The sequence below is a fragment of the Cnephaeus nilssonii genome (genome assembly GCF_951640355.1).
Source record: "Cnephaeus nilssonii genome assembly, chromosome: 23".
Lineage (NCBI taxonomy): Eukaryota > Metazoa > Chordata > Mammalia > Chiroptera > Vespertilionidae > Cnephaeus > Cnephaeus nilssonii.
Genome location: NC_137094.1, coordinates 1,176,693 through 1,248,781, shown reverse-complemented (window position 1 = coordinate 1,248,781; position 72,089 = coordinate 1,176,693). Strand labels below are relative to the sequence as shown.

Here is a 72,089-nt window from a genome sequence, read left to right as displayed (position 1 = left end):
TCTTTTTCTACTTCCTCAATACTGAATTGAGGTCTTCTCCATGTTCATCCAGTTCTTAATCTTATTTTCAGTATATAAGCTCAGCCTCTTCAGATTCTTCCCCAACCCTCTTTGCTGGGTGTTTGTATTTTTTTGGTTAATCTATTGGTTCTGTGGTATCTTACCCCCATATATATATTCTCCTTTTTCTTCCTTTTTCTTTTATCTTGTATCTTTTTCTCTCTCTTCCATATCATTTGTGTTCTCTTTTCTCTCCCCGAATTCTCTTTTCTCAGGTGGCCACTTATATTGGGGTTATTGGTATCATGAGTACATTTGCACTTAGTTCCCTATGTGTTGTGTCTTGTTGAAGTGAATTTCATCCTGTCTGGCCAAGGTGCTAGAGAGCAAGCCATATACCCAGACATCTGGAGAGAAAACTCCATCCATGAATGGGTCAATAACACCCCAGACCCAACCATAGAGGCAGGGAGAATGCGGCAGTGAGGGAGAGAGAGTGAGTGAGTGAGGGAGGGAGGGAGCAAAAGAGGAGTGTGTAGTCAGGTGGGGTGTGTGTGTGTGTGAGAGAGAGAGAGGTAGGCACAGTTAGATACCACAGGACCATCAGGGGCAGGCAAATCGGGCTCGCCTAATTAGGCAGCTTCTGCTACCATTGCAAACAGTACCGGGAGGCTGGCTCATTTTCATAGGCCTAACCTTTTTGAAGGGGAGAGCTACTGTAACTGGGTGCCCAGCCTCAACTCCATCCAGAGTGCCCTCAGATAACACCTGGAACTCTACAGCCACCCCTGTCAGGGACCTGCTACTTAGGCTGTGATCCCACAGTCAACAAGGCTCCTGCCACCCTGGGCACAGGCTCCTGTGAGTTCTGAAGTGTACTCCCCTCTGACTAGCTTAACACTTTAGCCCAGGGCACTGAAACCACATGAACAGCAGACACATGAGCAGCCCACTCCTGTCCAAGGATCAGCAGCCCCATGAGCAACCCGCCCCTGGACTAAGAGCAGCAGCTTCATGTGGCCTTCCCAGTCCAAGGAGCAGCAGCTATGTGAACGGCCCACTCCCCCATCTGAGGAGCAGCAACCACACAAGCAGCTCACCCATTCGAGGAGCAGCAGCTGCACGAGCTGCCTGCCCCCTTCTGAGGAGCAGCAGCTGTGTGAGCCGCCTACTCCCATCCAAGGAGCAGCAGCTGTGTGAGCATCCCACCCCTTCCGAGGAGCAGCAGCCACACAAGCATACTGCCCAAGTCCGAAGAGCAGCAGCCATGTCGAGTCTGCACTGGTCCGAGGCGCAGCAGCCACACGCAGCCTGCACCTGTCCGATGAGAAGTAGCTGGGTGAGTGGCCCACGCCTGTCCGAGGAGCAGCAACAGCACGTGCAGCTCACTCCCACCCAAGGAACAACAGCCGTGCAAGCAGACTGCCCCCCGTCCAAAGAGAAGCAAGTGCATGAGCAACCTGCACCCATACGAGAAATGCAGCCCGACAAGCAACCTGCCCCTGTCCAAGGAGCAGCAGCATCAAGAGCAGCCCGCCCCATCTGAGGAACAGCAGCAGCACACAGCCAGCCCCCATCTAAAGAGCAGCATCCATGTGAGCAGTCCGCCCCTGTCCGAGGAGCAGCAGCCATGTGAGCAGTCAGCCCTTGTCCAAGGAGCAGCAGCCACATGCAACCCATCCCCATCTGAGGAGAAGCAGCCTCATAATCAGCCCACCCCCATCCAAGGAACAGCAGCTGTGCCAGCAGCCTCCCCCACCAGCCAGAGGAGACACCACTGCTGTAAACAGCACCCACCAGAGGAACCACTGCCAACTGAGAAGCAGCTGCTACTGTGACTGCCTGAGGAGCAACTGCAGCCTGGGGAGCCACTGCCACCCACGGAGCACCCCCTGCATGACTCAACATTTAGTTCAGTTGATGAGACCAAAAATGGGTAGACAAAGAAACCCCCAAAGGAAAGAAAAGGAGGAATCGTGAGAAAAGCAGCTAAGTGAAACAGAGGCATGAAATATGTCAGAAAAATAATTCAGAATAAGCGTCATAGAGTTCGTAAACCAGATGGAAGAAAAAATCAATACCTTGTGTAAGAATCAAGAAGAAATGAAGAGTGATATAGCTGCAATAAAAAACACCATGGGAAGTTTCAACAGTAGACTAGGAGAAGCGGAGGAATGAATTAGTGAATTAGAAGACAGGGAAGCAAAACACAGCCAAACTGAATTTCAACTGGCGAAAAAAATTAAAAGACAGGAGGAGAGCCTAAGGGAGCTATGAGACAACATGAAATGAAGCAACATACAAATAATAGGGGTTCCAGAACAACAGGAAGAGGAACAAGGGTTAGAAGGCCTATTTGAAGAAATGTCAGAAAACTTCTCTGATGTGGTGAAGAAAAATGTCACACAAGCACAAAGAGTCCCAAAAAGATGAACCCAAAAAGACCCACACCAAGACACATCATAATTACGATGGCAAATATTCAGGACAAAGACAAAATCTTAAAGGCTGCAAGAGAGAGAGAGAAAGTTACATACAAGGGATCTCCCATTAGATTATCAAATGATTTCTCAACAGAAACACACAGGGCAAGAAAAGAATGTAAGGAAATTTACAAAGTGATGCAAAAGTAGGGACTGAATCCAAAAATACTCTATCCAGCAAGGCTATCATTCAAAATTGAAATACGAATCAGAAAGCATACATGCACCCCTATGTTCATTGCAGTACAATTCACCATAGCTAAGATTTAGAAACAGCCTAAGTGTCCATCAGCAGATGAGTGGATTAAAAAACTGTGGTACATCTACACAATGGAATACGCTGCGGGTAAAAAAGAAGGAGTTCTTACCATTTGCAACAACATGGATGGAGATGAAGTGCATTCTACTAAGTGAAATAAGCCAGGCAGAGAAAGATAAATATCACATGATCTCACTCATTTATGAAAAATAATGAACAACATAAAACTGATGAACAAAAACAGATCCAGAGACAGAGAAACATGGATCAGAATGTCAAACCTAAGGGAAGGTAGGGGAGGATGGAGGTAGGGGAGAGGTAAACCAAAGGACTTGTATGCATGCATATAAGCCTAACCAATGGACTCAGACAACAGGGGGGTAAGGGCATGAATGGGCGGAGGGTTTGGGGGTTAATGGTGGAATAAGGACACATGTAATACCTTAATTAATACAGAAATTTTTAAAAAAGAAAAGATAACAACTTAAACACAAAGGGGTAAGTTACTCCAACACAATCTGGTACTTGGTAAATTTACATTTTTGATTGTGACCTTTGTTATTATCACTAGAGGGCCCCTTTAGACAAACTACCCTTTGTAGTTTTTCTATTCCACATAGAGCCATACATGTTAAATAGGCAAAGATTAATATCGGGGTGAGGGGCAGTATAATTGAAAAAATGGCTAACAATAATGTGATCTGCAGCAGGAGAGTGTGGGGAAGACAGAAACAGCAGATCCAACCTCCAACGCCGTGGTAACAGTGTTATAAGCAATGGCCTCGGAGCTGTTTTCAGTCATTTGATCACCAGCCAGGCCATCTTGTTCTCTCTCAGAGGATGTTGCTCTAAATTATGCCTCGGTGTCAAATGATTACTATCTCCAAGGTAATGAGTGTATTGTACAAGGTGGTGAAGGCAAATGCTTGACAATGTCTTTGAGGGATTTTTTTTTTTAATTCCTAAAGTGGCTACTAAATATGTCCAAGGGCATCTTCAAGGATCTTGTAAGTACAGCCCTTCCAGAGGAAGCAAGTATTACCTGATAAGCTGTCTGCATCACTGATAGCCTCCCTACTTTGGATTACTTAACTGGGACCCCCTCTCCCCACTGTCTGGAAAGGTAAGTACTTTTTAGAACCTATACCTGAATAGAGTAGGTCTGTTCTGACACATTTTCACTGTTAAAATGCTATTTAATGGAAAATTCCATTTACTATTGTGGCTACTTAAAGAAAATGCAAGTCAATTAGGGAAAAATAAAATACTAAGTATCTGTTGTTTACAATCTTCACAGGGCTCAGAAGCAGCTAGCAGAGGTCAGCACAGAAGTTCTCCTTCTTGTAGAAACAACAACACAGATGACTGAACACTAATAATACAAGACCAGTCCTGGAGACACCTTGTGTTGAAAATCTAAAAATAGTTTTGCATGCAATAGAAAACTTGGTGATTCCTACTCTGAGAATCTGTTCTTATGAATTGAATAAACTTGTTATACTAAACTGATTAATTTCTGTTTTTAAGTGAAATTTTTGGTCATATTCTTACATAGAGCCCATTCTTAATTGCTACTTTACTTACAGCATTTTTATTTCAGTTTGTATAAAATGTCTTGCTGAGCAGTTGTACATTTTCTAAATAGTGAAATGAAGGAAATATTTGAATTTTTTATTTTACACATTTGCATTTTAAAATGAAGTTCACTTATGTCTCTATCTTGCCAGCCCTTGAATGACTGATGACTAAGATGACAGTGTCAGGCCATCTTGACATAGCAACTAGTTTTCTTTTGTTGTTGTTGTTGTTATTTTTTTTTAATATATTTTATTGATTTTTTACAGAAAGGAAGGGAAAAAGATAGAGAGTTAGAAACATCGATGAGAGAGAATCATCGATCAGCTGCCTCCTGCACGCCCCCCACTGGGGATGTGCCCGCAACCAAAGTACGTGCCCTTGACCGGAATCGAACCCGGGACCCCTCAGTCCGCAGGCTGACGCTCTATCCACTGAGCCAAACCGGCCTCGGCAGCAACTAGTTTTCATTGTGTATCAGGTACTAATATATCCATTCGTTATGTCATTCATTGAGCTTTTTAGTTCCATAATTAGTTTGGTTCTTTTTAAAGTTTTCATCTCTTTGGTAAAGTACTTCTTTTGTTCATTAATTTTATTCCTGAGCTCATTGAACTGCATTCTTGTATCTCCTTGAGTTTCTTCATGACTGCTGTTTTGATTTCTCTCTCCTTCATATCACAATCATCCATTATTTTGAATTCCTTTCTAGAGAATTGTCATTGTCTTCCTGTGTAATTGTTATCTTGTGGTCCATGCTGCTTGATGGTTTTTTACTCTGCTGGCACATTTGAAGTGGTGAAAACTTTTCCTATTTATGAACATTTTCCTTTACACAATTCAGCAGGGTGATAATTTGAGGTCTTTCTTTTGTTATCCAGTAGATGGGAGTATAGCGCAGTTTTTGTTTTCTCTTACCTGTACTACTGAAGCTTGGGGAGGGGGTGCTTGTGAGTAAAGCTGTAGGAGGCTTTGCCTTGGACATGGGTGTGGAAGTGGGGTGACGAGGGTAGTGAGTTCTGGTGCTGGATCCGGGTTGCCTGGGTCTCAGGGCACCACCCCCCTGGCAGGGGATGTGGACAGTTGAGGGGAGCCAGTGTGTGAGCCCACTGAGCTGCTACCTCATTCCCATGGCCACTGGCAGCAAGGCACTGTGGCCTGGAGGCTGGAGACTTTGCTTTGCTGCTGCTGCTGGTCTGTGATGGTGTGAGCACAGCTGATACTGGGGAGGGATCTGGATTGGGGAGCGGGAGAGTTAGGACTGCTGCTGGCAGTTGCCCTGCACTGGTTTGTGGTGGGGGAGCTGCACCCTGACTCAACCACTGCTTCTGTGTTTGCTGGGCCTGTAGGTCCAGCCTTGCTGCAGTGATGGGTCTGTCCCTGTTGTCCCCTCTGCCCGCCTCTCATGCTGCCTCTCCTACACATTCCAATACGCCCACCTTCGGAAGTACTGGCCCATGGACCTTTTAGCATGGGGCACACAGGAACCTTTGTTGGGTTCTGGATGTCCGACTAGTTGTAGATTTCAGGGGGCATACAAAGGAGGTCTCACTTGACCATGATGCTGTCACTCACTAAAATACCCATTTCAATCAGTGCATGTTGGCTTATGGTTTTGATGGTGCTTTCATGGTCTTAATGCAGAGAAAAACAGCATAGGCCTGTGCTAAATGAGGCTTCAGCCTTGTTTTTCTATTTGGCTTCATCAGAACACATCATACAAGAGCAGAGCTGAGGATTTTTATTTTTTATTTTTTTATTTTTTATTTTTTAAAATTTCTTTATTGATTAAGGTGTCACATATTTGTCCTCATCCCCCCATTCCCATCCCCCACCCCTCCCCCACAGATGCCCCCACCCCCCTGTTGTCCTTAACCATTGGTTAGGCTCTTATGCATGCACACAAGTCCTTTGGTTGATCTCTCTCCCCTACCCCCACCCTCCCCTACCTTCCCTCTGAGGCCCGATAGTCCGATCGATGGCTCCTTGTTTCTGGTTCTGTTCTTGTTCATCAGTCTATGTTGTTCATCATTTCCCCTAGATGAGCGAGATCATGTGTCACTAGAAATATACTTATAAGAACTGAATGTGAGACGAGCAATAATAGTTATGCTGACAGGCAAATGAATCAGTCTCTAGTGAGTTTCTTTCTGGACCAACAGTTCTTTTGAGACCCAATTTCACTGTCCACCAGTTCCTTATGTGTACATGTCAGCACTGACTTTTCAGCTCTGGATGGTGGACAAATGGTGGTAATGCAGGTCCGACTCCCTCTGGTTTGGTCTCGGCCGGACCCAGGATCCAGCTTCACCAGGACCCAGGGGCGCGTAGCCTCACCCGGACCCAGAGAGGCGGCCTCACCTGGACCCGGGACCCAGCCTCACCCGGATCCAGGGGCACACGGCCTCACCCTGACCCGGGATCCAGAGCTGAGGATTTTTAGACCACCTTTTGGGCAAATATGATCTAAGTGCTTCAAAGTTGTGAAACTGGACTACTGGGTACAAAAAGAAAATGAATGGCAAATACTTCTGTAAATTGGTATGCATGAGGCAAACCTAAAACCTAAATTCTTGTTAGTTCTCACAGGAAAATCAGATAATGTCTCATTTCAGAAGATGAAGATGAAAGAGTGTGTAGGTACAGAAGCAATACAAGAGAAGATATTTGTGAAAATTTTTTCCTTTAATCTTTTGGAAAGAAAGTGTTTTTGTTTTTAGTATTTCTAAATAATTTGAAAAAATGTATAAACTTAATACTGGTTCCAAGGTATGAATAATTTCCATGTGGAATATTGGTTCGCCAAATCATGCTAGACTTAATAGAGAGTAAAAAAGCGCCACTTTATCCAGATACAGAGATCAGTCACACTTCCCTGCAGTGCGCCTGGAAAGACTTGTTATACAGCTGCTGTTTACAGAGTCCTGAGACTTACAGACAGAAGGTGCCTCTAGAGCTGCTGGGCATTTAATTATCGTCACGAGGAGAACATAAAGTAATACTATGAGAGGTGCTATATTCTGTCTAAAATGAAAGAATGGGGTGAGATCTGGGATGGGCCATTACAAAACAACACATTTCTACAGATTCTTAAGCTGTGGTTCTGGAGCAGGCGTCCTCAAACTATGGCCCGTCGGCATGCGGGTGTTTTTGCCGTTTTGTTTTTTTACTTCAAAATAAGATATGTACAGTGTGCATAGGAATTTGTTCATAGTTTTTTTTAAACTATAGCCCGACCCTCCAACGGTCTGAGGGACAGTGAACTGGCCCCCTGTTTAAAAAGTTTGAGGACCCCTGTGAGTAAAATGTTAAAAACGCCTTAATATTGAATTTGTTTTTCAATCTCCTTTATTGGCAAGGTTTTAACATTTTGAACTGTTCCTACCTTGTTTTTCCAACTTTAAGCAAGATAATTATAATAAAACTAGAGGCCCAGTGCACGAAATTCGTGCACGGAGGGCGGGTGTCCCTCAGCCCAGCCTGTACCCTCTCCAATCTGGGACCCCTCGAGGGATGTCCGACTGCCCATTTAGGCCCGATCCCAGTGGGATCGGGCCTAAATGGGCAGTTGGTTATCCCTCTCACAATCCAGGACTGCTGGCTCCCAACTGCTTGCCTGCCTGCCTTCCTGATTGCCCATAACCGCTTCTGCCTGCCAGCCTGATCACCCCCTAACCACTCCGCTGCCAGCCTGATTGATGCCTAATTGCTCCCCTGCCAGCCTGTTTGCCCCCAACTTCCCTCCTCTCCCGGCCCGGTCACCCCTAACTGCCCTCCCCTGCAGGATTGATCGCCTCCAACTTCCCTCCCTTGCAGGCTGGGTGCCTCCCAACTTCCCTCCCCTGCTGGCCATCTTGTGGTGGCCATCTTGTGTCCACATGGGGGCAGGATCTTTGACCACATGGGGGCAGACATATTGTGTGTTGGAGTGGTGGTCAATCTGCATATTACTCTTTTATTAGATAGGATAACACTAATCGGTGCTTTCAGTTTTCTCCACTTTCAGAATATTTAGACGCGTTGCTTCTCTCACCATAACATGAAGGTTAGCTTTGCCCACTTGTTTCCTTTTAGTGGTATAGATGACTGCGTGTCTATTTTGATGATTTTTACCTTTAGTATTTACATTCTAGTTTAATTCTGGGATGTTAATTCTATACATCAGAAGTAGTTTCAGTTTTATTTAATGATATTATAAAATACAAAAGATAAAATTAGGACAGAAACATCACTAGGAAGATTTTCTTTTTTTTTTCTTTAATCCTCACCAAAGACTATTTTTGTTGCAATTGTTTTTGAGAGACAGACAGAGAGAGAAACATCTCTGTGAGAGAGAAACATGGATCAGTTGCTTCCCAACAATTGATCGCATCAGCTACCTAGATGTGTGCCCTGCTGCTAATGGAAGCTGCAGGTGTTTGGTGTATGGGATGACGCTCTAACCAGCTGAGCCACCTGCCAGGGACTAGTTAGATTTTCTTGTACATTAAATACTTTACTAATAACTGAAAACTTATTCCAGGAAAATTTTTAACAGATTAAATTTCTTTGGTTTCAAAATATTTTATGTTCAAGTGTTTTTTCAGTATTTGTGTTTCTAACACAATTCATGGCATGACAGTTCCTCAATCATTGCTCTTTAAATCTGTGTTAAATAGGGAGACTCAATTTTACATTGATTGATTTTAGACTGTTGGCCCATTTGTGACACTTTCATAAAATATTAGAATTCTAATGATTTATTTAAGTTTTTCCATTTCTCAAATGTGTATTCAATAGTTTAGCCACTCTGTATACAAATACATGAAAGCTAAAACAGTTACTATTCCTAAGACTTTAACTTTGTACATGGCAGACAGAACATGGTGTCTCAACAGAATGTGGAGTCAGGTATCTTCCTGACTAAACACAGGCCTCATGCTTTCATCACCAAGGCAGTGCCTTTCTACTCTGAATTTTAACTCTATTCAAACAATCACAGTAGATATGCTAGTTTCTCGTAAGGCAGAGATGAGTTTAATCACTTGTTTTTATATTGCTCTATGTAATTACTCATGACCACACTTCATTTTGCTCACTTAGACAATTGTCCCATAGTTATTTTATCTTTTGAAGGATACAGATATTTGCTCAACTTATTCCTATTCTGTTTTTCATTCATTTTCTCTTTACTTAACTTTTTAGCTCCTTGGTCTATAACTTTTTCCTCATTTTTTTGCAGCAAAATACATGTTTATAATATTTACAAACTGCCCAGTGTATTTCTTTTTGCACATTAATCTAGTCACAGTTGGATAATGAGTTGCAATGCTTTAAATGGGCAAATGTACTTGATTTTATTAATTTTATATTACATTTACTTCTATAACATTTAAAATAAGAATTATATCAAAATTTAATTTAAAAGTATCAACAGTTACTGAAAATACATTAAATTTGAAAATGTGTATATGTGTGTGGTTTGAATGTTATCAAATTGGTCTCAGAAAGATAATGCAATATTATTTCCCATCCTATAATCTCAGATATAATTTAATGGTAGCCTATCCATAAATTAGTGTTGAATGAATGAACATGTACTTGCATTTGTTGTGCTTTGGTAGGTATTGGCTTCATTATAATTTTTCTAAAATGTAACTTCCTTCCTTCTTATAGTGGGGGTTGTTTTGGACAATGTACATCATTATAAAACCAAGGAAGAAGAAACATTTCTGTAAGTGTTGTGTAGTCATCTTTCTTGTTGGAGCTATGGTGGGGTAGGTTGCAAATGACTGCCCTCTTTCCCTTCTGATATTAGAACCTAGGAGTCAGGCAGATGGAGGTGAAATGACTAGCTTGGTTACTAACACATAATAATGAATTGGAGGATGAGATGTACGGCCACATTGGTCTTTGGAACACAATTCAAGAGAAAAAACTTTTAAAAAATTGTATACTTTAGTGAGGTAATGTGGAGTATATGAAATACATCTTAATAAAGCTATTACAAAGGTCCTATTTTGTTTTTCTTAATTTAAAAATTGTAAATTATAGTTGATGTACAATATTATGTTTTTTTAGGTTGTACAACCATATTATTAGACATTTGTATAACTTATGAAGTGATTACCCAATAAATCTAGTACCCATCTGACACCATACATAGTTATTATAATACTTAAGGCCCAGTGTACGGATTCTTGCACTGGTGGGGTCCCTCGGCCTGGCCTGTGGACATCCCCTGAAGGCTCCTGGATTGCAAGAGCGCACAGACCAGGCTGAGGGACCCCACTGGTGCACGATCAGGTTGGAGAGGGGCCATGGGAGGGCTCCAGGGTGTGTTGGGCCTGTTTTGCCCAGTCCTGATTTCACTGGACTAAGGAGAGGCTAGCTGAGGTCAGCACCGAAATTCTCCGAAAGGAACAGCAGAACAAACTTTTGAGCAGTGCTCCTAAGATGAGGCCAGTCCTGGAAGCACCTTCTGTTGGAAATCTTAATAATAGTTTTCTGCCCAGGAGAAATTCTACTATAAGAGAAAACTTGGACAGTCCTACCTCAAGATCATATACTTTAACTTACCACAAGGTTAGCTATATTATCTGTTTTCCCCTTGGGTTTTAGATTTCTGATATAATTCTTGTGTTTAATTGGGTGAAATTCTGAGTTGCTTAATTGACTTAAGTAAAATTGCTTAAAGTTGCTTAAATAAAAATCTTAATTATTGTGCTAATATAGAAAGGAGACAGAAATTTCATAATCACTTTTAAATCCCTGGATCTCTCATTTTCAAGAGATATCTATCAGTAACTTTATTCAATAAATATGACTAATGTGACACAAGTTAAACTTCTTAAAAAGCTGCATTTCAGTTTGATTTTAGAAATTATGTATTACTAGAGGCCCCGGTGCATGAAATTTGTGCACTCGGGGTGTGGTGTGGTGTCGGGGTCCCTCAGCCCAGAATGTGTCCTCTTGCAGTCTGGGAGCCCTTGGGGGATGCCCTACTGATGGTGGGGAGCGGGCCTATGCTGGCAGTAGGACATGCCTCTTGCATTCTGGGAACACTCGCTCCTTACCGACTGCCTGCTCAATACTCCTTACCACTTGGCTCGCTGCTCCCTTAGTCCGCTGGCGTATTAAACAGTGTCCCTTCTTTTCTTTAAAGCATGGCTTGGTTTTTCTTTGGTCTTCTACAACAGTTTCTCCTTTCAGTCGAATTGCATATTAGCCTTTTATTATATAGGATTGTCTAATAACCAGTGGTATACTTGGAGCTGCTTTGGCTTATTTCCTAATGGATTTTAAATTGGTGATGGTTTCTAACAATTTTTAAGTTTTGCTGAACCCTGACTTTTCCACCCCTAAGCACAAGTGAATGATTGACGTCTAAATACTTACCCAAACATGGATGGTTGCTACTTAAATGAAATGGAGATAAACCCTTTTTATGAATTAAGTAAACTTGTAGCAATAAAAGGATTACTTTCTGTCTTAAGTGAAAATATTTGTCACCTTCTTAGGTCAGAGAACAGTGTTAATTTTTATTCAGCATTTTTATTTCAGTTGTTATAAAATGTCTTGCTGAGCAGCTGTACATTTCATAAAATAGTTAATTTAGCAAATATTTGGATTTTATTTTAAAATTTATATATTAATATTTTAAATAAAGTTTACTTATGTCTGTTTATGTTGACAGCACTTGAATGATTGATGACTAAGATGGCAATGATAGGGAGTCTAGAAATTGCAACTAGCTTTCATTGTGTATAAGTTCTATTAAAATATTCCTTCTTCATCTTATTGTTGAGTTCTTCAGCAACAGAATTCCTGTTTGGTTCTTTTTTATACTTCTCATCTGTTCATTAGAGTACTCCTTCTGTTCATTAATTTTATTCCTGAGCTCATTGGACTGACTTTTGAGTTTTCTTGTATTTCGCTGAGGTTCTTCATGACTATTTGGCTATTTTGATTTCTCTGTTCATTTAGATCACAATCCTCCATTATTTTGAGATTCTTTCTGGAGAATTGTCATTTTCTTTCTGTGTTAGTGTTACTACGGTGGTCCAGCCTGCTTGATGCGTTGTTCCTCTGCTGGCATTTGAAGTGGTGAACACTTTTCTTACTTAGGAATGTGGTGATTTTCACAATTCGGCAGGTTGATAGTTTCAGGTCTTTCTTTTGTATTCCAGTAGATGGTGGTATAGCACATTTTTTCTTTTCTCTTACCTGTACTGGGAAGGGTGTGCAGTGAGTCAAGGTGTGTGAGGCTTACCCTTGGACATAGGAATGGCAGCCTGGGTAACCAGGGTAGTGGGTGCCAATGCCGCATTCCAGTCACCTGGGCCTCAGGACACCCCATGGTGGTAGGTGCGGGTGTGTCTAGTTGAGGGGAGCCAGTTTGTGAGCCCACTGAGCTGCTACCTCTTTCCCTTTGGCCACTGGCAGCATTGTGCTGTGGCCTAGAGGCTGGAGACTTGGCTCTGCTGCTGCTACTGGTCTGTGGTGGTGTGAGCACAGCTGTAACTGGGGAGGGACCTGGATTTGGGGAGCAGGAGGGAATGCTGCTGGGCAGTGGTGTGGACACTGCACCCTGCCTCCCCACTGCTACTGTGTGTGCTAGGGCTGTACCTTCAGCCTTGTCCTGGGAGAACTGCAGTAGGGGCCTGTCCTGCTCTTCTCTCCATCCTGCCTCTCCTGCACATCCCAAGACGCCCACTTTCCAGGTTGAGCAGAGGAGCCTTTGTTGGGTTCTAGATGTCCACTTGTTGTAGATTTAAGGGGAGACATACTTTGTCATGATGCTGATGTCACACGCTGAAATATCCATTTCAATCAATGCACGATGGTTTATGGTTTTAATGATGTTTTTATGGTCTTTTTCATGCAGAGAAAGGTAGCACAGGCCTGTGCTAAATGAGACTTCAACCAGTTTTTTCATTTTGCTTCATCAAAACATATCATAGAAGAGCAAAGTTAATTATTTCTAGACAGCCTTTTGGGCTAAGAAGATCTCAGTAGTACCAAATTTGTGAAACTGGGCTACTGGGTACAACAACAAAAAAATCAAATGCTTTTGTAAATTGTTAATCAAAACTATGATGCAGAGCTGAAATGTTTTCACCAGAAAATGTGTCGTTTTACAAAAAGAATAGGAATGAGTATGTAGACGTAGAAGCAATGCAAGGGAAGACTTTTGTGGATTTTTGTTTGTTTGTTTGTTTAATTTTTTGGGAGGAATGAGGTATTTACTTTTAGTATTTCAATATACATTGAAGAAAATAGTTGATTTTAAACGTAACATTGTAGTTTAAAGATAGACATAGATTCCTTGAAGGGCATTGGTTTGCCAAATCATGATAGACTCAGTAATAGAGAGTATGAAGCACCAATCTAACAAGATATAAAGATGGGTTCACAAAATTTCTATAGCAATTGTTGTTTACAAAATTCTTAGACCTAAAGAAAGGAGGTGTTTTTAGAGTTGCTGGAAATGTTATTGTTGCCATTAGGAAAACAACGAATTGTATAAGAAGTGGTAGCATGTTCTCTAAAATAATAAAAAGGGGTGGGTTTTGGGTGGGACATTACAAAACAACAGACTTCTAAAGATTTTTAAACTATGGTTCTAAAGAATAAGTGTTAAAAATACATCAATGTGAGGGAGAAACCAAGATGGCGGCATAGGTTAAACACCTAACCTACAGCCTGGCACAACAATTTCAAAAATACAACTAAAAGTCAAAACGGACATCATCCAGAACCACAGGAAAGCTGGCTGACTGAAATGCCCACAACTAGAAGGAAAGAGAAAACCACAATGAAAATCAGAGAAGCCGTAAAAGCCTGAGGTATGGAGACACGGGCAGAGACACGAGCCAGCGCGCTTGCGGGGAGGACGGAGCCGGAGAGGAAGGGGCGGCTGACGGCCTGGCTGGCGTTCTCTGGCGGGAAGGAGATAAAAGCGCCATATTGTGCTGAACCCCAGCTCCGACTGCACTGAACCCCAGTTCTGGGCAAAACCCTGGGAAGCCGGACTCATGCTGGGGGAGTCTGGGCTGTGGGGCGGAGGCACAGAGGAGTTGTGCCTGAGCCGCGCACAGGAATGTGCGCAGAGGAGGGACTGTTGCCTGTGCCGCTGGACTGCCCTAGCGGTAAGGAGACAAAAGCTCCGGACCGTGCTGAACCCCAGTTCCAACTGCACTGAACCCCAGTTCTGGGAAAGACCCGGAGAAGCCAGGCGCATACTGGGGAAAACTGGGCTGTAAGGCAGAAATGCAGAGAAGCGGCGAAGGGCAGAGCACCGGAGGCGCGCACGGGATTGTGCGCAGGGGATGGTCTGTTGACTGTGCCACTGGATTGCCCTGGTGGGAAGGAGACAAAAGCGCAAGACTGAGGTGAGCCCCAGTTCCGACTACACAAAAACCCAGTTCCGGGCGAGAATCTGGGAATCCAGATTCATTGGGGGAGAGACTAGACTGTTTGGCAGCACGCAAAACTCCAGGGCGCTTTTCTCTCAGAGGTGTTTGCTGGGAGTACAGAGGGACCCTGAGACACAGGAACCTCATAGGGCGGGGCTGACGGGAAGCCAAGGCTGTAGGCTCCGCCCTGTAACTCCGCCCCATCCAAGCTGAACACAGAGGCTTTTACAATTTTGCAAGACTAGTTGAATGGGGCTGTCTCCCGGCATAGACACAGCTGATCCTCACAGCCAATTGGACTGGAGGTCACATCCTCCCAGTGTACCAACAGCAATCAAGGCTTAACAACACCAAGACTTTGCACTCAGCCCACAAAGGGGGGTATCAAGAGCGACCACCTAGGGAGATTGGGGAAGCTGAGCGATAGGGAGGCAGCCAAAAGGGGAAGACACCGAAACAGGTCACGAATATAAGGGATGCTGTAATTCCTGCTGAGAGGCCTCAGGCAGTAGCTGACCTACACTCCATTGGAGACCCAGAAACGAGGGCATCTAGTGGTCAGTGTGAGATGACACCAGATTTCAACCACTCGCATAAGGGACACATTCAAAAGGCAGACGCAGTGAGCGTCAAAGCCTTGCTGCACCAAGACCAGGCCCATAAACGTGTCTCCCGCACAGCAACTCTTCCTTTATAGACACAGAGGGTCCGCACAGCCAAGTGGCCTGGAGGACAATTCCTCCCAGTGACACCAACAACAATCAAGACTTAACTATACAAAGAAGGACCAAGATGGAGGCATAGGGCAGAAGCCTGATTGTTGCCTACCACAACAATTTTGAGACTACGACGGGAGAGCAGAGCAGACACCATCCAGAACCACAGGAGGGCTGACTGAGCAGGTGCTCTACAACTAGAATAAAAGAGAGGGGTACGCGGGATGAAGCTGATGCCGGTGACCCAAAGACCACACTTTAAAAACTATGGCTCAGGCGACACAATGGCGGCCTGGAACGTGCTCGGCGCAGTTCCCCCGGCGGTCTCCGGCTGAGGGGAAGGCTCCACTCGCTGCCGAGCACGGAAAGACGAGCCCCTGGGAGACATGGGGTGGGAGACTCCGCGCTTGCTGACCTCCGAGTCCTTCAAGAATCTCAACGCCCCGGAAGCGGGCAGGTGCGCACGCTCGGGGACCGGCCACCGCTGCAGACGCAAGGGCCCACGCAGCCATCCCGGACCAGCCCGCCGCCGCGCACCGGGCACACCGGAGCTTCGCCGAGCCCGCCGCCCAACGAGTTCTGCGGTGGCTGCCCTGGAACTCTGAGAAAATGGCCGAAGGAATTGCTGAGAGAGAATTGACCAACAGGAATTGGGATCAAGAAGACAAAACCCCGGTGAGTCCCGGATCCGGGTGAAGCCGCGCGCCCCTGGGTCCGGGTGAGGCTGGGAACTGGGTCAGGGTGAGGCTGGGTCCCGGGTCCGGTTGAGGCCACGCGCCCCTGGGTCCGGGTGAGGCCATGCGCCCCTGGGTCCAGGTGAAGCTGAATCCTGGGTCTGGGCGAGGCCGTGTGCCCCTGGAACCGGGTGAGGCTGGGTCCCGGGTCCGGGTGAGGCCGTGGGCCCCTGGATCCGGGTGAGGCCACGCGACCCTGGGTCTGGGAGAGGCCACGTGCCCCTGGGTCCGGGGGAAGCTAGATCCCGGGTCCGGGCGAGGCCGTGTGCCCCTGGATCCGGGTGAGGCTGGGTCCCAGGCCCGGGAGAGGCCACGCGCCCCTGGGTCCGGGTGAGGCCATGCACCCCTGGGTCCAGGTAAAGCTAAAACCTGGGTCTGAGCGAGGCCGTGTGCCCCTGGATCTGGGTGAAGCTGGGTCCTGGGTCCGGGTGAGGCCGTGGGCCCCTGGATCCGGGTGAGCCTGGGTCCCGGGTCCGGGTGAGGCCGTGGGCCCCTGGATCTGGGTGAGGCCACGCGACCCTGGGTCTGGGAGAGGCCACGCGCCCCTGGGTCTGGGTGAGGGACGTGCCCCTGGGTCCGGGGAAGCTAGATCCCGGGTCCGGGCGAGGCCGTGTGCTCCTGGATCTGGGTGAAGCTGGGTCCTGGGTCCGGGTGAGGCCGTGGGCCCCTGGATCCAGGTGAGCCTGGGTCCCGGGTCCGGGTGAGGCCGTGGGCCCCTGGATCTGGGTGAGGCCACGCGACCCTGGGTCTGGGAGAGGCCACGCGCCCCTGGGTCTGGGTGAGGGACGTGCCCCTGGGTCCGGGGAAGCTAGATCCCGGGTCCGGGCGAGGCCGTGTGCTCCTGGATCCGGGTGAGGCTGGGTCCCAGGCCCGGGAGAGGCCACGCGCCCCTGGGTCCGGGTGAAGCCATGCGCCCCTGGGTCCAGGTAAAGCTGAATTCTGGGTCTGGGCGAGGCTGTGTGCCCCTGGATCCGGGTGAGGCTGGGTCCCGGGTCCGGGTGAGGCCGTGGGCCCCTGGATCCGGGTGAGCCTGGGTCCCGGGTCTGGGTGAGGCCGTGGGCCCCTGGATCCGGGTGAGCCTGGGTCCCGTGTCCGGGTGAGGCGGTGGGCCCCTGGGTCCGGGTGAGGCCATGCGACCCTGGGTCTGGGAGAGGCCATGCGCCCCTGGGTCCGGGTGCGGCCATGTGCCCCTGGGTCCAGGTAAAGCTGAATCCTGGGTCTGGGCGAGGCTGTGGGCCCCTGGATCCGGGTGAGGCCACGTGACCCTGGGTCCGGGTGAGACCATGCGCCCCTGGGTCCGGGTGAAGCTAGATCCCGGGTCTGGGTGAGGCCGTGTGCCCCTGGATCTGGGTGAGGCTGGGTCCTGGGCCCGGGTGAGGCTACGCGCCCCTGGGTCCGGGTGAAGCTGGATCCCGGGTCTGGGTGAGGCCGTGTGCCCCTGGATCTGGGTGAGGCTGGGTCCCAGGTCCGGGTGAGGCCATGGGCCCCTGGATCCGGGTGAGGCCACGTGACCTTGAGTCTGGGAGAGGCCACGCGCCCCTGGGTCCGGGTGAGGCCACGTGCCCCTGGGTCTGGGGGAAGCTAGATCGCGGGTCCGGGCGAGGCCGTGTGCCCCTGGATCCGGGTGAGGCTGGGTCCCCGGCCCGGGAGAGGCCACGCGCCCCTGGGTCCGGGTGAGGCCATGCGCCCCTGGGTCCGGGTGAAGCTGAATCCTGGGTCTGGGCAAGGCCGTGTGCCCCTGGATCCGGGTGAGGCTGGGTCCCGGGTCCGGGTGAGGCCGTGGGCCCCTGGATCCGGGTGAAGCCGTGCCCCTGGGTCCAGCCGAGACCAAACCAGAGGGAGTCGGACCTGCATTACCACCATTTGTCCACCATCCAGAGCTGAGGGGTCAGTGCCGACATGTACTCATAAGGAACTGGTGGACATTGATATTGGGTCTCAAAAGAACTGTTGGTCCAGAAAGAAACTCACTACAGACTGATTCATTTGCCTGTCAACATAACTATTATTGCTCGTCTCACATTCAATTCTTATAAGTATATCTCTAGTGACACATGATTTCGCTCATCTAGGGGAAATGATGAACAACATAGACTGATGAACAAGCACAGAACCAGAAATAAGGAGGCATCGATCGGACTATCGGGCCTCAGAGGGAGGATAGGGGAGGGTGGGGGAGGGGGGAGAGATCAACCAAAGGTCTTGTGTGCATGCATATGAGCCTAACCAATGGTTAAGTTCAACAGGGGGTTGGGGCATCCATGGGGAGGGGTGTGGGATGGGAATGGGGGGATAAGGACAAATATGTGACACCTTAATCAATAAAGAAATTTAAAAAAATACATCAATGTTAAATTTGTTTATCAATCCCCTTTATTTGCAAAGTTTAAACACTTTGGATTATTCCTACTGTGGAGTTCTGTGTTATTCAGCATTGTTTTTCTAACTTTAAGAACAATGATTTGTATAACAAAGTATCGCTCTAATCTGTGATTTCAGCTCTCTCCATGTTCATGAAATTTAGGTTTGTTGCCTTTGTCATCATTACATGAAATTTAGCCTTGCCCGATTGATTCCATTGTACTGATTCCATTGTACTGATTCCACTGAATCTGTACTGGTATAGCTTGCTACATATCTGTTTTGCTAATTCTTACTGTTAGTTTTCACATTCTAGATTAATTCTTGATGTTTGCCCAATACATCAGAAGTGATTTTACAGTTTTATTTAACTGTGTTATTTAATGATCCTATATAATAAAGAGCTAATATGCTAATTAGACCAAACAGTGTAATGACAGTCTGGACATCCTTCTAGAAAAACATCTGGAAGACCTTCTGGACTAAGCCGGGCTGCAAAGGGCGGTGGAGGCTGTGAGGAGATGGGAGAACTGTACCCCTTGCACAATTTTTGTGCATCGGGCCTCTAGTATTATGATAAATTACAAAAGTTAAATTAGCTTGAGCAGACATATCACTAGATTTTCTTGCTCATAGAATTGTTTTCTTAGAACTGAAAACGTAAAAATTTATTCCAGACAATTTTATAACAGATACAGTTCCTCTAATTTCAACAATTTTTATGTTCAAAATTTTTCCTGTATTTGTCTTCCTAACACAATGTGTGTCATGATAGTCCCTCATTGTTTTTTTACATCTCTATTGCATAGGGAGACTCAATTTTACATTGATTGATTTTGGAGTTTTGGTCCACTTCTAACACTTTCAGAAAATATTAGAATTCTAATGATTTATTTAAGTAATAGTTTTCCAGTTCTCAAATGTGTATTCAGTTAGCAACTCTTTGTACACAAATACATGAAAGCTAAAACAGTTACTATTCCTAAGTCTATAACTTTGTACATGGCAAATAGAACATTGTGTCTCAACAGAAGGTTGAGTCTCAGTGCTTCCTGAGGAAACACAGACCTCATGTTTACAACACCAAGGCAGTGCCTTTCTTCTCTGCATTTTACCTCTATTCAGTAGCAGGTATGCTAGTTTCTCAGAAGGCAGAAAAGAGCTTAAAAAAACTTGTGTATCACATCAATTATATGCTCTAGATAATTCCTCATGTCTTCACTTATTTTGTCCACTTAGAAATTGTCCTATAGTCATTTTATCTTTTAAAGGATACAGATATTGCTTAATTTCTTTCTATCTTTTTTTTCATTCATTTTTTTTCTGTACTTAACTTTTCAGCTCTCTGGTCAGCAAATTTTTCCTCAGTTCCTTTCTCTGTAGCAAAATACATGTTTTTAACATTACAAACTGATAATGTATTTCCTTCACTCATTAACATATTTATAGTTGGATAATGAATTGCTATGGTGAAAATGGGCAAATGTACTTGTCTTTTTCACATTTATATTACATTTAATTTATAACATTTAAATTAAGAATACCATAATTTAACTTAAAAGTATCAATATTTACTACAAATATATTACATATGGGAATGTGCTTGTGTGTGGTTTATATGTGTTTATCAAATTGGTCTCAAAAAGAGAAGGCAACATTATTTTCTAACCTGTAATATCAAATATAATTGGATGGTAGCCTATCAATAAAGTAGTCTTAAATGAATGACATATATTTGTATTTGTTGTGTTTTACTGTGTTGTTGGCTTCTCTATATTTTTCTTTCAAAAATATAACTTCCCCTCTTTAAAGTGGGGGTTGCTTTGAATAGTGTGCATTAAGTATAAAGTCAAGGAAGGAGAAGACGTTTCTGTAAATGTGGAGTAGTCACCTTTCTTGATGGAGCTGTGGTGGGGTAGGTGGCAAATGACAGCCCTGTTTCGCTCTTGAGATTAGATCAGAGGACTCAGGCAGATGGAGATGGACTTACTAGCTTGCTTACTCACACATGGTAAGGCATAGGAAAATGGGGTTTAGATGTGGGGTCACAGGGCTTCTGAACATTCATCCCAAATCAGGTAGTTTCACTCCCAGCTGTGAGTGGAGGAAAGAAATACTTGACACCTGTCCCTGGTCAGGCTGCTTCCTGCAAGGAGAGAGCAGACCCAAATTCATGTGACTGTGGGCAGACATGTCTTTTCAAAGAACTGTTTTGGAACTAAGCAAGCATCCTTAGTTCCTTTTCTCAACTGCACACATCAGGTAAATCTCGTGTCCTCTCATGAGGAAGGTAGAGGGAGTCTAAGGCCTCATGTGGAGACTGCAGGGCAGAGAAGTGAAGGTGCTCTTATACTTTGTGATGGGGTTAAATCATAATGGAAATTAAGTTCATGGCTTCTGTACAGACCAACTAAGGATGAAAGAGGGTGGGCAGAAGTATGCTAGATGGTAAAGAAAATCTGTTTTGTGTTTTAAATTTTGCTATAGATAACCCCAAACACAGTTGATTTATTTGTTGATTGATTTTGGTAAACCAAGTTTTATTTGGAGGGAATGGATAGTTCCTTTAAGGAAAAATTTCCTTAATTTAACTGAAGATTTTGTACTTCAAGTTTCTTGTCCTGTGGCTAAATAATTTGTGCTTTATAAATTGAGTGTAATGACTGCTACTAATAGGATTTATGATATTAATTTCTGTTCCTTAATTTTTGCTCATTGCTTTAAAACTTATAATTGACTTAGAAGCTATTATTTTGTCTCATGTCAAAACATTATTGAGCTACATGACAGTTTTACATATTCTTTTTCTCTGAGTTATATTTAAAATTTATTATTTTTCTAGAATATGAGGAAGGAGCTAGCACAGAACCTTATGCTCAGGGAGAAGCCTTAGAGCCCACTTTGGGCCTGCAGATCATTGGTTTGTGACCTCAAGCAACCTCTAATCCCTCTGAGTCTTTGTTGCCTCTTAAGTCAAATTGGGCACTTGGACTAAATCAGTGATTTTCATACCTTAAATTTTTTTTCAGACTAGAAATTTCATTATAAATTTTGCATGAAAATGTTTTATACAATAAGACAAATCAAGCCGCCTAACTGAAGGGAGACAGAGACTCTGAAGCTCTGCAATCCTGCAGGTTCCCCTAGGGGAAACAGATTCCTATGGGACAGAGTTTGGGAACTACCAGTTCTGAGAAAAGTCCTTCTAATGACAAATCCTTTGAATTGAAAGTTGCTGGCACATTGTTTTCACGTGTATACTGTTCTCCCCTTTCTATATTGTTGAAAATGACACAATAGAAATAAAATGTCAGATGTGTTCTCCTCATTATCGTTGGAACTTCAGGCTCTTTCCTCCATTAGGACACAGTGCTCACCTAGAAATAAGCATAATCATCACAGAAGTAATTATTTAGGAAAGGAGCTTTTGTGGGAACAGATAATAATGTTCCATCGGTAGTTTCTTAATTCAAGTTGTATAAAAATGGGCTGCCACTCCCATGTCCAATAAAATAATACCTATTTTATTAATGGTAACATAAAATTGATTCAATGAAAGCCTCGGTCTTTATCTGGTATGGAGCTATTTATTTTACAAAGTCTGTCTAGTGTTGTTATCACATCATCCATTTAAGAAGTCCTGTCTATCATGCTATCGTCAAAAAAGTGTTATGGAAACAGTCTTTGAAAACACTGGGGAACATGTTAATCAACAAATTTGTCTTCACGCCTAACATTTGTAAAGGCATTGGGTATCACATGATAAGGATCACCACAGTGATTAATGTTTAGTGTACGATTTTAAACCCTGTGTCGAGCATTGAGTGAGAGGGTACCTTTTATAAGACATTTTTTAGTAAAAACACTCTAGATCAGGACAGTCTGTAATAATAAAAGTGTAATATGCAAATTGAACAACTGAACACCAGAAGGACCATCCGGACGACCTTCCAGATGACCACGCTGTGACACACACTGGCGCCAGGCCAGCCAAGGCAGGTGCCATGAGATGGCTCCAGGGACCCTACCATCTCCCCAGGATCACCCTAATGAGGGAGACCCAGGCCACCCGGCTGGTGGCGCTGTGGCATGTGAGCAGGGCCTCCCTCTGTGGGGCTATCAATCTCGGGGCCCTGAAATCGATCGCCCCACAGAGGGAGGCGCATGACACCAGCCCAGGAACTGTGGCGGGTGTGCAGGTTCGGCCAGCCACTGACTCGCAGAGGGAGGTGAAGGCCAGCCAAGTGATCCAGTGCACACCTGTTGCCTGCAGAGAGAGGCTACAAGTGGTGGTGGAGCGGGAACAGTGCAGCACAGGTGGCAAGGAGTGGCAGCGGCCAGGGTGGGGCCAGCTGGCGGCAGCCAGGGGAAGGAAAGCCCCAATAGGCCCTAATTGCTGACCAGGGCTAGGGACCCTCCCCGAGGGGTCCTGGATTGTGAGAGGGTGCAGGCCAGGCTGAGGGACACCACCTCTCCCCTCCCTGCCACCCCCGTGCATGGATTTTGCATATTGGGCCTCTAGTTGTAATATAATTTGAAGTATTCCCACACATTTCATAATTAAGAAGACTGTAATTATAATTGGTTGAGTTTCCAAATTTAGTTCTCATTTCCAGAAATGAAACAATATTGCAATTACAGCATTATATATTGATTTTTGTTGTTGTTGTTGTTATTAATCCTCTCCTGAGGATATTTTTTCCACTGCTTTTCAGTGGAAGGGAGGAAGGAGGGGGAGAGAGAGAGAGAAACATCCATAAGAGAGAGACATATCCACTGGTTGCCTCCCGCGTGCAACCAGACTGGGGGTGGGGGGCAAAATCGCAGCCCAGGTATGTGCCCCAGACCAGGAATCAAACCTGCAACCCTTAGATCAACAGACCTATGCTCTAACCACAGAGGGAAACCGGCTGGGGCTATGTATTGATTTTTTTTATTTCTCAAAGATTTTCTGAAACCTTTGTTGTTCATATGAGTTAAGAAATGTCTAGTCATAATAACAGCAACATAGTTTTAGTTATTTTTTGCCAGTAGAATTCTCATGTGACCTTATGACAGTACCACTTTTCTCATTTTAGGTTGAAAAATTAATAGCATAGAACATGCCTTAAGATTTTAATTTTAAAAAAGTATAAGAATAGAAAACTCATTTTAAAGAAAAATCAACTTAAGTAAAAAAAAAAAAACTAAGCTTTTATAAATAGCAGTTTTTATTGGAATTATAAAGTAATCCATTCAGTGTGAAATGCGACTTGACTTGCTTAAACCTCTTTGAACCAATGGTATCAAATATCACTTTTCTGAAGTTATGCTTATTCAATAGACCAATAACAATTGTATTTTTTTCAGATTGATCTAAATAGCATTATTTATGCCTGTTCTCAATAATTAAAATGAATATGAATTAATTTTATTTATTTGATTATTTTTCTGTTTGTTCAATCCCAATTGCTCTAGTCCCTAAAAGTGGTATTTAAAGGACACATTTTATAAGGTGTATATATATATATATATATATATATATATATATATATATATATATCTCATTCCTCTAATAATGTTTCCTTTTAACTTAAATACTAATAATAATATTTGACCTATTTCAGATGTGGCGGGAGTTTGAAGAAATTCTAACTAGAGAAGAAAAAGAAGGTATGTTGCCAAAATTTATTAATAATTTTAGATATCCTTGATTTTGTAAACAAACTGAAAATAGGAAATGGCATCTGTTTCCATGTTTGGATAATATATACTGCATTCAATATTTTATTATCTATGCAAATGAAAAATGTGAAATATAAACAGTCGTGAGGAAGAATATACTTATTCCACATGGAATCATCATGTTTTACAGCTCTTTAAAGATCTCAGAAGTCCATGTATCTCTCTTCATTTCTGGCTATTCCCTTCCTTCCCTCTGCTCTTCCTATGTACTGTTGACTTGCACACTGAAACTATAGTCAGAAAACTGGCTTCATCCACTTCTCATGTTTTGCTAGTGATATAAGGACAAATAACCAGACTCATCTAGTAATACTGAGTCAAGCCGTTACAGTTCATCTAACTGCCCGCTGAGGGGCAATATTTAAAACTCCAGTCATTGACTTTGTCATTGTTTTACCTTTTACCCTCATGAAAGACTCCAAATTCCTTTGGATGGTGTAAAAACTCTGAAATCCACTTAGTTCTTGGCAAATAATTCAGCCTTATCTTTGCTACTTCCACTACTCTGTCCCTTTGCTCTAGCAGCTAGCTAAACTAGACATTTCTAGGTCCACAAATGTTCTTCCTCACGTCTAGTCCTGGCATCTGCTTCATCTGTTTGTTCTTCAGATATCAACTTACATATCACGTCCACCAAAAACCAACACAAAACTGGGATGTCTCCTCTGTGTGCTCCAATAGTGCCCTGTGTTATACTTGGTGGTGGTATCTATGACTCAGAGAGAAATTGCCTGTTTGTTTGTTGTTTTTCAGTTTATAGTACACTAGAGGCCTGGTGCATGAAATTCGTGCACGGGAATCCCTCAGCCCAACCTGCACCTTCTACAATCCAGGAGCTCTCAGGGGATGTCCTACTGATAGCTTAGGCCCACTCCCCGTGGTTCTCTGCTCTCTGCAGGGCCTGGGGGTTTCGCTGCAGCCATGGAGATCAAGCCCTCATGCCCTGCTGTTTGCTATCTGCCTGCAGCTGCCATGCACCATGCAAAGGAAGCCCAAATGCCCTGCAATGTGCTCTGTCTGCCAGGCCTGGGGGCTTCGCCAACACCAACACACTAAGGAAGCCCCCAAGCCCTGCTGTCCAGGCTCTGTCTGCTGGCCCTGGGGGTGTTCCTGCCACCTCTGTGCTAAGGAAGCCCCCATGCCCTGTTTTCTGGGTGCTGTCTGGGGGCCCTGGGGGTGTTCCCGCCACCTCTGTGCTAAGGAAGCCCCAATGCCCTGATTTCTGGGCACTGTCTTCCGGGCCTGGGGGTGCTCCTGCCACCAACATGCTAAGGAAGACCTCAAGACCTACTGTCCGGGCTCTGTCTGCAGGGCCTGTGTCTTCCCCGCTGCAGCCATGCTAAGGGAAACCCCCAAGCCCTGCTGTCTGGGCTCTGTCTGCTGGGCCTGGGGGAGCTCATGCCACCTCCATGCTAAGGAATCCCCCATGCCCTGTTGCCCAGGCTCTGTCTGCTGTGCAAAAAGGATCTGTCTGCAAAAAGGATCTGTCTTCCCCGCTGCCGCTGCGCTAAGGCAAGGCCCAAGCCCTGCTGTCCAGGCTCTGTCTGACGTGTCTGGGGGCAGATCCAGCCTCGCTGCTTGGTCCCCATGAACCCCAGCAGGACTGACAGGCCCAGACACTGCAGCAGCGGGGCTGAGGGGACTGGGCGCCGCCATCTTATAGCTATGGAGGCCGCCATTTTGTCACGGAGGGACAGTTAATTTGCATATTACTCTATTATTAGATAGGACTAGAGTTCCAGTGCACGAATTGGTGCACAGGTAGGGTCCCTCTGGGTGACCTGCAGGTATCAGGCAAAAACCCTCGGTCGAATGCCGCCTGCAGCTCCTACCTACCCCTCCCGCTCATCCCAGCCCCATGGTGCCTGCTCGGGATAGTGCCCAGTCAGTTCTGATTGGGAGAGGCTCACACTGCCACAGCAGCGCTTTCCAGCCATGAGCCCCGCCTGTGACACCCTCCCAAGGTATCAGACTATGGGATCAGACTGAAACTGGCTCTCTGACATCCGCCGAGGGGTCCTAGATTTCAAGCGGGTGCAGGTGAGGCTGAGGGACCACACTGGTGCACGATCTGGCCAGAGAGGGACCATGGGAGGGATCCAGGGCATGTCCCCCACATCTTGCTCAGTCCCAATCAGCTGGACCCCAGCAGCAAGCTAACCTACCGGTTGGAGCATCTGCCCCCTTGTGGTCAGTACACATCATAGCAAGCGGTTGAACAGCCTTCCCATTATCAATAGCGTATTACGCTTTGATTGGTTGTTCTCTTGTTCTGCCGTTTGGTCTATTTGCATACTACCCTTTTATTATATAGGACTAGAGGCCTGGTGCACAAAATTTGTGCCCGGGAGTGGGGAGGTTCCCTAGCCTGTCCTGCTCTCTCTCACAATCAGGGACCCCTCAAGGGATGTCCAGCAGTCAGACATCCCTCTCACAATCTAGGACCACTGGCTCCTAACCACTCTCCTGCCTGCCTCTCTGATCACCCCTAACCACTCTACCTGCTTGCCTAATAGACCCTAAATGCTCACCTGCCTGACTGATTGCCCCTAACCACTTCTGCCTTGGCCACCCTGTGGTGGCTTCATCCAGAAGGACATCTGGAATAACATTCAGAAGGTCATTCAGCTGTCTGGTCTAATTAGCATATTATGTTTTTATTATTATAGATTATTATAGATGACTGTTCAAGGTTCTGTGTCATCTTCATTTTGTAACTACAGTGCTTATCAAATTACCTTTATTCATGGTGTTTAATTAATGAATGAAGGATAGGAAAAACAGAATGTCTGATACTTAGCCATGATACCAATTAATTCAGTGTGCAACCATTGGCAAATTATATTTCATAGCATTCTTGTATTGTGTATTGTAGTCAGATATAGATGTTTTTATTCTACTTAACACTTATTCTTAGTTGTAGTTTAGACAAAGAATATAATTCTTTTTCTTTCCAGGTGCTGCTAACTTTGAAACTGAATCCTATAGAGCTTCTCCTGTGGCATCAATCTATCAGTCAAGTTCAACCCAAGATCTACTTTTGAAAGCACAAAAAGAATATAAAGAGATTTTGCTGAAAAAGTACATGATATAAAACATAAACAGTAAAAGTTTATTTACCAGACTGTTTGTATAACATTTTGTTTCCATTTTACACATGATGTGAGATCTTTATTGAAGAAAAAAATTTTGATCATATGTGTCTGATGAAAATTTACATAGTATTTTAAACTGTGTTTTTTGGGGGGCATCTAAGTAAGGTTTAAGCACATTTTGTACACGAAGGCCAGCACTATTGAGTTTTACATACTCAAACTGCCCAAATACCAGCTGTTCAAACAACATCCAAACAAACAACTTGTCACTCATATTTTAGTGATACTGGTTGATTTTTTTATATATTCCAATTTTATCACAATATTTGGTCCTAAAGATTTTGATATCTGCTGCTATGGTTACTAAATTGATGTATTAAAATTATTATAGTGCCATTAGACTTATGTAATTTTAAATACTGATTCCAAAATCTTTCCTCCTGGGAGAAATAAAGTTTGCTTTTCTACTTTTCCATTTACTGATTGATTTTTTTTAATAAAGTGTCTTAAAAGTATAGAAAGATCCAAGTTTCAGTAAAAAGCGCTCTTTTGCCCTGAACCATTTGAGAGTAAACTGTTGACTCCATGCCACCATGCCTTATTCCTTTAGTATATTCCACTTGTCCTACCATACCACCTTCACAGTCAGAAAATTCACCCTAATATATTCCATAATTTCATCCTCGCATTCTTTTCAATTTTTGCCACTTGTCTGTAGTATCTGTTATAGCATAAAGACCCTGTTCAGATCCATGGGCTACACTGAGCTGTAGTGTCTATTCTCCTTCAGTCTGGAACAGGTCCTTAGTCTTTCCTTGACTTTCATGACCTTGAATCTTTTGAAGAGGAAGTTCCACTAATGCATGTAGAATGTCCTACAATGTGGATTTTCCTGATGTTTCCTATGATAATATTTAGATCAGACATTTTTAGCAAGAACATCACAGAAGTAGTCCTACACTCTCCTCATTGCATCCTGTGATGTGACCTGCAATTTTGATTTGCCATTCTTGGCGATGTTAATGTTGATCAGTGAAGGTATTATCTGCTGGGTTTCTCCTCTGTAATGTTTCCTTTTTCACTTCACAAGTTTTGCTTTATAGGGAAGTTTTATGGAGTCAGTGTAAATATCTCCTCTTCATTAAGCTTTTGATTTATTAATGCAAACTCAAGGTTTATTTCATTTAATGGGTTGTAATTTGTTAAAATTAATTTTAGAATATTTCTTTTTGAAATATTCTGTATTGGAAGTTTCAGTCTTATAGAAAAGTTACAAGAATAGTACAAAGAATTCCTGGAAATCATTCTCAGAAAGTTAACATTTTACTACATTTACTTTATCCTTTCTCCCTTCTTGTCTATTACCTAAATAAATGTAAATGAAGGTTGGTTAGATATAATATATGAACCTTTTGGAAGTTGCAGATATGGTACTTCTTTACTCCTAAATACTTTAGTGTTCATTTCCTAAGAAAAGGGGATTATCTTATATAATTGTGGTATAATTATCAAAGTCAGGGAATTAAAATTGGGTCAGTATTAATATTTAATCTTGGATCTTATTCAGATATTTGCTATTGTCTCAATAATAAACTTTATCGTCCAAGTAAATCCAAGATGATGTGTTATGTCCAATTGTCCTGTTTCTTTAGTCTATTTTAATCTGGGGCAGTTCTTCAGGTTTCCTTTGCTTTTCATGAGATTCACAGTTGGAAGAGTATAGGCCAGTTATTTGTAGACTTTCTGCTTAGGTTTATTTGAAGTTTCCTCATGTTGCTTCACGTTATGCCATGTGGGCAGGAATGCCACACAAGTAATGCTGACTTCTTCCCATGCAGCAAATCTGTAGGCACATGCTCAGCTCCCTTACTGCCAGTGTTGACTGTGATCATGTGGTTAACAAGTGTCTGCTACTTTTGTCCAGAGTAAAGGTACTATTTACCTTTGTGTGTCACAAATACCTTATGTGGAGGTACTTTGAGTGTCTGCAAACATTTTGTTACTCCTCACAATTTCACCTACTCAATTTAGCATCCAATGATGATCCTTACATGAATCAATTATTATGTTGTTTGCCAAATGATATTATGTTGTTTGCCTTGTTATAAGAATAAATGCAATCCTCTCTAATAAAATGGTAATATGCAAATTAACCATCACTCCGCTACATAAGACACGCCCACCAGCCAAGCCACGCCCACCAGCCAATCAGGGCAAGTATGCAAATTAACCCCATCCAAGATGGCTACAGCCACAGAGAGCAAAGTTTCCCAGGTAACAGAGGAAGCCAAGCTTTCCATAACCGTTGAAGGCCTAAGCCTCCACTCAAGCTACAAAGTTTCAATAATAGAAGGTAAACAAATTCAAACAAATGGCGGCAGAATGGAGCTTGAGAGAGCAGGCCAGGGTTGCCAGCTGCAACAGGGGAAGCAAAGCTTTCTGCACACCCTGGCCGGGCTCACCTGCTTAAAGCTACAAAGTTTCAATTGTAGAAGGTGAATTAACTGCCACAGAAATGGCTGCCGCCCCGGAGGGAGCAGCAGGCTTGGCTCCGCTCCAGGCTACAAAGTAGAAGGAAAATAAATTCCAGATACCAAGGCCTGCGCTTGGGTGGCCAGGGGGCATGGCCGGCCTGCAAACCACCACAGGCCCCTAGCTCAGGCCGCCCCATGCCCCAAGGGAACCCCACCCTGATCCAGGACACCCTTCAGGGCAAACCAGCTGGCCCCCACCCATGAACCAGGCCTCTATCCTATCTAATAAAAGAGTAATATACAGATTGATCATCACTGTAACACACAATATAGCTGCCCCCATGTGGACACAAGATGGCCACTACAAGATGGCCAGCAAGATAGGGCAGTTGGGAGGCACCTGGCCTGCAAGGGAGGGCAGTTGTGAGGGACCAAGCCTGCAAGGGAGGGCAGTTGAGAAGGACCAGGACTGCAAGGGAGGGCAGTTGGAGGTGATCAACCCTGCAGGAGAGGGCAGTTAGAGGTGACCAGGCTGGCAGAGGAGAAAAGTTGGGGGCAAACAGGCTGGCAGGGGAACAGTTAAGCATCAACCAGGCTGGCAGCGGAGTGGTTAGGGGGTGATCAGGCTGGCAGGCAGAGCGGTTAGGGGCAATCAGGAAGGCAGGCAGGCAAGCAGTTGGGAGAAGTATAAGCCTTTCAAATTTGGCATTTCACTGGTACAATACAATGACCAACATATATAATCACTGTACAGTGCCTAGACATTCCAGTAAGAACCATTATTTTCTTTAATGTAGAATTATTAATATACTAGAGGTGTGGTGCACAAAATTTGTGCACTTGGGGGGAGTTCCCTCAGCTCGGCCTGCACCCTCTCGCAGTTTGAGAGCCCTCGGGGGATATCCAACTGACAGCTTAGGCCTGCACCCCATGGGGAGCGGGCCTAAGCTGTCAGTTGGACATCCTTAGCACTGCTGTGGAGGCAGGAGGGACTCTTGCCACCACTGTTGCGCTCGCCAGCCCTGAGCTCAGCTTTTGGCTGAGCGGCACTCCACCTGTGGGAGCACACTGACCACCATGGGGCAGCTCCTGCATTGAGCATCTGCCCCCTGGTGGTCAGTGTTTGTCATAGTGACCGGTCGTTCTGCTGTTCAGTCTATTTGCATATTAGCCTTTTATTATATAGGATATTCTACACGCAGCAGTGAGGTGAGTAATTCTACAGAGTGTCCCAACATAATTTTAAAATTGTATAATAACACAACTTTGTTAAGGCCCTGTTTTATTTGCTGATTAATGGACAAAAGGCAATGTAATTTATCTTCAAGTATTTTCTTGAAAGTCTGTGCTCATAAAAATCATGAAAAGTTGGAAAGACTGTTAAATCACTTAAAATTTAAATCTGTCATACAGAATCTTGTTTGTACAAAAGTACAGTATAAGTTAAACATAAAGCCATCATGATAATTTTATGCAAATCTGTTTTATGTGATCTTTTGTTTTTTTATAAGAGTTTCTCAGTTCTGTTGAGAAAATATCAATACCAGATTAAATTGCTATCTTTTGTCAAAGAGCCCTAAAAAGCTTGCTTTAGCATTAACCTTTTATGTGGTCAAGTGCATTGCCTAATTGAGATTACCTAAACACTATGGGGAAAAAGGGCAGTATGTCCATAAACCAAGAAATAATTTGGTTGTAATGTATCATAAAATAAAGAAACCCCACACATCTGTACAATGAACATTATGTATCACACATCCACCCACACCAGAGTATACCTGTGTGCATGTACAGGCACACGTAGAGGCAAGGGCACACACCCAGTCATAAAACAAAGCCTAATGAGGTGCTGCTTCCAGTTCAATATTCAGCTTTGCATTTTTTTCTTTCTTCATCACATGACTAGCTTTTTGTCACCTTCTCATTCTTGAAGAGAGTCTGGAGAAGATCATTCCTCATGGTCTCCTCTTCCTTCCTCAAGTGTAACAAAATCTGCTGCTGGTGTTTTATGTAAAGACTAGAGGCCCGATGTGTGAAATCTGTGCAAGGGTCGGCCTTCGTACCCCCGGCTGCTGTCTCGCAGCCCTGGCCACCACTTCGACTGCATAGGCCCTTGCAGCCTGGCTTCATCTGGAAATTCATCTGGAAGATCGTTCGGAAGGACGTCTGGATGGTTGTTCTGCTGTTCGGCCGTTTGGTCGATTTGCTTATTATGCTTTTATTATTATAAAGACTAGAGGCCCAGTGCATGTCTTCGTGCATGAGTGGGGTCCCACAGGCCCGCACTGATCAGGGCTGATCAGCTGGGCTGGCCAGGGGGTGGGGCCATGGGTGGTTGGCTAGCCAACCACGCCCTGGTTGAACTCTGGGTTGAGGGAACAATTTGCATATTAGCCTTTTGCTATATAGGATAATTGACCTTTTTGGGAACTTTTGTTGGGATCAGCAACTGGGTCCTTTAATACATTATCCCCAAGGCCATTGGTTACAACATAACTACAGTTAAAGGAACAATTCAAGAGATTTCTTGTTAATTTTTGTAGCAAAGCTCCACCAGAATCGAAGGCAACATTTTCAATACTCCATTTGTTTTGTTTCAGGACTTCCACAATCTCTTATAAAGTATTAATATGTATTCCATCCCCTTGAATAACTTGAAGATATGGTGGCAGCAAGTTGTAGCCCTTTGGGTTCTTAGTAATGGGGGATTTCTTACTTAAAGTATCCAAAACCTTTAATACAGTGTCAAGAGGATTTACAGAATTAGGTCTGATTATTAGTGGTGCCTCTGAACTTCTTGATGCTATTAAATGTCTTAGATCTTCACCCCATATTTTACCACACCCATTATAAATGTCATAACTATCGCTGACCACAGATACAGGCACTGATGAAAACTGTGTTACTATATGTTCAAAAGTAACATCTTTTTCATGGTCTTTCCCCCAAGCTGTTATGGTACTATGTTCTGCTGCTGGAATAAAATAGGCTGGAATAGGATCTCTTGTTCCCAGTATATATTATTGATTTCAGAGAAGAAGGGAGAGAGAAAGAAACATCAATTATGAGAGAGAGTCATTGATTGGATGCCTCATACAAGCACCCAGGCTTGTGCCCTTGGCAGGAATCAAACCTGGGACCCTGTGGTCCACAGGCCAATGCTCTATCCACTGAGCAAAACCAGCTAGGGCACAGTATTTTTTAGTTAAAGCAATTCCTGTTACTCTATCCATTCCTTTGAAGTTAACCAAATAAGCAGAGCTCCTATGCCAGCAGTCTCTTGGGAAGAGATTTTCTGTAGCCAAAATACAAGCAACTTGTATTCCAGACCAACTAAGTTACCAGATGTTTCTAACAAATATTTGGTCAATATTTTCTTCAGCTCTCTAGAATTTGTGGCCACGGCGATTGGATACCAGGACTGAACAAGAATAGTCTCAACCCAATTTGTAAGCCAACTACACTCTGGATCTGTGTTTTCCACTGTGAAGAGAACATTTCCTCTGGGAATGACAGAGCCCTCAGGGACAGCTTTTACTTCTACTGGAAGATGCCCATGGTATTTCTCAAGAATGCAATTCCATCCTTTTCATTAAATGCATCATCTGGGAAATGCTCTATGGACACCTCTTTGGCTTCCTGGATCTTCTCTTTGGTCACTACTTTATCTTATAAGTACTTATTAAGAAGGTACTGCAACCCATAAAATACTGTTTCCTTGCATTTCACCTTCCTTATTTTGGAGTTTTCTGTCTTCTTTTCACTGCATTCAGAGTAGAAATAATCTTTGCTTGTGTTGGGTGGGTATTGTTTATAGTGAGTAACCTTGTAGGAGTCGGTGGCCAGGAGGATGTTGAACTTGGCTTCTGCCTCAGCATTCACCTCTGGCCGGATAAAAGGGGCTTCCTGGCACTGCTGCGAGGAGGGAGGAAAAATGGGCTTTACTTTGCTCTGTCCCTTAAGTCACTGCTGGTCAGAAGGAGAGGTGAGGGGGAAAAGGAGCTTAGAGGCAAGGCCTGACGAGGGCCAGTGGCTTGAGGTGACAGGGGTGGCAGGGGCTAAGGCACATGCAGCTGGCAGTAGGATGGCCTCACCTGAGCTCCCTGGCCTAATTTTTAGTGACCAAATGCATTGATGATAAATATTTGGACCAATGGATTTTGATGTAAGAGTTGGAAACATTCATAACATTTTTTCAGGTTTTACATGGCTGCTAATCTTTAAAAAAAACTACCACTTGTTATGTTTTAGTGTGTTATCAAAGAATATCCACAATGATCTGAAAAGGCTATATAAGCTCTTCTGTTTTTCAACTATGCATATGTGGGATGTGGCAGAATTTTCTTTATCTACTCAAGCACAACAGAAAATTACAAAAGATTGAGTACAGAAGTGGATATGTGAGAATCCACTATCTTCTATTAAGGCAGACATTACAGAGGTTTGTAGGAAAAATGTCACCTTTTCCAATGTGGCACATGTTAGAGTTTTTGGCCAGTGATGCAGACTGTTAAGGAATTCACAACTAAAAGAAGAAGTAGTTTTTACTTTTCCCAAAGAGAAAGAGCCCTTGTATTATTAATCAATACATAAGCAAAGAACAAACACTTCCCTCCTTAACCCCTCCCCCCTTTTAAAGCCTTGTCTGCTGTTGCTAGGTGACAAGGAAGGGTTTGGGCTGAAATTGAGCATTCATTAGGGGCATTGTCCATTGATCCTTCAGGAGACAGTCCAGATAGATGTCTTAGGGAGGTGTCTTATCAGTATTTTTCCTAAAGCATAGGAACCTCCATCTTGTATAAAACTGCTGTTTGAAACTCTCTGCTATTGTTAGATAGTCCCTTAGTACTGTAAACTCTGTCATAAACTCTGTCACTTTAAGGCAGTCTCTTTCTATAAAATGACTTTGTTTTTAGTTCAAATAATAGAAAATGATAAACTTAATTGTGTGACCTTGCAAGTTAGCCATCAAATATAATAGACTAATATAGACTAATACTGATAATAATTCCCATATTCTTATGACAAGTACTAACTCATTATGTATTCAAGGTTACAATTGTCTGTAACAATAACTCACATAGAGCACTTTGTAATATCTGCAAACAAAGAAGCTCAAAAAGTATAAATATGGGAGACTTCCTGTGTGTGTTGCTCAGAGATTTGGAAGAGACACCTCCCTCTGGGCCACCTGAAATAATCGACTCCTAAGTAATTGGCTCATTAAGGCGTCTGTATCTCATTTGCTGACTTATGATACAACATCCCCAAGTCTATAAAACATGCTTAGAGTAAAAGTTATAAAGTGTTCAAAGGCAGCTTGTTTGAAGGAGAGGGGAAAGGGAACTTTTTAGTAATTATCCCTGTGTTATGAACCAGCAGGGAGGAGATGTATGCAAGAATGTAGCCTTGAGAGTAACTTGTCTTGCAGTTTGAACAGAGGGGTTGTTTGAATCAGAGGAGCTACAATCTTGGGGATTAATTACAAGGATGCTTCTCATAAATTGTGGAAAGCTACAGTGTTACAGAAGACCAGAGAAAAACCAAGACACGCTTAGAGAAAGAGAGTTACATTTTATTATGTGCAGGGCCAGAGAAAAATGTGCCTTTCAAATTCTGGGGCCCCCACATGGAGGAAACTTTTTCTGTTTATAAGTTTTCTAGCTCTTTTGTCTCACAAATTTGAAATGAGACTTCCAGGCCTTCTAAGAAAGAAGGCTTGCATGCTGGGAAGGGGCCATAAGACCATATCTCAAGGCCTGGCCTGGTGTCAGCACTGACAACTCTGTCTGAGGCATAGTTTATGGCCTCTCTGAAATGGGAGTAGTCTTATTTTCCTTATTATTTAAGCAAGCAAGCATTTACAGAAGCCAAAATAGCAGGGTTAAAATTTCAAGCAGCAGTTTTTATATAAGATGGATGCTTCAACAGCAAAGGAAAAGAAAGGTTGTTTTTTTCTGTCCTGACAGTACCTATTCAACATTATTTTCTGTCCTTACAGTACATATACAATATTATAGCTGAATATTACTCAGCCACAAGAAAAGATGAAATACTGACATTTTCAACAACATGGATGGATCTTGACAATATCATGCTAAGTGAAATAAGTCAGATGGAAACCTCAATAACTGTATGATTCCACTTACATGTTGGATATAAGCTGAAAACAACAAATAAACAAAGAAGACAAACAGAAACTCATAGACACAGACAATAGTAAGGTGGTTACCAGATGGAAAGGGGAGCTGGGGAAGTAGAAACAGGTAGAGGGGTTAAAATGTGTGGTGACAGAACGAGATAACTTTGGGTGGTGACCACAATGAGGAATGCAGATGACCTATTATAGAATTGTACACTTGAAACATATACATTTATTGACCAGTGTCAACCCAATAAATATGATAAAAATCTTTAAGTGCCATCTTTTTCAATGTTTTTATTTTTCAAATATAATTATTTTTTTCATTAAAGTAGTAATCATGCCCTAGCCAGTTTTGCTCAGTGGATAGAGCGTCGGCCTGCGGACTGAAAGGTCCCAGGTTTGATTCCGGTCAAGGGCATGTACCTTGGTTTCAGACACATCCCCAGTAGGAGATGTGCAAGAGGCAGATGATCGATGTTTCTCTCTCATCGATGTTTCTGACTCTCTGTCGCTCTCCCTTTCTCTCTCTAAAAAATCAATATAATATATTAAAAAGAAAAAAGTCAGATTATTATAAAAAAATAAAATAGTAATCATGTTAACACAATAGTTTTATAATAAATTTAAATGAATTACTAAAATAATTTAAAAACTTTTCATTTTAGCTTTTAGTATGCTAAGTATCAGTAGAAATGATTGATGTAAAAAATATCTATTGGGTATTCTGAATAAGTCTTTTTTTCCCCATTTTTTAAAATTACTTTATTGATTAAGGTATCACATATGTGTCCTCATCTCCCGCATTCCCATCCCAAACCCCTCCCCACGCATGGCCCCACCCCCATGTTGTCTGTGATCACTGGTTAGGCTCATGTACAAGCACACAAGTCCTTTGGTTGATCTATCGCCCTTATCCCCACCCTCCCCTACCTTCCCTCTGAGGTCTGACAGTCTGATTGATGCTGTTCTTGTTCATCAGTCTATGTTGTTCATCATTTCCCCTAGATTAGTGAGCTCATGTGATACTAGAAATACACTTATAGGAACCAAAAATGAGACAAGCAATAATGGTTATGCTGAGAGGCAAACGAATCAGTCTATAGTGAGTTTCTTTCTGGGCCAACAGTTCTTTTGAGTCCCAATTTCTATGCCCAACAGTTCCTTATGTGTACATAACAGCAATGATATTTCAGTTCTGGATGGTGGGCAAATGGTGGTAATGCAGGTCCCACCCTCTCTGGTTTGGTCCTGGGCAACCTGCAGTGACACACAGCTGCTGACTGCTAGTATGGCAAGGCATCAACAGCGTCTTCCATCTCTGGACTGTTTCTCTTCTGTCTTCATGGCTGGAACACTCCTGTCAATTCCTTTCTGTTGCAGAAATCCACATGGTCTCGGAATTGTTTTCTGAAAATATACAAACATATTCTCGACCAAAAGTTAATAAAGGAATCTTTTCTATAAATGTGACTTGCGATCCTTTTTCATTTTTTGCTCAAACGATTTCCTTTGGCTTGTTTTAACACCATGTATGTTTTACCTGGGTGTCTTGCTGTTAGCATTACAAATGAAAGTTAATTTTCTAAAGTAAAAATTTTCTAGATGTAATTTACCCACAGGATATTTTTCCTTACATGATATTCTTCTACTATCTCCCCTTTTTTGGTTTAAATATTAGGAGGCTTTTGGAAATTTTATGCTGTAATCTTGATAGCTTTTAAATTTTACTTTTTTTGCACTAAAATGTGACTGCTTTAGGTTCATTATAGGTTACACAATTTTACCATGAGATGAACTACCAATAAAAATTTTAGTTAACACTTTAGGAACAGCTTTTCTGTCCAGTACAATTGATTTTTCTAGAATATTCGCTTATTTTGATTAGCCAATTTAAATTAGTCTGAAAACTTGACTACTATTTTACTGTCAAATGTAATACTCTAACAACCATCTTATTTTACCCTGTAGATATTAATGGAAAGGATTATTTGCCTTCTTGAGTAGGCCCTGAGCATTCCTGGTGCTAGGCTGGGTTTAGATATCAAAGACTCCAGTTCCCCGCATCATGGGTACAAGACATCTCCATCAAGTCTTGTTTCAGTGAGAGGGCAGCTGCTGTCGGCCAAGTCTCTGTTACCTGGGTCCCGATTTGAGCTGGGCATGGGAAGCTAAGCAGCCATGGGGGCAGGGGACCTCCCTCAGCAGGGGTGAGGATTCAGGCCCCTGCAAACTTGGGGGGTGAAGGTCTGTGCCCCACCTCTGTTGACCCCCAAGTTCTCTCCTGATGGCCCCTTTGCGACTGTGCCTGTCTTAGGTTGTTCCTTCCTTGAGGAATCTTACCCATCTCTGGCTAACCAGCCATCCTTCGGGGCCAAGCAGGGTGATGTGAGGTTTAGTTCTGTCTCCTTGGTCACCTACGTCCCCATGGCCTCCATGCCCAGCACCTGCCTTGGGATCCCCTCACCTGTTGGCAGGGTCCCAGCACTGATCACATATCTTATAGAACCCAGGTTTCTTCTCCAGGTAGGCCCAGCTCACCCCACTGGTGAGAGACAGATCCATGGTACCAGCCATCATGAGGCTTCAACCTTGGCATGAACAGAAAGCTCAGGCAACAGCTGTGGACAATTGGATTGTGAGAAGAGGGTCCCTCTTGGCCAAAAGGGCAAGAGGGGCCAATATAGAATGCTCAGGTGCCTTCCCAGGGGGCCCTCTACACAATGGAAGGGATTAAACCCTTTCATGTCCTTTTTAAATTGCTGCCAGACATTCAGAGAATTAGTTTGTAAGTTTGTTTGGGTTAATTATATATTATGCTGTTGTAATTCTAAAATATCTACAGATGTGTTACCTTTGTCTCCAAGCACCAAAAATATTATTTTTTATTGATACCTAAGGGTGCGAGGTACTATTATAGGTAGTGGGGATAACACAAATCTGGGAAAAAAATTATAATGACATTGTAGAATAATATCATGTAAGGATATTCTTTGCTCTAGGCCATGGCAATTCCATTTCAAACTGGTTGACAATTTCTTTTTGTATAGATAGGTCTTAGTTACATTTTCTGCACCTCTCCCAGGAGCAAGTAGTGATAGTCCCTTTCTTTGTTATCCACACAAGCCAGAAACCTCTCTTTAATTTTACACCCAAAGGAGCAATGGTTTGATTTTGTGTAATACAAAAGGGAAGCTGGTTGGAGACCCCTGTGTAATTATACTTCCTTGCTCCAACCATGGTCCTCCTGGATGACCAAGGTGTTTGGTATTATTGGTGACTACATTAGGAGGTGGATCATCCCTCGTAAGGGCCCTTACCCATGAAGAGTCAGGAACATAAGTCCAAAACACTTCCCCATTTGCCCCAGGTAATCTTACAGTACAGCTGGTGACTGCTAGCATGGCAAGAAAGATGTTCTCAGGCATCCTTGGGGTTCTGGTTACCTCACAATTTCTTTTTTAATTTCTTTAATTTTTTATTTTTTTATTATTTTTTATATGTGTCCTTATTCCCCCATTACGCCCCATCCCCAATTCGTGCCCAACCCCCCTGTTGTCTGTGTCCATTGATTAGGCTTATTGCATGTACACAAGTCCCTTGGTTGATCTCTCCCCCTTTCTCCCACTCACCCCCTCCTTCCCTGAGGTTTGAGGTTCTGATCAATGTTTCTCAGTCTCTAGATCTGTTCTTGTTCATCAGTCTATGTCGTTCATTATATTCCACAAATGAGTGAGATCATGTGATATTTATCTTTATCTGCCTGGCTTATTTCACTTAGCATAATGCTCTCCATCTCTATCCATGTTGTTGCAAATGGTAGGAACTCCTTCTTTTTTACCGCAGCATAGTATCTCTTTGTGAAGATGTACCACAGTTTTTTAATCCATTCATCTGCTGAAGGGCATTTGGGCTGTTTCCAAATCTTAGCTATGGTGAATTGTGCTGCTATGAACATAGGGGTACATATATCCTTTCTGATCCATGGTTCTAGTTTCTTGGGATATATTCCTAGGTGTGGGATCACTGGGTCAAATGGGAGTTCCATTTTTAGTTTTTTGAGGAAATTCCATACTGTTTTCCACAGTTGCTGTACCAGTCTGCATTCCCACCAACAGTGCAAAAGAGTTCCTTTTTCTCCACCTCCTCGCCAACACTTGTTTGTTGATTTGTTGATGATAGCCATTCTGACAGGTGTGAGATGGTACCGCATAGTTGTTTTGATTTGCATCTCTCTGATGATTAGTGACTTTGAGCAGGTTTTCATATGTCTCTTGGCCTTCCTTCTGTCTTCTTTTGAAAAGTGTCTATTTAGATCCATTGCCCATTTTTTGAATGGGTTGATTATCTTCTTTTTGTTAAGTTGTATGAGTTCTCTATAAATGTTGGAGATTAAACCTTTATCAATATCATTGGCAAATATGTTCTTCCATGTAGTGGGATTTCCTGTTGTTTTATTGATGGTTCGCTTTGCTGTGCAAAGCTTTTTATTTTGATGTAGTCCCAGTTGTTTATTTTCTCTTTAGCTTCCATTGCCCTAGGAGCAGTATCAGTGAAGAAGTTCTTTCAACATATGTCTGAGATTTCTCTGCCTGTGGATTCCTCTAGTATTTTTATGGTTTCCAGTCTTATGTTTAAGTCCTTTATCCATTTTGAGTTTATTTTTGTGTATGGTGAAAGTTGATGATCTAGTTTCATTTTGTTGCATGTATCTGTCCAATTTTCCCAACACCATTTGTTGAAGAGACTGTCTTGACTCCATTGTATGTTCATGCCTCCTTGTCAAATATTAATTGGGCATAGTGGTTTGAGTTAATTTCTGGGTTCTCCATTCTGTTCCATTGATCTATGTGTCTGTTCTTGTGCCAGTACCAGGGTGTTTTAAGAACAGTGGCTTTGTAATACAGCTTGAAATCTGGTATTGAGATCACACCTACTTTGTTCTTCTTTCTCAGGATTGCTGCAGCTGTTCAGGGTCTTTTTTTATTCTAGATGAATTTTTGGAGAGTTCTTTCTAGGTCTGTGAAATATGCCATTGGTATTTTAATGAGAAGTGCATTGAATGTATAGATTGCTTTGGGTAGTATGGACATTTTGATTATGTTGATTCTATCAATCCATGAACATGGTATGTTCTTGCATCTGTTTATGTCTTCCTCTATCTCTTTTTTCAGTGTTGTGTAGTTTTCCATGTATAGGTCTTTTACTTCTTTAGTTAAGTTTATTCCTAGGTATCTTAATTTTTTTTGGTGCAATGATAAATGGGATTGCTTTTTTAGTCTCTCTTTCTGTAAGTTCACTATTGGTGTATAGAAATGCCATAGATTTCTTGGCGTTAATTTTGTATCCTGCTACATTGCCGAATTCATTTATTAAGTCTATGAGTTTTTTGACAGACTCTTTCGGATTTTTTATGTACAATATCATGTCGTCTGCAAATAAAGACAGCTTTACTTGTTCTTTTCCAATTTGGATGCCTTTTATTTCTTCTTCTTGTCTAATTGCAATGGCTAATACTTCCAGTACTATGTCAAACAGGAGTGTTGAGAGTGGGCATTCCTGTCTTTTTCCTGTTCTTAGGGGAAATGGTTTTAGTTTTTGCCCATTAAGTATGATGTTGGCTGCAGGTTTGTCATATATGGCTTTTATTATGTTGATGTATGATCCTTCTATTCACACTTTGCTGAGAGTTTTTATCAAGAAAGGGTGTTGGATTTTGTCAAATGCTTTTTCTGCATCAATTGATATGACTATATTGATTTTTATCTCTCAATTTGTTTATGTGATGTATCACGTTTATTAATTTGCGAATATTGTCCCATCCTTGAATCCCTGGGATAAATCCTACTTGGTCATGGTGTATGATCTTTCTGATGTACTGCTGGATCCAATTTGCAAGAATTTTGTTGAGGATTTTGGCATCTATATTCATGAGGGATATTGGCTTGTAATTCTCTTTTATTGCATTGTCTTTATCTGGTTTTGATATTAGGGTGATTCTGGCTTCATAGAAGGAGCTTGGAAGTGTTCCTTCCTCTTGACTTTTTTGGAATAGTCTGAGGAGGATAGGTTTTAGTTTTTCCTTGAATGTTTGGTAAAATTCCCCTGTGAAGCCATCTGGCCCCAGTCTTTTGTTTGCTGGAAGCTTTTTGATGATTGCTTCAATTTTTCCAGAGTTATCAGCCTATTGAGATTTTTAGAATCTTCCTTAGTAAGTTTTGGAAGGTTGTATTTTTCTAGGAATGCGTCCATTTCCTCCAGGTTGTCTAGTTTGTTAGAATAGAGTTGTTCATATTATTTTTTAACAATCTTTTGTATTTCGGTGGGGTCTGTTGTTATTTCACCTCTTTCATTTCTGATTTTGTTTATTTGGGTCCTCTCTCTTTGCTTTTTGGTGAGCCTGGCTAGATGTTCATCAATCTTGTTTATCCTTTCGAAGAACCAACTCTTGGTTTTGTTGATCTTTTGTATTGTGTTTGTTTTTTTGTCTCTATGTCATTCATTTCTGCTCTGATCTTTATTATTTCCTTTCTTCTGCTCACTGTGGGCTTTTCTTGTTGCTCTCTTTCTAATTCTTTGAGTTGTTGAGTTAGATGATTTATTACCATTTTTTCTTGTTTTTTAAGGTAGGCCTGTAGAGCTATAAACTTCCCTCTCAGGACTGCTTTCATTGTGTCCCATAGGATTTGAAATGTTGTTTTTTTATTGTCATTAGTCTCCAGGATGTTTTTAATTTCTTCTTTGATCTCATTGATAACCCAATCATTGTTTAGTAGCATGATATTCAGCCTCCAAGTGTTTTGGTTTTTTTGGAATGTTTTTATTGTAGTTTATTTCTTATATTATGCCATTGTGGTCTGAGAAAATGCTTGATAGGATTTCAATCATATTGAGTTTGGGGAGACTTTGCTTTTGACCCAATATGTGGTCTATTTTGGAAATGTCCCATGTGCACTTGAGAAGAACGTATATTCCGTGGTTTTGAGGTGAAATGCTCTGAAGATGTCCATTAGGCCCATTTGATCTAGTGTGTCATTTAGAATTGCTGTTTCTTTGCTGACTATTTGCCTAGAGGATTTATCCAGTGATGTCAGTGGTGTATTAAATTCCCCTACTATGATTGTATTGTTGTCGATCTCTCCCTTGATATCTTCCAGGAGATTATTAATGTATTTTGGTGTTCCTGCATTGGGTTCATATATGTTTACTAGAATTATATCTTCTTGTTGAATTGCTCCCTTTAGTATTATGTAGTGGCCTTCCTTATCTCTTATTATGGTCTTTACTTTGAGGTCTGTTTTATCAGCAATAAGTATCGCAATCCCAGCTTTTCTCTCATTTCCATTTGCCTGAAAAATGTTTTTCCATCCCTTCACTCTCAGTCTGTGTGAATCCTTTGCTCTGAGGTGGGTCTCTTATAGACAGCAAATATATGGGTCATTTTTACTTATCCATTCAGCTACCCTATGTCTTTTGATTGGTGCAAGTAATCCATTTACATTTAATGTTATTATTGACAAGTACATGTTTGTTGTCATATTTTTCCTTAGTGTTTGTGTTTCTTCTTGCCTTTCTCTTTCTTCTTTTTATAGCAGTCCCTTTTATCATTTCTTACATTGCTGGCTTGGTAGTGATAAACTCTCTTAGCCCTTTTTTGTCTTTGAAGCTCCTGATTCCACCTTCAATTTTGAATGATAGCCTTGCTGGGTGTAGTATTCTTGAATTCAGACCATTGCTTTGCATCACTTTGTATATTTCATTCCATTCCCTTCTGGCCTGGTGTGTTTCTGTTGAGAAATCAGTTGATATTCCAATAGGAGATCCCTTGTAGGTAACTTTCTGTCTCTCTCTCTGGCAGCCTTTAAGATTCTTACTTTGTTATTAGTGTTCGCCAAATTAATTATGATGTGTCTTGGTGTCGGTCTTTTGGGGTTCAACTTGTTTGGGACTCTATGTACTTCTTGAACTTGCATGTTTTTTTTTTTCTTGCCAATATCAGAATAGTTTTCTGTCATTATTTCTTCAAACACGTTTTCTATCCCTTGCTTCTCTTTCTCTCCTTCTGGTATCCCTATTAAGCAAATATTGTTTCACTTTGTGTTGTCTCAAAGCTCCCTTAGGCTCTCCTCTTGCTTTTTAAGTCTTCTTTCCAGTTGCTGCTGTGTTTGTGAGTTTTTTCCTACTTTGTCTTTTATTCGCTGATGCGGTCCTCAGTCTCTTCTAGTCTACTGTTTAAGCCTTCCATTGTGTTCTTTATTGCAGCTATGTCATTGTTCATCTCCTCTTGGTTCTTTTTCATGCTGGCATCAATCTCATTCAGTTCCTTAAATTCTCATTGAGTTGTGTGTACTTGTCATCCATCCGTTTAAACATCCATATGTATTAAACATCCTTTAGTAACAACCATTACTCTGAATTCTTTCTCTGATAAGCTGCTAGCCTCAATTTCATTTAACTCCCTTTCTGGTGATTCCTCTTTTTCTTTCCTTAGGGGATTACTTTTTTGTCTTCCCATGTTTTCCTGTGAAGTTTTAGTTGTAGATCCACTTGCTTTGCTACCCAGGTTCTTTTGGGGATGGTGCTACTGGTGTAATCTCTCAGTTCTCCTGGGCTTGGTAATCTAGTGTAGCTCCCTACTTGAGCTATTTGGGTTCTCTTGATGTAGGCCTGCAAACTTGAGAGGCACAACTGTAGTGTCTAGAAGTCAGCATCTATGGAGGGGAGTGTCCCAGTTTTTGCTGTCTTGCACCCTTAGTTTAAATCACGTGTGTCCAGCGGGAACTCACAGTGGCACCCAGGAACCATCTGTTGGGAGAGCTCACAGTGGCTCCCTGAGTGTAGATGGGCTCAGGGTGCCTGCCTGTTGGAAATTCGCTTCTGTGGAGGTGTGTATGCAGGTGCAGAGCTCTGATGCGCTCTGAGGGGTCCTGGCACTGAGGTTGAGCAGCTAGGGTGAATGTGGGCAGTTATTCAGGAAGAGGGGTTTCAGAATTTCTGCTGTGGGGCAGCGTGTCCTTGTCTGTACAGAATCACACCCAGAAGGGGCTGAAAGCAGCTCCCCAGAGGACCCTGTGGATATATGGGCTCAGGCTGCCTGCCCTTTGGAAACGTGCACGTCTGTGGTGGTGAGATTGCTGGCACTGAGTTCTGACACACTTTGAGGGGCCCTGGCACTGAATTTACCCTGCTGCGGTGTCTGTGCAGGTGTCCAGGATGAGTGAATTCAGAATTTCTACTGCCAGGGGCAGTCTGTCTCTGTTTGTCCAAGATCACACCGAGCCAGTTCTCACAGTAGCTCCCACAAGTGCCCTGTGGATATATGGGCTTTGGAAGTGCAAGCACGAACTTTGGAAGTGCCTGCCCTTTGGAAGTGCGTGCACGAACTGGTGGTGCATTTGCCTGCGCAGAGCTCTGACATGCTTTGATTAGCCCTGGTACTGAAGTTAAACAGCTAAGGTGTATGTGGGAAGTTATTCAGGAGAAAGGAGTTCAGAGTTTCTGCTGTGGGGCAGCGCATCCTTGTCTGTACAGAATCACACCCATCAGGGCCTCAAAGCAGCTCCCCAGAGGACCCTGTGGATATATGGGCTCAGGGTGCCTTCCCTTGTCTGTGGCCATGAGTTTGCCGGCTTTGGAACTGGTGGTGCGTTTGCCTGCGCAGAGCTCTGACACACTCTGAGGAGCCCTGGCACTGAAGTTGCACAGCGGGGGTGTTCGTTGGCATTTATTTAGGAAGAGGCAGTTCAGAAATTCTACAGCAGGGCTGCACGCCCTTGTCTGTGCAGAATCACACACTTGGGGGCTCTCAGTGGTTCCCAAGCACTGCCTGGGTAGTGGAGTGCCTGGGTGTCTAGGGGGCTAGGAACGTGGCGAATCCTGAGTTCTGGTGCTGGGGAGGGGGAGATTGTACTTACTGCTGTCAGGCGGTGCACCTTTGGAGGTGAAGGTCCCAGGGTCCATGCGTCTGCAGCTGGGGTGGCAGGTCTTCTACCAGAGTGGTTGTAATGTCCTGGTTTGCTTCGGAGACCAGACTGGTTGGTGATGAGGCTAGGATTCTAGTCTCAAGCTGTTCTGTTCTTCAAGATGGCATGGTCTCTGTGCCACTGGTGTCCTCCTCAGAGTGTTTGCAGCGGCTGTGGGGTTTTTCCGTCTAAGACTGCCCAGATTTGAACCCCCCTGGAAGAACTGCAGGGTGTAACTGTCCCTATTTCACTTATACACACACACACACACGTCCACACACACCTCTATCACTCCTTCACTTGATCACACACTCTCCCTCCCTACCTTCCTGCCGATCACCATCTTTTTCCCCTCTGAATAATTCTTAATAGTGCAAAGAGATTGTGATGATGGTCTAGACCAGTGATGGTGAACCTATGACACGCGTGTCAGCACTGACACACGTAGCCATTTTTGATGACACGCGGCCACTGAGGCGGCCGCATGCCGAGGATGAAACATTTGCTGCTCCTGAGGATGAAACATTTGCAACTAGAGTCTTTCATCCTCCCCTATTAGACACTCTGTGCTGGAGGTCTGTAGGCCAAAACAACAGAAGTCCGGCACAGAGTGTCTAGTTCTGGGACTTCCAGTTAAGCCGGGATCTTTGCCCTCACTTACGCCGGCAGAGCAGGGAGCAGCAGAACACAGCAGGGGACACATCTCTGGGGGCCCTGCCATTACCAGTAACCAAATAACAGTTAACCACAGCAACCATTATCTACTGTTCTGGGGTGTCACGGATTTCTAATCCATCATTACTGAGATAAGTGAGGGGGAGGCTGGGAGAGGCGAGGGTTTGTGGCGTGCTATGGGTGCCATTTCCCGCCATTAGAAATAGCGGCAGCCATTTTAATTCACATAAGGAACACCATCTTGCTCCATAGTGCAGACTCCATTTCATCACTATTACTGTTGTGCATCCTTGGTAACCCCTATTTCTGCTTATTAACCCTGCCCTTTCCTAAAAGACAGTTATATGCACCATTTTGTGGTTAGTTAGGCTAGTCAACCCCTAATTGCCTGCAGGACTAACAAGCTATCTATAATTCTATCTTCTGTCACTGACCCCCTGATGGAGAACCCAAAAAATAAAAAACTAAGGTTAAGTAAAGGAAGTGGTAGTAGCAGTGGCTGACCCTTTCAAGAGACATGGACCAAGATGTATGGTTTTATAGAAAAAATGGCAGATCATTTTGCGTTCTATGTACTGAAACGGTAGTAAGCAGAACGTGGAATATAAATAGACATTTTGAAACTAATCATTCCCAGCTCTTGAAAAAAAGTGAGGATGAAAGGAAGGAATACATTTCCAGGCAGCTACACCTTTATAAGAGCCAATCTAATTCCATCCTTAAATTTATGAAAGGCTCTACAAATTTAACATCTGCAAGTTTGAGCATTGCTCACTCTATAGCTCAGCATGGAAAAGCGCTCAGTGAGGGAGAATATATTAAAGAAACTCTCCTAAGATGTGCACCAGTTCTATTTCACAATATGCAGAATAAAGATGCAATTATTAAGAGAATATCTGAATTACCACTCAGTAGAAATATCATAAAAGACCGAATAATGAGACTGAACACAAACGTACAACATCAATTAAAGAGAGACATAAGGAAGTGTAAATATTTTTCAATCTCTCTTGATGAAACTACTGATGTCACATCACATGCTCAGTTGGCCATTATTGGTCGATATTCTGATGGTCTCACAATAAGAGAAGAGTTGATGAAGTTAGTATCAGTGTCAACAAGTAAATCAGGAAGCGAAATATGTAAAGTTGTTATACAAACATTTCGTGACCTAAGCATTGATATCTCTAAAGTTGCGTCAGTGATGACAGATGGGGCACCAAATATGGTGGGGAAAAAAGTCGGATTTGTCAAATTGTTTACAGAAGCTATTGGACATCCGATTGTGCCTTTTCGTTGTATTATCCATCAGGAGGCTTTATGTGCCAAGGCAGGATTCACCGACTTAAACGACTTAATGTCAGTTGTTACAAAAATAGTTAATTTAATACCTGCTCACCCCCTTCACAAGCGAGAATTTTTGGCACTTTTACTGGCGGTTGATTCCACCTAAAGTGGACTGCTGATGTACAATAATGTAAGATGATTGAGCCGAGGCAAAGTTCTTGAACGCTTTGTGGAGTGCTTTGAAGAAATTAAGGTATTTCTTGACGATAAGGATCTGGGAAACTTTCCCAGCTTAATGATGATAAGTGGGTCAGCACCTTGATGTTTTTTACAGATCTCTCTGTTCATATTAATGAACTGAACTTAAAGTTACAAGGTTTTGGCAAAAGTATTGACGTTATGTTTGGATACATAAAAGCTTTTGAAAGTAAAGTTAAAATTTTCAAGCGAGATGTAGAAACTAAAACTTGTAAGTATTTCCCTCGAGTAACAAAGTATTTTGAGAAGGCCAGTGCAACTGTACAAAATAAAATGGAACTCTTGCATATGAAGTACCACCATGTTTTAGACTCGTTACTTGACCAGTTTAGTGATAGATTTAGTCAATTTAGAAGTCTAGAACAGACCATGAAAATAATTAAGTATCCTGATGTAGTAGTTTGGAACTAAATGGTTTCCAATGGATGCAAATTGATGATTTGGAGATGCAACTTGCAGAATTTCAAGACAGTATCTGGGCTCAGGTGTTTGTCGACTTGAGGTCAAAGCTTGAGAATCTGGAAAGGTGCCGCTTGGAGAATCAAGAGGAGTGCCACTACGAACAGGAAATTTGGAGTGCCTGGAACCGACTACCAGACACTTTTAGCCCCCTGAAAAATATAGCAATGGCTTTACTCACAATTTTTCCCTCTACATACTTTTGTGAGGCCTTATTCTCAGCATTAAATAATATCAAAACCAACAAAAGAAACAGATTGACAGATGAAGTTACTAGCGCTTGCTTGGGCCTGAAGTGTACAAAATATCAGCCTTCAATTGAAGATTTAGCCAATGAAATTCAGCAACAAAAAAGTCACTAATAGGCAGGTTAGTTAAAGAATTCCCCTCCCCCTCACTTATCTTAGTTCACGGCACCCCACACAAGCTAAATAATATCAAGACCAACAAAAGAAACCGACTGACGGATGAACAAATAAGTCACTAAGCAGGTAAGTTAAATATTTAGTTTTTGGTTTCTTAAATACAATTATATATAGCAATTATACATTTATGTTATTTAAACTATAAATATCTTGAAATAATGTTTTTTTCCTCAAAGTGACACACTACCCGAGTTATGTTCATTTTTTTGGCGAAGTTTGACACACCAAGCTCAAAAAGTTGCCCATCACTGTCCTACTCACAACCATGCCCTGAAGCCTGTGAACCTATGAACAAAGACCTAAAAAGTTAAATTGACTACCTTGAGGAGGTAGGCGGAAGTCCCGCCCTAAACGAATGCCCAGAAACAAAATGCCCTTTAGCACTGCCCACATGAGTGCAATTTCTTCTGGGTAATGCAGTTTTCTTAACCACCCAGGGGAGTACTAGCATCCCAGCCAATGACAGGTGAGTAAAGGTTTTGTGCCCCAGCAAGTGACGCCTGGGGAGGGACTAGATGGGACCAGAGGCCTGGCTAACTGGAGCAGACTAACAGATCTCCAAGGGGAAGAAGGTGGGGAGGAATGCAAGAGATCCTCCAAAGCATATACACAGAGGGGGAAATGGGAGACATCTATAATACTATCAACAATAAAAAATATATGTATTTTTTTAAATTTTAAAATAATATGGCCTAGCTGTGTAGCTCAGTGGTTGAGCCTCGGCCTATGAACCAGTAGGCTATGGTACTTTTTATTTTATTCTTATCTTTTATTTTCCAAATTATTTATTATTTAAATTATTACATATAATATGACATATAACTCCTTTTTCCCCCATTGAGCTCTGCCCAGTCACCCTCACACCTCAGCACATGCCCTTACCCCCCATAGTGTCTGTGTCCATTGGTTATGTTTATATGAATGCATATAAGTCCTTTGGCTGATCCCTTACCCACCCTGTCTCTCTTGAATTCCCTCTGAAGTTTGACACAGTCTGCTTGATGCTTTTATGTCTCTGAATTTATTTTTGTCCATCAGTTTATGCTGTTCATTATATTCCACAAATGATGAGATCATATGTTACTGGATCTTTTCCTGGTCAGGGAACATACATGGGTTGCAGGCTCAATTTCTGGTGTGTAGGTGGAGTCATGCATGAGGCAACTAATCAGCAATTCTGTCTCATCATGGATGTTTTTATCTCTCCCTCTCCATTACACTCTCTAAAATCAACAGAAATATATTAAAATAAGTATATACATATATGCATAGGCCATGGTCGTAGACAATAATGTGGTGAGGGACTAGAAGAAGTGGGGGAAGGGTAGATGGAGAAAAGAGGGAGGAGTATAGGGAAAATTGAGAACAACTGTAATAGAGTCAACAATAAAAAATAATAGTGTGCACAGCCAGTGGGGTTCCGTGGTTGGGCATTTACCCATCAACCAACATATTGATGGTTCGATTCCAGGTCAAGGCACATACCCAGGTTGTGGGCTCCATCCCAGAAAGGGGAATGCTAGAGGCAGCCTATCAATGATTATCTCTCATCATTGATGTTTCTTCCTCTCCCTTTCTCTCTCAAAAACCAATAAAGACATTTAAAAAATGAACAGTGTTAAGATTGATTTGACTCAACAACAACAAAGTGATTGTGGGCCACCATGTTTTCTTCCAAGTCTTGTAAGCCAAATCATGCCTTGTTCTGTCTTTATACAGGATGTCCCAGGCATACCTTTTAGGTAACAGGAACCAGCCTGGAGCTGGTCTGCCTCAGATTGGCTTATAGTGTTTGAGTTCTTGACTTCATGTAGAAAAGATTTCACAACAGGAGTTCAGAGATTTTGAGGAACATTTATTAAAGATGGGGATAATGAAAAAATCTAGGGCTTAGAATAGAACAAGGAACAGCAGAGAGACTAGGTGGGGCTCCTTTGGTTCTCTAGAAACACTACTGTGAGCTCACTGGAGAATCAGAGAAAAGAAGGCCTTGAGCACAGGTACAGGGGTTTAGCCTGGGATGAGCTGTTGTTGCTCATTGATACCTAGGTGGAAGGTCAAGTGGGATCCCTTAAAAGCTTAGGAGATCCTGGCTGATGTGTCATTCAGTGGTTGAGCATTGACCTATGAAACTGGAGGTGATAGTTGCATTCCCAATCAGGACACATGCTCAGGTGGTGGGCTGGATCCCCATTGTGAGGCATGCAGGAGGTAGCTTGTCAGTGATTCTTTCTCATCATTGATGTTTCTATCCCTCTCTCCTCCCTTCCTCACTGAAATCAATAAAAATATTATTTTGCATATATGTTTTAAATCAATTATACTTACATCAAAGTTTAAAAAATGATTAAAACTTGCCACTTTCCAATTATTTTACTATTTTATTATGGAAGTTCTTGAGCATGTTTATACCTAATGTATCAATAAGTTGGAAATAAAATACAATTATTTACTACTTAAATATCTCATCAGCCCATGTTCAGTACTATCACTTTGGACGTTTGAAAGTGATAATGATGAGAATATTTACACCAGAAAAATTGAAAATACTACAAACCTTGACTTCACTTAATATACTGTTGGGAGAGAAACTAAGATGGCGGCATAGGTAAACACCTAAACTGCTGCCTTGCACAACAATTCAAAACTACAACTAAAAGACAGAAAGGTCATCATCCAGAACCACAGGAAAGCTAACTGAGTGGAAATTCTACAACTAGAAGGAAAGAGAAAAGCACACTAAGACTCAGAGGATCTGCAAAAGGCTGAGGTATGGAGACGCACGCACAGAGAGGACTGACTGCTAAGTGCACGGCTGGCTTTCTCAGGTGGGAGGGAGACAGAAGATCCCAACTGCGCTGAACTCCATTTCCGGCCAAGACTCTGGGGACCCAGACTCATTAGGGGAGAAACTAGACTGTCTGGCAGTGGGCAAAACTTGAGGGCAACTTTCTCTCAGAGGTGCTTGAAGTGATTACTGAGCGATACTGAGTCCAAGGGGCCTCAAAGGGCAGGGCTGACAGGAAGCCAAGGCTGTCTTCTCCGCCCTGAGACTCTGCCCCATCCAAGCTGAGCACAGAGGCTTTTGTAATTTTGCAAGTCTTGTCTCATAAGGGTGTCTCCAGGACAGAAGTTCTCCCAGTGTAGACACAGCTGATCTTCACAACCATTTGGCCTGGAGATAAATTCTGCCCAGTGATACCAACAACAATCAAGACATAACTACAACAAGACTGTGCACACAGCCCACAAAGTGGTGCATCAAGAGTGTCCACCTCAGGTAACTGGGGAGGCTGAGCCACTGGGTCCTATAGGACATCTAGCACACAAAGCTATCCTACCAACTCAGGGAAGCAGTGAAAATGCAGAGACAAAGACACAGGTCACAAATGAAAAAAAAAATGGAGGAAAACAAATGACTGGATATAGAGTTCAAAACCACAGTTGTAAGGTTTTAAAGAATTTCCTAGAAAAGGCCGATAAATTTAGCGATATCCTCTAGGACAGGGATCCTCAAACTTTTTAAACAGGGGCCCAGTTCACTGTCCCTCAGACCATTGGAGGGGAATCGGAGAGTGTGGCGCACATTCCACACATGCGCACTGCGGGCCCGGGACGAGTCGGCTGCTAAGCAGGACAGGCAGTGGTGGCAAAAACACCCGGCGGGCTGGATAAATGTCCTCGGCAGGCTGCATGTGGCCCGCAGGCCGTAGTTTGAGGACCCTTGCTCTAGGATATGAAAAAGGACCAACTAGAAATTAAACATACACTGACTGAAATAAAAAAATATATATATTATACAGAGACCTAACAGCAGACTAGAGGACTGTAAGAATCAAGTCAAAGATTTGAAATACAAAGAAGCAAAAAAACTCTCAACTGGAAAAGCAAAAAGGAAAAAGAATCCAAAAATATGAAGATAGTGTAAGGAGCCTCTGGGACAACTTCAAGTGTACCAACATCCGAATTATGGGGGTGCCAGTAAAAGAGAGAGAGCAAGATACTGAAAACTTATTTGAAGAAATAATGACAGAAAACTTCCCCCACTTGGTGAAAGAAATAGACTTACAAGTCCAGGAAGTGCACTTGTAAAGGAATCCAAAGTGGACCACAACAAGACACATCATAATTAAAATGCCAAGAGCAAAAGACAAAGAGAGAATATTAAAAGCAGCAAGAGAGAAACAGTTAATTACCTACAAGGGAGCACCCATACGATTGTCAGCTGATTTCTCAACAGAAACTATGCATGCCAGACAGGAGTGGCAAGAAATATTCAAAGTGATGAATAGCAAGAACCTACAACCAAGATTATTCTACCCAGCAAACCTATCATTCAGAATTGAAGGTCAGATAAAGAACTTCACAGATAAGAAAAAGCTAAAGGAGTTCATAAACACCAAACCATTATTATATGAAATGCTGAAAGGTATTCTTTAAGAAGAGGAAGAAGAAGAAAAAGGTAAAGATAAAAATTATGAACAACACATACATATCTATCAACAAGTGAATCTAAAAATCAAGTGAATAAAAAATCTGATGAACAGAATAAACTGGTGAATATAATAGAATCAGGGGCATAGAAAGGGAGTGAACTGACAATTCTCGGGTGAAAAGGGGTGTGGGGGTTGTGGGAAGAGACTGGACAAAAATCGTACACCTATGTATGAGGACAGTAGGGGGGAGGTAAGGGCAGAAGGTGGGGTAGGAACCGGGTGGAGGGAGATATAGGGGGGAAAAAGAGGAACAATTGTAATAATCTGAACAATAAAGATTTATTAAATTAAAAAAAAGATTCCATTTTGTAGCCACAACAACGACTTAAAATAAAAAGAACTGGCTCACCTAACCGGTTTGCCTCAGTGGATCGAGTGTCAGCCTGTGGACTGAAAGGTCCCAGGTTCGATTCCAGTCAAAGGCATGTACCTTGGTTGTGGGCACATCCCCAGTAGGAAGTGTGCAGGAAGCAGCTGATCGATGTTTTTCTCTCATCAATGTTTCTAACTCTCTCTCCCTCTCCCTTCTTCTCTGTAAAAAATCAATAAAATATATTTTAAATATATATATAATATACTGTTGAATGCCACAAGTTAAACTGAATGGTGGATAATGTTAGCAAAGTAGGTTAATCTTATAGGTGTATCATACAATTGGGCTTTAAATTGTACATAGGATACATGTTTAGAAAAACAATTTTCTTCCAAATATTCAAAATATATAGTTCCAAATGAAAAAGAAAGAAGATGAGTCCTTGAGGAATGGGTAAGGTGAAAACAGATGTCTTAGATGGTGAAATGACTTGCTATTGATTAAGTCATAAATTCATTTTAAAAGTTGGAAAAAGTTTCTGACCAGACTTTTAAGCAAAGGGAATAAAGACAGTGTAAATAAATGCCTAAAGAAATGCTCACCATAAACATTTTTTAGGAAAATGGAATTAAAACAAAACAATTTGACACTACTGATTTTCAGACCTACAATTTAAAAATATTAAACATCGCATGTGTTCACAGGGATAATGAAAAACTAGAATTTTCATTATTGTGGGTATCTGCGGGGGCCTGATGCGGCGGGGATCTCACTTTTCCGTGGCCAGCACGGAGAGAGATGAAACTGGTTCTTGATAGAGGCATCCAGGGATTGATAAATAAAGAAATAAAGAGAGACACAGAAGTAGATGCAAGCTGGGTCCCGGGTGGGTCGCTGACCTCTTCTGCTGGAGAGACAGACGACTCCCTGAGCCACGCAGCACATTTATTTATACTCCCATATACAAGGGGGGTTCGCTGGAAAACTTAAGATTAAAGGAGCTTGGGAGGGCCCAGGTCTATTTCATTTCCTCTTTTCCGGTGCTAGACTGGTTCCACATCTCAAAGTCCTCTTCCGGAACCTGGACAAAGGTAAGCCAGGAACTGACAACACGTCCGCACTCCTGGGGCGGGTGCAACTGACATGACTCTGTCAAATAGCTTGGGCTCAGCAATCTAAAGAATGTCCATGTGTCTTCCCAGGGGGCCCTCTACATCTCCCCCATTTTTAATTTTTCTTTTTAAAAAAAGAAATCTTGCATTTACAGACCAGAAATAAACATATAAGAATGAAAAATGTTTGAGTCCCAATTTCAATGTCCAATAGTTCCTCATGTGTACATGTCAGCAATGATATCTGGATGGTGGACAAACGGTGGCGATGCAGGCCCGACCGTCTCTGGTTTGGTCCTGGGCATCCTGCAGTGACGCACTGCTTCTGACTGCTAGCATGGCAAGGTGTCATCAGCGTCTTCCATCCCTGGACTGTTTCTCCTCTTGTCTTCATGGCTGGAGAATTCCTGTCAATTCCTCTCCTGCAGGAATCCATATGGTCTTGGAGTTGTTTTCTGAAAATATACAAACATATTCTCGACCAAAAGTTAGTAAAGCAATCCTTTCTATAAATTTGACTTGGGATCTTTTTCATTTTTTGCCCAAAATGATTTTCCTTTGGCTTATTCTGATACCATGTGTGTTTTTTCATAGGTGTCCTGCTCTTAGTATTATAAATGAAAATTAGTTTTCAAAGTAAAAATTTTTCTGGATATTTTTCCTTACATAATATTTTTCCACTATCCCCCCTTTTTTTTATTTAATTATTAGGAGGCTTTTGCAAAATTTTTATAATGCAGTCTTGATCACTTTAAGTTTTAATTTTTTGCACAAAAATATGACTGCTTTTAGGTTCATTACATGTTAAGTAATTTTACCATGAAATGAACTACCAATAGAAATTTTAGTTAATACTTTAGGAACAGCCTTTTGTACAATTAAATTTTCTTGAATATTCAATTATTTCATTTAGCCAATTTAAATTAATATGAAAATTTGACTATTTTACTGTCAAAATTTTAATACTCTTAACAACAATCTTCGTTTATCCTGTAAATGTTAATGGAAAGGTTTATTTGCATCCTTGAGAAAACCCTGAGCATTCCTGGATTTAGGTTGGATTTAGACATAGGGCAGCTGCCATGGGCCAACTCTCTGTTGCCTGGGTCCCAATCCAAGCTGGGCCATGTCTCTCTGTTATATGGGTCTTTTCCCGATTTGAGCTGGGCCAAGTCTCTGTATGTTGCCTGGGTCCCGATCTGAGCTGGGCATGGGAAGCGCGAAGCAGCCATGGGGCAGGAGACCTCCCTCAGAAGGGGCGAGTGTTCAGGCCCCTGCAATGTTGGGGGGGTGAGGTTCTGTGCCCCACCTCTGTTGACCCCCAAATTCTCTCCTGATGGCCCCTTGCGACTGTGCCTGTCTTAGGTTGTTCTTCCCTTGAGGAATCTTACCCGTCTTTGACTAACTAGCCATCCTCCGGGGCCAAGCAGGGTGATGTGAGGTTCAGTTCTGTCTCCTTGGTAGCCTATGCCCCTATGGCCTCCATGCCAAGCACCTGCCTTGGGATCCCCTCGCCTGCTGGAAGGGCCCTGGCATTGATCACATATCTTGGGGAACCCAGGTTTCTTCTCCATGGAGGGCCCAGCTCATGCCATTGTGTGAGAGACAGATCCATGGTACCAGCCATCACGAGGCTTCAATCTCAGCATGAACTGAAAACTCAGGCAACAGCTGTGGGAGGGTCCCTCTTAGCAAAAAGGGCCAATATAGAATGCTCAATTGCCTTTCCAAGGGGGCCTTCCACACAGTGGAAGGGATTAAATCCTTTCATGTCCTTTTTAAATTGCTGCCAATCATTCAAAGAATGAGTTTGTAAGTTTGTTTGGTATATGCTGTTGTAAAATATCAAAAATTATAATGACATTGTAGAATAATATCATGTAAGGATATCCTTTGCTCTAGGCCATGGCAATCCAATTTCAAACTGGCTGTCAATTATTTAGTTACTCCGTTTTGACATTTTTGGGGCCAAAACCTTCATAACATTTAAAGTATATTTATTAATTTTTTATTTGATAAGACTTTCCATGCAATTTCAAGTATATTAGATCTTTTTTTAAAAAATATTTCCTTTAAGAAGAGAGGATAAATTTCTTGTATTACTCCGGGCCCTTGGAGCTTTCCAAGAATCATCTCTGTTAAGACCTTGAAATTTTAACATGGTAAAAAAACCATCAAACCATATATATATCCGTATATGATTTAAAGATTATAATTTATCTTAATATATCAAATTTAAACTTTTAGAGCCGGCCAGTCAAATATTTTTAGCATGTCCTAGATTAATAACACAATAACACGTTATATTTCTAAGAATAAATACAAGACATAATCAATTAAGAGCTTCAATTCTGTCCTCGAGGTTTCATGCAATGCATACTCAGATCAACATTTCAGTATTATAACAATTCAATACATTTAGATCATTTAAATTTATCATTTGATTTAGTAAACTTCCAAGTTCTTTTAAATTTCCAGCCGATAGGCCTGGCCCAGCCTCTAAATTTCAAAATGGTCACAATTTTCCTGCTGGGGAAGTCAAGAAGCAAACTCTCAGCCATTCATATGTAAACTTGACTATATTCTTCCTGCTATTTACTTGCCTCTGGTGGGAAATTTCAAGAGTTACTTTAGATGTCTTGGGAAACTGGCCTGTATTTCTTTCTCCGGTTCATCTTCACCATTTTTAAGGCCAAAAGAGTCTCGGGTTTTTATTCTGTACACAGCAAAAAGTCAAGTTCAGCTCAAAACTATGCGCACTCGTTTTTAAACTGGCCTTTTCCCTTTACATGTGCACAGAAACCCCAGATGCATTTATGAATTTGTAAAAGCTTTAAGTCATTAGCTGGAAAATAAATAAAGATGGCGAAGATGAGGCTTCTCAAAGTGGCCTTTCCCCCACCTCCTTGTTTCTTCGGGGTGAAAGAATGTACTCTCAGAGCTGGCGCCCCGGAGGCTGTTCTGGGAGGCAGGAATAGTTAAGATTAAGCAAGCATAGCTCAGTTCCCAGAAGAGAGTAAAAGAATAATAAAGAGTTTTTTTCAAAAGCTGTTTTATCTCAACCCCCCCCCCCCAGGTCTCTCCCCCTGTGCTGGTAAAGCTGAGTGTGTATTTTATCTCAACTCCTCAAGGTCCCTCTCCCAGTGATGGGAACAAGTTGTGTGTCTTATCTCAACTCAAAGAATAAACAGAGCAGTGTTATTCATACAGAAAAAGAAACATAGAATGTAAGATTAATATGTAACTAACAGCTCCCCTTTGGAATTTCCCAGCAGCTTTTGGTCCCCTTTTCCTCTCACCCGTGTGTGACCCCTCCCAACGTGTAGTTTTTGCCTATATAAGCTTGTAAAATTTCCCACTGGGCTGTTCAACTCCTCTGCTCCTGCGTGAGTTACGAGTTGAGCCCCAGCATGCTGGAATAAAAACCTCTTGCTTTTGCATCAAGACTCGAGTTCGGCGTTTGATTTGGGGTCGTCGCTCTGCCACAGGGTCGTCACGGCCTTACAGGGGGAAGTTTCAGTAATGGTCTGGCATCTACTGTTTTTATTTTATTTACTTTTTTTCAATTTTTATATATTTTTAATTTTTATTTTTTAAGGAAAGAAAAAGATTTTTTAAGATAAAGAACTATTGGCAGTTGTTGAGAAATTCCTTTTAGACTTGCACCCTTCCACTGCAGGAGGCAGAAGAGGTGCAGATGGTATTCACACAACTGCTTTCTAACCTTTTCCCAGGTTTCATCAACAAAACTTAAGAAAGAAATCAAGATATGACTACGCTTAACAGAGCATAGTTTAAAGCATTTTGAGGATTACCCACGTTTTACACCCGGCTAATTCAAATTTTACAGCAAGCCACTCCTTACCTTAAGTCTGTGGTGCGCGCACACTTCTAGGAGCGATCCCTTGCCTCTTGCCTCTCGTTGGGCGTCAATATGCGGGGGCCTGATGCGGCGGGGATCTCTCTTTTCCGTGGCCAGCATGGAGAGAGATGAAACTGGTTCTTGATAGAGGCGTCCAGGGATTGAGAAATAAAGAAATTAAGAGAGACACAGAAGTAGATGCAAGCTGGGTCCCGGGTGGGTCGCTGACCTCTTCTGCTGGAGAGACAGACGACTCCCTGAGCCACACAGCACATTTATTTATACTCCCATATACAAGGGGGGTTCGCTGGAAAACTTAAGATTAAAGGAGCTTGGGAGGGCCCAGGTCTATTTCATTTCCTCTTTTCCGGTGCTAGACTGGTTCCACATCTCAAAGCCCTCTTCCGGAACCTAGACAAAGGTAAGCCAGGAACTGACAACACGTCCGCACTCCTGGGGCGGGTGCAACTGACATGACTCTGTCAAATAGCTTGGGCTCAGCAATCTAAAGAATGTCCATGTGTCTTCCCAGGGGGCCCTCTACAGGTGTCTGGGAAGGCAAAGGAAGGACCATTTTAGGTCACAGTCCTTCATGTCTTCAAAAGTAAAACACTCACCTATACTGTAATAGTTAGATAAGGAAAACATACATGTATACATACATGTATAAAGAATTGAACCTGATATTCCCAGAAAATTTATTTAAAATACCTCAAATCTCCATTTCTCACTCTGTCCCTTCCTCTCTTTCTAAAATGTCAATGACATTACTTTTAAAAATGAAAAAAGACATATAAAATAAGAGAATAAACTCTGTGATTCGCATAGTCACAGCTGTAACCTGCACAGGGGTGAAATATATGATTATTTCACATGTGACATTTTTACAGCTTCATCCATATGTCCAAGATCACCACATAATACACATTAGAAGAGTGCATTTTGTTGCATGTCAGTTATAAATAGACATAATAAAGCCTTAAGAAGAACTTCCAAATAAAGACCTGGGTATTCTTGTCTTGTTAGGAAATTAAAATCTCAACTGTATATGGGCTGTACCATCTCTCTCCTAATTTCCTGGGAGGAGCAGCCTTGCCACAGGAGCAGCAAATATTGGCAAGCAGTGAAGACTTTTGCCATCGGAATCCACAGGAAAGCTGACTGGTTACAAAAAATACATCCTGGGACTGATTATAAAATTATTCTTCCTCGGCTCAGAGGTCTTGCCAGTTGAGGAAACATTGAGGTGAGGCCAGTGGATCCAATAAACTATTTTTTTCTGCCAATGATTTCATCCACAGAAAACAGATATGGAGGCCTTGAGAATGTCTCTAAGCAAACATCACACAAGCCACAGACCTTTGATCATTTTTGGAAAATGTTCAGAAGGGCACTTTTCTTCCAGTTTACTGCAGTCTTTCCCACTCACTGTGAATACAGTCTTTGTGTCCTAATGGTGGTTCCATTTAAACCTCAGAGTCTTACAACAAATGACACCAGCCTATGAAATTTCATACTTCATGGCATATGGCTCTTTTTCAGACTGTGGTGAGGAGTTCCCCTAAACATTGCTTAAAATTATGTATTACTTACTGCAAACAGAGAATCTATAACAATAAAATGGTAATATGGCAATTATACCAGACATCCGAACGACCTCTGGACATCTGGATGTCCTTTCTCACAAAGCCAGGTTCCTGAGGAAGCCACCAGTGGTACCAGGTGCCTGTGGCTGCCTCAGGGGAAGCCAGCCCGGGTCCTAGGTGACTTCGGGCAGCCAGAGTGAAGGAAGCCCAGGTCCCGGGTGCCAGAGGAAAGCCGGTGCTGGCAGCCAGAGGACGGAAGGCCTACTCTTGCACAAATTTTCATGCATCGGGCCTCTAGTCTTCTATATATATGAAAGCCTAATATGCTAAGTTTCTACTATGACATGGTATGACAACCAGGGGGCAGATGCTCAGACTGGTAGGTTAGCTTGCTGCTGATGTCCAGCCAATCTGAGCTGGGTAAGACTGCCCAGATCGCCGGCTGGCAGAGAGACCCCACCCGTGCACGAATTCACACACCAGACCTCTAGTATGATTCATATTGTTCACACAAGCACAACAAAGAACTCTCACTGTTTATCACCATTGAACTCACCAATCACAGAGGCACCAGGCTTCAAATTAGAAGCACAAAGTCATGCAGACTTTCTTTCAAGGCCTTGGTCAACAATCCTATCTAATAAAGAGGGAATATGATAATTGACCATCACTCCGTCACAAAGATGGCTGCACCCACAGCTGAGGCCAAGTTCCCTTAAGGAGCCTTAATGAGCAATCAGCAGGGACCTGAGGCTACTCCCTCCCCTGCCCCTGTGGGGCTTGATAGGGGACCTCAGGCTGTGCCCCCCGCCCTGGCGTCAGGCTGGGGGACCTCAGGCTGTTCCTGCTTCTTTGGCACCAGGCCAGGGGACCTGAGGCCATGCCCCCCACCCAGGGGGGCTTGACGGGGGACCTTAAGGTGCACTTCCCGTACTGGTTCTTAGCTAGGGGACCTCAGGCTGCTCCCCCAATCCCAGCACCAGGCCGGGGGACCTCAGGCTGCACCTCTCACCAGATGGGACTTGATAGGGGACTTCAGGCCGTGTCCCCCACCCTGGCACCAGGTGGGGAACCTCAGGCCGCACATCCCGTCCCAGCACCAGGCCAGGGGACCTGAGGCTACACCCCCCTGCCTGGCAGGCTTGACAGGGTACCTCAGGCTGTGCTCCCCACCCAGCGGGGCTTGACGGGGGACCCCAAGGTGCAGCCTCAGTGCTGTGTCGGGGGAACTCAGGCTGTGCCCTCCGCTTAGCGGGGTTTGACTGGGGACCTGAGGCTGCGCCCCCCTGCTAGTGGGGCTTGACAGGGACCTGAGGCTGTGACACCTCCCAGTGCCAGGCTGGGGGACCTGAGGCTGTGCCACCCGCCTGGCGGGGCTTGACAGGGGACCTAAGACCATGCCCCCCACCCAGCGGGGCTTGACAGGGGATCTCAGGCCGTGTCCCCCACCTGGAGGGGCTTGATGAGGGACCTCAAGGCACGTCCCCCACCCCATCTGGGGGACCTAAGGCCATGCCCCCCATCCTGGCGCTGGGCCAGGGGACCTGAGGCTATGCCCCCTGCCTGGCGGGGCTTGACAAGGGTGGGACTGGCCGGGTCTGGATTTAGCCCAATGGGGGGGGGCAGACGGGTCTGGGTCTAACGCGATTTTTAGGCGCATGTGGGTGGGTGGGGACTTGACTCTGGGACCCCCTTTTAATGTACATGAATTTCGTGCACTGGGCCACTAGTTCAAAATAAGCCAATATTGCACAAAGAGTGATTTTCTGCCATTATTATGTGCCTTCCAAAGCACAGAAAGTTTGGGACCCCACAAATGCTGAGTTATACTAATGTACTCTCCTAAAGGAAACATAAAGAATTAAGGTGCTGCCTTGCTCGGGGGGCTCAGTGGGTTGGAGTATCCTCTTGTAAAGCACACCCCCAAAAATCGATGTCCTGTTTGATTCATTTTAAGAGCACTTAACTAACTAGGTTGCAAATTTGATCTTTGTTAAGAAAGCAAAGAGGGCCCAGCTCATGCTGGGCCTTGGCTGGCTGCAGTCTTAGTCTGAGTGCGACTGAAGTGGCTGGCTAGAGTAAGATGAGGCTTTTGCTATTACTCCTGGTGGCGGCATCCACGCTGGTCCAGAGAGATGCTTCAGTCAATCTGGGTGGTGTGCCTAGCAAGAGATTAAAGATGCAGTATGCCACTGGCCCGCTGCTCAAGTTTCAGATTTGTGTTTCCTGAGGTTATAGGCGGGTGTTTGAGGAGTACATGCGGGTTATCAGCCAGCGGTACCCAGACATCCTCATTGAAGGAGAGAATTACCTCCCTCAACCAATATATAGACACATAGCATCTTTCCTGTCAATCTTCAAACTAGTTTTAAGAGGCTTAATAATTGTTGGCAAGGATCCTTTTGCTTTCTTTGGCATGCAGACTCCTAGCATCTGGCAGTGGGGCCAGGAAAATAAGGTATATGCATGTATGATGGTTTTCTTCTTGAGCAACATGATTGAGAACCAGTGTATGTAAACAGGTGCATTTGAAATAACTTTGAATGATGTACCTGTATGGTCTAAGCTGGAATCTGTTCACTTTCCATCTATGCAACAGCTTGTTCAAATTCTTGACAATGAAATGAAGCTCAATGCCCATATGGATTCAATCCCACATCATAGATCATAGCCCCAACTATCAGCACTGAAAACTCTTTTACATTACGGGATTTTTGCAAGAACAGCGTAACTGATATTATGAAGGCCTGTACTGAAGACAGCAAACTGTTAGTACAGACCAGATGTTTCTTAGCAGGCTCGTTGTACCTCGTGGAAAACCTCAATGCAAGACAGTTTTTAGTGCTGGCACATTTTGGAATTCTGCACATTCGTGGAGTGCAATAATACTGTATAGTAATTTTTCTCTTCCAAATCCACTGAGTTAATAGTTTTCTAAAAATGTAAACATTACTACTTGTGCCATTTTTCCTTACTCATATTTGAAAATATTGCTAAATGAGTTAAAATTTTATTTTTTTTCAAGGATGTCTGTTAAATATGTTATGATTTTATATGAATTTTCCTTTTTTATTGTTTAGAATTGATCTTTTTGGGAATAAACTGAAGTTCTCCCTTTATAAGAGTTTATCAGACATCTCTAATTTGGTCATGTCCTACTTATATAGGTTTCAAAATACTGCAGATTTTGAACAGCACATTTTACAAAATTATGGGGGAGAGATTCTATATGCAAAGTACTCTAACAGTTTGTGTGTGTGTGTGTGTGTGTGTGTGTGTGTGTGCACATGCATGTGAATACCAGAGAAACAACTAAAAGACGGATTGCTTTTAAAATCCTGTTATAGTTCAAGTGTCTTGCCTTGACCAATCTAATGAATTGATTAACTGGGCCTTTATACTAAACTCAATAAAAAATAAGCAGAGCTGAAACTGGTTTGGCTCAGTGGATAGAGCGTCGGCCTGTGGACTGAAGGGTCCCAGGTTCGATTCCGGTCAGGGGCATGTACCTTGGTTGCGGGCTCATCCCCAGTAGGTGATAGATGTTTCTGTCTGATCGATGTTTCTAACTCTCTATCCCTCTTCCTTCCACTCTGTAAAAAAATCAATAAAATATATTTTTAAAAATAAGCAGATATAAGTTGGATAAAATCTTTGAATTTAATAAAAAAGAAAGCAAAGAGGAGGCAATTGATCCACGTTTCCTTTTTATTGATGTTTCTCACCCCCCCCCTTTGTTCTTTTTCTCTCTAAAATTAATAAACAATTTCCTGAAACAGAATCTAAAAAAATTAAGGTGTTGATGTTTTAAGCACAGATGGTTAAATTTAAAGCTCCCTCTCTGGAACAGTTATCAGAATCATCTGAACTCAATGGAAGTCTATCTCCTGTTATATAAGAGGCTAAAACAATCAATATCATGGATTTCAGAAAACCCCCACATTATTAGTGTCATAGTCATGATTCCCACCTTGTTTTTATTTAAGCCCTTAAATCTGATGGTTTCTGATTAAAATCTTCTCTTTATATTTTTAATTTAAGTTTGTCTTTGAGTGATAAAAATTAACTTTCCCATGGGAGAGGCTGTTACTGAGGGATTCCAACATAACGTTAGACACTGGAGTGAGCAGAGCCCACGGTGAACTAGAAACTGTGCTTTCCCCAGTGAAACCCATGTTTTAATGTCTATAAATATTGCCAGTGATACAGGAGGCAGGAGGCAGCCAACTTGCAGTCTGTCTTAAAGCAGAGAATCCAGTGTAGACCACGTGGAGGCTGGTGTTGGGATTCAAAAGATGATTTCTTTCCTTTTTATTTTATTTTTTATTGTCTAAAGTTTTACTTATGTCTCCTTTTTCCCCAATTGAACCCCCCAGCCATTCCCACCCCAACAAGCCTCCACCACCCCAGTGTTTGTGTCCATTGGCCATGCTAATATGCATGCATACAAGTTCTTTGGTTGCTCTCTAACCTCCCCCTCCCCTACCATTTGTCTCTGGATCTATTCTTGTTCATTAAATTATGTTGATGATTACATCCCACATATGAATGAGATCATGTGATATTTTTCTTTCTCCGACTGGCTTATTTCACTTAGCATAATGCTCTCCAGTTCATCCATGCTGTTGCAGATGGTAAAGGTTCCTTCTTTTTTATAGCCAAACAGTATTCCATTGTGTAGGTTTACCACAGGTTTTTAATCCACTCATCTGCTGATGGGCACTTAGGTTGTTTCCAAATCTTAGCTATTAGAAATTGTGCAGCTATGAACATAGGGGTGCATATATCCTTTCTGATTGGTGTTTCTGGTTTCTTGGGATTTGGTCCTAGAAGTGGAATTACTGGGTCAAATGAGAGTTCCATTTTTAACTTTTTGAGGAAACTCTATACTGTCTTCTACAGTGGCTGCTCCAGTGTGCATTACCTCCAGCAGTAGAGGGCTCCTTTTTCTCCACATCCTTGACAGCACTTGCCGTTTGTTGATTTGTTGGTGATAGCCATTCTGACAGGTGTGAGATGGTATCTCATTGTTGTTTTGATTTGCATGTCTCTGATGAATAGTGACTTTGAGCATGTTTTCATGTGTCTCTGGGCCTTCTGTATGTCCTCTTTTGATTTAGTGTCTATCTAGATCCTGTACCCATTTTTTGATTGGATCATTTGTTAAGTTTTGTGAGTTCCCTATAAATTTTGGAGATTAAACCCTTATCAAAAATATCATTGACAAATATGTTCTCCCATGCAGTGGGCTTACTTGCCATTTTGTTGATGGTTTCTTGAAAGATGGTTTGTTGAGACACATGTATTGTAAATGTCAAAGGATCCTCATAATCTCAAATAGTATTCCATCTATTGCATATCCTGCCCCATTACTGTGTTCTCCAGCCCTTTTTTGAACTTCTGTGGAAGCTTACCATCATTACTGTCTCCTTGTACATTTCTGTGTTTGTCATTTTCCTCTGGAGAACTATCCTTGTGGTGAGTAAACTAAAGCACCTTACAGATACTTTTACTCATAAATAAGCAAACATGTTTTAGCCCCTGGATTTTTTATGTGCATTCAGGACTGTAAATTTCCCTCTGGCAATAATTTTTCTGAAGGGACTGCCCATCAGCCTTCTGAGGGCAGCCTGGGGCTGGAGGCAAACTGTGAGGCCTCCTGAGGAGAAGGTCAAGTCCTGCCACAGCCCCCACATGCACCCAGGACCCCCCTTTCTAATTTCAGTTTTCCAAAGCAGCCACAGTGACCTCTCTTCATCTCCCAAATGGGGAGAGGGCAGACACACTCCAAGCAGGCCTTCCAACTAGACTCTACCATGCCTTCTCAGATTTTCTCAGGGAGGCCCACACTGACCGCCACAGACTTCACCTTATTCCTGAGCTCCTGTCACCTGTCAGAGCTGTCCTGTTCATTGTCTGTGGGCTGTCCTGCACTAGGACACCAGCTCCTAAGGGGAGGGGACTCTGTATCTCCGGAGTCTGAAACAGTTGGATGAACATTGTCCATGCCCTTGGTCCTTACAGGTCTCAGATGTACCCGCCCTTGGCTGTTGCCTCTGCATCCAGTCTGATTCCAATTTTCACTACTAGAGCCTTCCCTCAGCCCACCCTATCAAGGACCCTGCCCCTCTCCAGCCCTGTCCCTGACCCCAACCTCTCTGCTCCTTCACCCACACACCCCAGCAGCACACTATGCCCAGAGTTCAGGGTCCATCAACTTGGTTGAGGAGCATGTCTCAACTTCAGTGGGAACATCCCAGGAACAGCCAGGAAAGAGTGTAGAGGGGTGGGCTGTGCAAGCAGTAGACCAGCCTCAGTCCAGCAGGGTGGATGTTTACCCATGAAGGAAAGATCAGGGCCACTTTCTCTTTCTAGAGTGATAAATATCTAGAACCTCTTTTAGTGGCTAAACTTTAAGACACTTGTAAACCAGGACAGGACCTGGCTCAGCAGCCTGCAACCCTCCTGCTGGGCAGATAGGGAATCGCCTCTGCAGAGACAGCTCCTGTCCCTCCATGGGCAGGGCAATGGATGGAGCACTTCATTACAGTGGACTAGGTTGGCCCTGCCTGGAACATATCGTGACTCCCAAGTCATGACCCCCCAGGAACTCCTGCAGCAGAGCTTGCTCCATTTACCACTAACCATGGTTTCAAAGAACAGAGACCATCAGCCTGGACTGTGACTAGGGAGGGCCTCAGAGCCACACACATGGCCCAGCACCAATTCTCCCTGCAACTGTCCTGGGCTTTGCCTGCCCACACACACCCACCTGCCCAGCTAACATTGCTGCTCCCAGCCTTGCCACCTGAGAGGAATCTGGGCTTCTCAACCATCTGAATGTGCAATAACCCAGCCTAAACCTGATTGGAATGTGCAGAGACCACAGGGGAAGGTCCTAGCTCAAAGCTTCACCCAGCTTCTTTGCTTTTAGTCCCAGGGATGCCATTATCCCCTGTGGGTGATGGTGCAGCTCAGCCCAGGTTCCCCACCTGCCACACTTACAGCAACAGCACCTCCCATACTGTTCTCTGGACCATTTCCTGCTCTACCCTCATGAGAACCCTGACTGCTGGTCACCACAGGGCCCCTGGGCTGTGCTGGTGTTCACACGTGTGTGGACTGCCTGGTGAATAAATACATATATTGATCTTGTTTTTTATTTTTTAAATATATTTCTTTATTGATTTCAGAGAGGAAGGGAGAGGGATAGAGAGATAGAAACATCAATGATGAGAGAATCATTGATCGGCTGCCTCCTGCACTCCCCCTACTGGGGATCAAGCCCACAACCCGGGCATGTGCCCTTGGCCAGAATCGAACCTGTGTCCCTTCAGTCTGCAGGCCAACGCTCTATCCACTCCGCCAAACAAGCTAGGGCACATATATTGATTTTAGAGTGAGAGGAAAATGGGGATAGAGACACACACACACACACACACACACACAGCAGTTCTTTTGTTCCATTACTGTCATACCTTCAGCGGTTGATTCTTGTAATTGCCTTGGTCGGTGATGGAACTTGTAACCTGGGCGTATTGAGATGATTCTCCAGCCCACTGAGCTATTTGGACACGGCAAGACATATGCAGCACTTTATGTAAAATACCCAATCATTTATGAATAGATAGATACAAAAACCTCATGATGACAGAGAGTGGTGGAAAGCAAGATAGGATTCATGAGGTTTCATAAGTGTCTATTTACATGGATATATTGCGAGTAAGCTATTTCTAAGGCAGGCTGTATTTTTGCATCAGTTCTTTTATATGCCATGAATGAAGCACTGATAATGGCAGGAGGATCTTGGTTTTAGCCATGCAGGAATGCATGGAAACACAAAAGCATATGCTTAAAATATATACTTTAAATCAAATATACTTACATGGAACTTTAAGAAAGTATAAAAAATTGAAAGTTCCAAATAATTTCTTTTATTATGAGAGTTCTTGAGCATATTTGTACCTACTATATCAGCATATTTAAATAAAATATAATGATGTGCTACTGATATATCTTAATATGTCTATGTTCAGTGCCATCATTTTAGTAGATTGCAACTGACAATGATGAGAGTATTTACACCAGAAAGAGTAACAAATATTATAAATCTAGACTTTACTTAATGTATTATTTAGTGCTTAAACTTAAAAAAGGGGTACTGGAGAATGTAAACAATGCAGATTAAATGTATAAGTATATGCTACAAGTTGGCTTAAGTTGAACATAGGATAAAAATGAAGAAGTTTCCTTCCAGTATTCAAAACCTATGGTTCCATATGGCAAAGAAGTCACTTGAGTCATTGAGGAATGAGTGAAATTCAAACATATGTCTTAGATGCTACACAGTCCTCCTTCAGGTTAAAATAATGAATTTATTTAAACAATATGAAAGAGATTATTAACTGACTTTTTTAACAAAGAAGAGAAAGACAGTGTAAATAAATGTGTGAAAAACTGTTCACCATCAAAAACTCTTAGGTAAATAAAATTAAAACAAAAGTGAGTTAACACTAGACTCAATTCTGGGTGCTCTTTAATAAAATTAACCATTGCATGTGCTGGCAGAGTTGCATAAAACTGGATTTATTTTATACGGTGGGTTTGTGGAAGAAAAAAGCAATGACTATTTTGGGCCACATTTCCACATATCTTAACGTGTGAAACATTCATGTTCACAACAACAGTTTGATAAGGAAAACATTTACATAAATAGAGATAACTGAACACAAATATCCCAAGAAGATGTAGGATAAGTGTTGAATCTCAAAATAACTGCACTGCATGAAGAAAACCACTATTTGTTAAATAACACACCTGATAGTGCCTATAAATTATGAAAAATATGAACCAATCTATTGTATAGGAAGGAATATCAATGACTTCATTGAGGACTGAGGAAAACAGAAAGAGATTGTAAAAGGGCAGGAGGTATCAAAAGTAGATTTAGATTTGATGGTATAAAAATATAATTAATAAATAATAATACATGAATATACTCTGCTTTGGCCAGTATGGCTTAGCTGATTGCACGTTATCCCATTCACTGTAAGGTCGTTGGTTCCATTCCAGGTCAGGGCACATGCCCATTTCCTCTCTGGTAGAGGGCAGGAAAGAGGCAAGAGAACAATGTATCTCCCTCATCCTTTTTATTCCCTGTCCCCCCCCACAAAAAAAATCAATAAAAGTAATTTTTAAAATATTTTTTAAAAGAATAAGTTCTGTGTTTAGTAGTGTACTCAGAACTATAAGTCAGCTTTTGTCTCCCCCTCCCCCACCCCGGTGTATTGGTGACACATAATCGTATTTCATGTGTGACAGTTTCAGTTTTATCCTTATGTCAAAGCTCACCAAGTAGTATGCGTTAGAAAAGTGCCCTTTGTTGCATGTCAATTCTCATTCCTGGGCAGAAGAGCCTTGCCTCAGTGGCAGCAAATACTGGCAAGCAGTGAAGACTACTGCCATCAGAACCAACAGGAATGCTGACTGGTTACAAAAGACATATTCTGAGACTGATTACAGGATTATCCTTCCTCTAGCTTTGAGGTCTTCACTGTTGAGTAAATTTTGAGATGAATAAACTAGAAGGGCCAGGGGAATAAAAACACAAAAAACTGTTAGATTATGTTTTCCTGCCAATGACTTCAGCCACAGAAAACAGGTATGGAGGTCCTGAGAATGTCTGTACACAAAGATCACACAAGCCACAGACCTTTGATCATTTGTGGAAAACGTTCATAAGAGGCACTTTTCATCTAAGTCTGTAGTTTTTCCACTCACTATGAATACAATGTTTCTGTTCTAATGGTGGTTCCATCTAAACATCAGAGTCTTACAACAAATGATACCAGCATATGAAATTCCGTACATCATGGCACATGGCACCTTTCCAATATGTGGGGAGGATTTCTGCTAAACATTATTAGAAATATATAATACATACTGTGACAGAGAATACAATTCACATTGTTCACAGAATGACAGCAAAGTCCTCCTCTTCATGGAAAACATTGACCTCACCAATAAAAGAGGCACCAGACTGCAAATTATAACCACAAAGTAATGCAGTCTTTCTCTCAAGACCTTGGGCAGGAATACAAAAGAAGCTAACATTTGACAAAGAGGAATTTCCTGCTATCATGCTGTGCCTTCCAAAGCACAGAAAGTTTGGGAGCTCACCATATTTGTTTACTTCTACATGCTGACAGATCACAAGTTTTCTTTCAATTGTTGTATCGTAAACCAGTGAGTGAGACACAAGATGCCTTAATTAGCCAATTAATTAGGATTTGTTTAATTGTGCTCGGCCCAGAGGGAGGTGTTACTTCCAAATCTCTGAGTAAAGTCACACATGAGGTTTTTCACATTTATATCTTTTGAGTTTCTCTATCTGAAGATTTTACAAAGGGCTCTGTGTATGTTATTGTTACAGACAGTTGTAACCTTGAATACATAATGAGTTAGTAATTGGCATAAGAATATGGGATTATCAGTATTAGTCTGTTACGTTGCAAGGTTAGACACTTAAGTTTATCTTTTTATATTATTCTAACTAAAAACAAAGTCATTTAATAGAATAAGAGACTGTCTTAAAGGGAAATCCTATCTAATAAAAGAGTAATATGCAAATTGACCCTCACTCCAACACACAAGATGGCTGCCCCCATGTGGTCAAAGATGGCTGCCCCCATGTGGGCACAAGATGGCTGCCACAAGATGGCCAGCAGGGGAGGGCAGTTGGGAGGGACCAGGCCTGCAAGGGCGGGCAGTAGGGGGCATTCAAGCCTGCAGGGGAGGGCAGTTAGGGGTGACCAGGCCAGCAGAGAAGGGAAGTTGGGGGCGACCGGGCCTGCAGGGAAGGGCAGTTGGGGGGCACCCAGGCCTGCAGGGGAGGGCAGTTAGGGGCAATCAGGCTGGCAGGGGAGCAGTTAGGCATCAATCAGGCTGGTGTGCATGGTTTTGGTTAGGGGGTGATCAGGCTGGCAGGCAGAAGAAGTTAGGGCAATCAGGAAGGCAGGCAGGCGAGCAGTTGGGAGCCAGCAGTCCTGGATTGTAAAAGGGATGTCCGACTGGATCGGGCCTAAACGGGCAGTCGGACATCCCTCGAGGGATCCCAGATTGGAGAGGGTGCAGGCTGGGCTGAGGGACACACACACCCGTGCACGAATTTCGTGCACCGGGCCTCTAGTAGTTTATAATGACAGAGTTTACAGGACAAGGGACTATCTAACAATAGCAACAATAGCAGAGAATTTCAAACAGCAGTTTTTATACAAGATGGAGGTTACTATGCTTCACAATCATCCCAGGGAGTGAATAAAACCAACAAAACTAATGATACAAAAGAAAAAACAAACAAACACCTTTACAAAAAGATCATAAACTAGAGCAAAGGACAGCAAGAGGTTTGCATGTTAGTGGATTGGAACCTGAAACAATTCATCACAACATGATGTGAGAAGCACAATGTCCCTAACAGATGAAGCACTTCTTAGCTTAGGACAGGTGCCCTGGATGAAACCTGGTTCAGATCAATCCTCCAGTCATAGAGAAAGGAATGAAGATCCAGCCAGGAGCGCAGAGTATTCGTACTTTTCTCAAGCACAACTCCTGAACATGCAGGGATTGTGAATGCTACATACTCTTCAGGTGAGGCATTTGGTAGAGGTGAAATAGCTTCTGCACAAATACTCC

The 72,089-nt window shown here is 42.8% G+C and overlaps 2 pseudogenes across 2 annotated transcripts; one reads left to right on the top strand and one right to left on the bottom strand.

Annotated features, from left to right (window-relative positions):
- Window positions 1-31,656: 31,656 nt before the first annotated feature.
- On the bottom strand, window positions 31,657-39,284 carry LOC307094696 (nicotinamide phosphoribosyltransferase-like; annotated as a pseudogene). The gene is made up of 5 exons: window positions 39,281-39,284; window positions 35,968-35,981; window positions 33,012-33,733; window positions 32,230-32,831; window positions 31,657-31,835 (listed from the first exon to the last, which is right to left on the bottom strand). The product of its transcript is annotated as a nicotinamide phosphoribosyltransferase-like (transcript).
- Window positions 39,285-62,478: 23,194 nt separating this feature from the next.
- Window positions 62,479-63,066, top strand: LOC307094775 (thioredoxin reductase-like selenoprotein T; annotated as a pseudogene). Its single transcript has one exon. The product of its transcript is annotated as a thioredoxin reductase-like selenoprotein T (transcript).
- The last annotated feature ends 9,023 nt before the right edge of the window (window positions 63,067-72,089 follow it).